Source organism: Lolium perenne, chromosome 5 (assembly GCF_019359855.2).
Source record: "Lolium perenne isolate Kyuss_39 chromosome 5, Kyuss_2.0, whole genome shotgun sequence".
Taxonomy (NCBI): domain Eukaryota; kingdom Viridiplantae; phylum Streptophyta; class Magnoliopsida; order Poales; family Poaceae; genus Lolium; species Lolium perenne.
The window spans coordinates 154,845,128-154,917,216 of NC_067248.2; the positions used below are offsets into that span (position 1 = coordinate 154,845,128).

The 72,089-nt window shown below is 41.3% G+C and overlaps 1 protein-coding gene across 1 annotated transcript; it reads left to right on the forward strand.

Moving 5' to 3' along the window:
• Positions 1-6,216: 6,216 nt before the first annotated feature.
• On the forward strand, positions 6,217-25,593 carry LOC127300302 (structural maintenance of chromosomes protein 6B). Its single transcript, XM_051330400.2, has 28 exons — positions 6,217-6,403; positions 6,505-6,610; positions 6,936-7,069; positions 7,842-7,897; positions 10,007-10,093; positions 10,606-10,926; positions 11,764-11,883; positions 12,973-13,107; positions 14,805-14,881; positions 14,968-15,043; positions 16,364-16,438; positions 16,584-16,688; positions 18,037-18,203; positions 18,280-18,382; positions 18,730-18,842; positions 20,039-20,243; positions 20,308-20,436; positions 20,558-20,672; positions 21,942-22,027; positions 22,640-22,735; positions 23,426-23,562; positions 23,659-23,761; positions 24,219-24,298; positions 24,398-24,476; positions 24,606-24,663; positions 24,839-24,936; positions 25,022-25,116; positions 25,190-25,593. Exons 1-28 carry the CDS (start codon positions 6,298-6,300, stop codon positions 25,245-25,247), a joined length of 3,120 nt encoding a protein of 1,039 aa, XP_051186360.1. The 5' UTR covers positions 6,217-6,297; the 3' UTR covers positions 25,248-25,593.
• The last annotated feature ends 46,496 nt before the right edge of the window (positions 25,594-72,089 follow it).

Below are 72,089 nucleotides of genomic sequence, written 5' to 3' on the forward strand. Positions count from 1 at the left end.
CCACCATACCTACCTACTACATGGTATTTCTCCGCCATTCCAAAGTAAATTGCTTGAGTGCTACCTTTAAAATTTCCATTCTTCACCTTTGCAATATATAGCTCATGGGACAAATAGCCTAAAAACTATTGTGGTATTGAATATGTACTTATGCACTTTATCTCTTATTAAGTTGCTTGTTGTGCGATAACCATGTTCCTGGGGACGCCATCAACTACTCTTTGTTGAATATCATGTGAGTTGCTATGCATGTTCGTCTTGTCTGAAGTAAGGGAGATTTACCACCAAAATGGTTAGAGCATTGCATAATGTTAGAGAAGAACATTGGGCCGCTAACTAAAGCCATGATCCATGGTGGAAGTTTCAGTTTTGGACATATATCCTCAATCTCATATGAGAAAATTAATTGTTGCTACATGCTTATGCATTAAAGAGGAGTCCATTATCTGTTGTCTATGTTGTCCCGGTATGGATGTCTAAGTTGAGAATAATCAATAGCGAGAAATCCAATGCGAGCTTTCTCCTTAGACCTTTGTACAGGCGGCATAGAGGTACCCCTTTGTGACACTTGGTTAAAACATGTGCATTGCGATAATCCCGGCAATCCAAGCTAATTAGGACAAGGTGCGGGCACTATTAGTATACTATGCATGAGGCTTGCAACTTGTAAGATTTACATGACACATATGCTTTATTACTACCATTGACAAAATTGTTTCTTGTTTTCAAAACCAAAGCTCTAGCACAAATATAGCAATCGATACTTTCCTCTTTGAAGGACCTTTCTTCTACTTTTATTGTTGAGTCAGTTCACCTATCTCTCTCCACCTCAAGAAGCAAACACTTGTGTGAACTGTGCATTGATTCCTACATACTTGCATATTGCACTTGTTATATTACTTTACATTGACAATATCCATGAGATATACATGTTATAAGTTGAAAGCAACCGCTGAAACTTCATCTTCCTTTGTGTTGCTTCAATGCCTCTACTATGGATTTATTGCTTTATGAGTTAACTCTTATGCAAGACTTATTGATGCTTGTCTTGAAGTACTATTCATGAAAAGTCTTTGCTATATGATTCATTTGTTTACTCATATCATTTACATTGTTTTGATCGCTGCATTCATTACATATGCTTACAATAGTATGATCAAGGTTAGGATGGCATGTCACTCCAGAAATTATCTTTGTTATCGTTTACCTGCTCGGGACGAGCAGAAACTAAGCTTGGGGATGCTGATACGTCTCCGACGTATCGATAATTTCTTATGTTCCATGCCACATTATTGATGATATCTACATGTTTTATGCATACTTTACATCATATTTATGCATTTTCTGGCACTAACCTATTAACGAGATGCCGAAGAGCCAGTTGCTGTTTTCTGCTGTTTTTGGTTTCAGAAATCCTAGTAAGGAAATATTCTCGGAATTGGACGAAATCAACGCCCAGGGGCCTATTTTCACACGAAGCTTCCAGAAGACCGGAGAGTCAACGAAGTGGGGCCACGAGGTGGCCGGGGAGGTAGGCGGCGCGGCCCAAGCCTTGGCCGCGCCGACACTGTCTCCTGGGCCCTCGTGACGCCCGACCTGCCCTTCCGCCTACAAATAGCCTTCGTCGCGAAACCCCCGATGCGAGAGCCACGATACGGAAAACCTTCCAGAGACGCCGCCGCCGCCAATCCCATCTCGGGGGATTCGGAGATCGCCTCGGCACCTGCCGGAGAGGGGATTCATCTCCGGAGGACTCTACACCGCCATGGTCGCCTTCGGAGTGATGAGTGAGTAGTCTACCCCTGGACTATGGGTCCATAGCAGTAGCTAGATGGTTGTCTTCTCCTCATTGTGCTTAATTGTCGGGTCTTGTGAGCTGCCGAACATGATCAAGATCATCTATCTGTAATGCTATATGTTGTGTTTGTTGGGATCCGATGAATAGAGAATACCATGTTATGTTGATTATCAATTTATATCTATGTGTTGTTTATGATCTTGCATGCTCTCCGTTACTAGTAGATGCTCTGGCCAAGTTGATGCTTGTAACTCCAAGAGGGAGTATTTATGCTCGATAGTGGGTTCATGTCTCCGTGAATCTGGGGGAGTAACAAGAACCCCTAAGGTTATGGATGTGCTGTTGCCACTAGGGATAAAACATTGATGCTATGTCCGAGGATGTAGTTATTGATTACATTACGCGCAATACTTAATGCAATTGTCTGTTGTTAGCAACTTAATACTGGAAGGGGTTCGGACGATAACTTTGAAGGTGGACTTTTTAGGCATAGATGCATGCCGGATAGCGGTCTATGTACTTTGTCGTAATGCCCAATTAAATCTCACTATACTCATCATAATATGTATGTGCATGGTCATGCCCTCTCTATTTGTCAATTGCCCAACTGTAATTTGTTCGCCCAACATGCTATTTATCTTATGGGAGAGACACCTCTAGTGAACTGTGGACCCCGGTCCAATTCTTTACATCTGAAATTCAATCTACTGCAATACTTGTTCTATTGTTCTCTGCAAACAATCATCATCCACACTATACATCTAATCCTTTGTTACAACAAGCCGGTGAGATTGACAACCTCACTGTTTCGTTGGGGCAAAGTACTTGGTTTGTGTTGTGCAGGTTCCACGTTGGCGCCGGAATCCCTGGTGTTGCGCCGCACTACATCTCGCCGCCATCAACCTTCAACGTGCTTCTTGACTCCTACTGGTTCGATAAACCTTGGTTTCTAACTGAGGGAAACTTACTGCTGTACGCATCACACCTTCCACTTGGGGTTCCCAACGGTCGCGTGCTGTACGCGTGTCACTATCCAGTATGCATCTATGCCTAAAAAGTCCACCTTCAGGTTATCATCCGAACCCCCTCCAGTATTAAGTTGCAAACAACAGACAATTGCATTAAGTATGGTGCGTAATGTAATCAACAAATATATCCTTAGGCATAGCATTGATGTTTTATCCCTAGTGGCAACAGCACATCCACAACCTTAGAGGTTTCTGTCACTCCCCCAGATTTAATGGAGACATGAACCCACTATCGAGCATAAATACTCCCTCTTGGAGTTACAAGCAAAAACTTGGCCAGAGCCTCTATTAGCAACGGAGATCATGCAAGATCATAAACAACACATAGATAATATTGATAATCAACATAACAAAGCATTCATTATTCATCGGATCCCAACAAACGCAACATGTAGCATTACAGATAGATGATCTTGATCATGTTAGGCAGCTCACAAGATCCAACAATGATAGCAGAATTTGGAGAAGACGACCATCTAGCTACTGCTATGGACCCATAGTCCAGGGGTGAACTACTCACACATCACTCCGGAGGCGACCATGGCGGTGAAGAGTCCTCCGGGAGATGATTTCCCTCTCCGGCAGGGTGCCGGAGGCGATCTCCTGAATCCCCCGAGATGGGATTGGCAGCGGCGGCGTCTCTGAAAGGTTTTCCGTATCGTGGCTCTCGGTACTGGAGTTATTCTCGACGAAGGCTTAAGTAGGCGGAAGGGTAGGTCGGGGCGCCACGAGGGCCCACACCACGAGCCGGCGCGGCCGGGGCACGGGCCGCGCCGCCCTGGTGTGTGGCTGCCTCGTCGCCCCACTTCGTTTTCTCTCCGGACTTCTGGAAGCTTCGTGGAAAAATAAGATCCTGGGCGTTGATTTCGTCCAATTCCGAGAATATTTTCTTACTAGGATTTCTGAAACCAAAAACAGCAGAAAACAACAACTGGCTCTTCGGCATCTTGTTAATAGGTTAGTGCCAGAAAATGCATAAATATGACATAAAGTATGTATAAAACATGTAGGTATCATCAATAAAGTAGCATGGAACATAAGAAATTATCGATACGTTGGAGACGTATCACTCACTCACTTGTGGTAGACTTTGAGGTAGCCTCCAAACCTTCACAATCTTGTCAGGAGCAAATCCATAGCCCGAATGCTTACGGACCTCTTTTGCCCACCTAGGGTTTCCAAGGAACCCTAGAGAGCAAGTATCTCGATGAATACAAGGGGAACACGATTTGGCTCAGTGGAACTATAGATCAGGGCCTCCTCTATCTTTCCCTGGAGGGATTCGAGTTTGGGTGGAGGAGGAGGGAGATCTGAGGCTTTTGGTGTCTCTATCAATGGAGTATGAGAGAGAGCTCAAGAACAGTTTGTAATGTAGTGCCTAACTGTTCAGAGGTAGGAGAAGGGGTATTTATATGGTCACTTGAAATCTGGCCGTTGCAACTTGTCCAGCTCAACAATTCTTCGAGGAGATTGGTCAACCGGGCCTGGGGTCGGGCCATCCGGCGCAGGGGCCGGTCCAACCGGGCCACAAGCCGAACCATCCGATCCAAACCGGGCTTGGCGCCGGGCCGTGATCGGGGCAGGTCTTGGTCGCGCAGGACATGCCTCCGGTTACTACCGCAGGAGCCGGTCAACGCCGGGGCGTCCGATCCACAGCCCGGTCCGACCGGGCGAGAGACCTAGTTAGTCCGGTCCAAACCGGGTGGCATGCCAGGCTAGCACCGGGCGAAGGGGAAAACTCCCCTAGATGGTGCCCGGTGTGCACCGGTCCAGGGGCCGCTCGGCGCCGGGTCAGCCGGTGCCACGGCCGGTCCAACCGGACTTGAGGTCGGCCTGAGGTTGAAAAACCCTTCTTCATTTTTGTCGAAGTGGGGTGTCTCCCTTCACCTTCTTGTTTCATTGATACACCATTATGCCTATTTTGTTAATACTTGAGAATAATCTCATAGAAATGTATTAGACCAATTACTCTAGCAACGGCGTCATTGTTACCAAAATAATGGATAAGGATAAAATACCCTTACATAAATGAACTAAACAAATCGAATCATGTCTATCGATCGCGGGATGTGTAGAACTAACAATTTTTTATTCGCAAACTCCCAATCTCGATTGAATTACCAGTGGTCCCTTGGGAAGAGGCGGAGTTTGCCCCCTTATTTCCCTTTGCCCTTTTTCTTCTCAACTCCCATACCCCTCAACCATACTACTCATATTAATAATCCTCTAATTCTCATTCCCTGGATCCTACTCCCGAGTATAGCTGGCAATGGGTCGGGTTTGGTCGGGTCATCCTTTGCCAGACCCATGCCCGAACCCTCTATCGGGCGAGCCTCTAACCCATGACCTGACCCATGGGTCTAGAGTTAGACCCATGCCCAAACCCATCGGGAAACGCGACCTAAATGGGCACCCATCGGGTTTAAAACATTTAAATTATATTTTAATATGCTTCAAGAACAGCTCGAGACATGCACCGTGAATGTTTGGTGTTGGTCGATGCATTTCCAAGCTCAAACAGTCTTACAGTGCTATCACAGTCTTTCTGGTCCTCTATTTATAGGCAAAGCTCCATGTCATGTGTGCTTGGTTTTGCGAGGTGGTACTCAAGAACTTGGACGGTCTGAGCTAGGTGTTGCCACCGGTAGTTCACCTATGCAGTGATAGGCTTTGTTCCGTTAGAGACCCAACATGCTATTCTTTATGATTGGAAGGTCTTGTTAGGATAGGACTTCATTTATTTATGGGTTGTACTCTGAAACACACTACTTTCTGTATCAGCCAAGAAAAGATTCATGGCCACAAAAAGAGTAAGCATAGATGTTTGAATCATTATGCAGTACTATGGCGCAGATTATAGGAAAAGGGTTCACATCTCACATAAATAGTATATATTTAACTAGAAATATTAATTGGGTAACCCGTGGGCATATTCTCATGCCTATACCCTACCCATAACTAATCGGGTTGCACATGGTACCAGCCATGGACGAAAAAGCCAACCACTGAGACCACTCGACCGATCTCATCCACTTGAAAATTCATCTCTTAGTTTTTTTTTGAATTATTGAATTCATCACTCGGCGTAGTCTAGCAGTTCGACTCTATTTGAGAGACATAACCTGCTCATTCGGGATGCCCATGAGCGATGAAGCCCATGGATCAAATTGCCGGCTTGACTCCCGAGCAAAACACGCTGCAGTGAAACAAACAACTTCTTTTGCCTCCGCGGAGCGATTACTGGGCCGAAAGTTTCCGTGGGCCGTGGCGCGGCATATAGCAGCGTCCCGACCCACACTGCCCCGCACATTCCGCAGTTTTGGCGGGCTTTCTCCCGCCCACGGAACCGCCCACCACTCCAAAACCCCATAAAAATCTGCTCTTCAACGAAAAAAAAAACACCCCCCAAACCCCTCAGAAAATCCATCCCCAAATCTCCCATCCTCGGAACCGCCGGCGACGGCGACGGCGATGGCGGGGACGATCTCCCGCATCCGGCTGGAGAACTTCATGTGCCACTCCAGCCTCCACATCGAGCTCGCCCAGCACGTCAACTTCATCACCGGCCAGAACGGCAGTACGCCCCCGCCTCCGCTCAAACCCTAGCTCCCCCCTCTCTCTCCCCCTTTCTCTCTCTCGCATCGGTGTGATGTGATTCTCCTCTCCGTGCTGGCGCAGGCGGGAAGAGCGCCATCTTGACGGCGCTCTGCATCGCCTTCGGCTCCCGCGCCAAGAGCACGCAGCGGGCCGCCGCGCTCAAGGACTTCATCAAGACCGGCTGCAGGTTGCGCCCGCCTCCCGTACCCCCGCTCACATCCTTACTCGTTTTCCAAATCACTGATTAATTTCTGGGCGATCGTCGATTTTTTTTATTTGCGCGCGGATACTCTGTTTTGTTGGGAATAGCTGAGAAAATGATCTGCTCTGTCTAATTAGTTATTATGGTCTTATGGATGATTGTAGAGCTGATGTATGCATGTATCCTGCATTGTATGTTGTTACTGAACAATCTGTGGTCAATTGTTTTATTTATTTACTCTCTCATTATTTTATCTCTCTTTCATGGGATCGATTGTAATCTAGTCTATTTCCTTAAATCTAAATTGCAGCCATGCAACAGTTGTTGTTGATATCAACAACCAAGGGGAGGACGCGTTCAAGCCTGAACTATACGGGAACTTAATTATATTGGAACGCAGGATTACCGAGTCGACTAGTTCTACGCTTTTAAAGGATCAACATGGTAGTGATACTTGATCCATCTTCCTCCCCGATTGTTGGTGTTGTCTGCCTATTATAATAATTTCCATGTGTAAAATTCTTCACATTCTGTTTAAACTGTCAAATTTAGTACTTTAGGTTCCAGTTCTCACTTTGGTAACTTGTATTGTTTTTTGGGTAGTTGTATTGACCTGTTAGAGTTCTCATTTCTTAGTTGCAGTTTGCTATTCAAAGCTGACACATTTATGTATCTAAGACTGTTGCATTTCTTATTTCATTAATCTTCCCTGTCTGTCTGCTTCATATCTTTATTCTACTTACTGGCTATCTCAATTTTCAGTATCAAACACATCTTCCCTAGCTTAGTAGTCTCAGCTTTCCATGTTGGCAAAAGACCTACGTGTTCCTTGTGCTTGATTTTTTACTGTACATGTTTGCATAACTGTAGAAAATCTGCCTTTTCACCTTATACTCGGATAACCTTTATCTGTTCCAGCTATACATGTTGCATCCATAGATTGCTAATGGCTAGTTAGGCATGAAAAGAAACACTACTAACGCTTATTGTTTTCGTGGGAAAGCACTTAATTTCATATGCTGGTACCGCAAAAGATTTCTGTAAAAATGGATGATTGCTGTAAATTTACCATAATAGTCAATAAAAAGCTATTTTTATATTTGTGTTTACTGATTGCACAATTTCTGTTACAAACATACTACCTCTGTTCCAAAATGTAAGCCTTTTAGAAAACTAAATTATACTGTGCCAATTATGTTCACATGTTCTGGATCAGGGAAGAAGGTGGCGCATCGCAAAGACGATCTCAATGAGATAGTCGAACATTTCAATGTAAGTTGCTTGTTTGCTGATAATATTTTTTTAAGTGGCTATGTTTCTCTTACTCACTCGTTTGTTTCTCTTTGCTTTGTGTATTAAGTTTAGAGAACTGATGGACCTTTTTATCTTCTTGTCCTCCCTGCACCTTTGCATGAGTTGCTACAAAAAAAAGTATGTGAGAAGATATATTAACACAACCACAAGAAGACACCATATCTTCTTCCTCCTCCCTGACTTTCTCTTGCTCCACTGCTGGTACACTATTGGTCCGCTTGGCTATCACATTTCCCTCCACCTTCCTCTCCCCACTTGCTCCTTGTTGCGTCTTTCCGCTGAACCGTTGCATGGAGAGAACATACATACTGTTCTTTCTCTACTCATGCATGAGACACACAAGACGACATTTTATTGTGATGCAGGCCCCATCGTAGCATATTCACGAGCTAACAGCTCATCGTATGCTCATGCTATCTCCTTAGAATCCCGACTCACTGAACGTGGTTGCAAAGACACAACAAACTCTCTGACTGTTAACATACTTGTCCTATATTTATAAGATTGGATCGATATATGTTACACACTAGGGTAGCAATTGGAAGGGGGGTTGACTCAAGCTCATCGCACAAGTCGGGGGTCTAAGGAAAAGAAAGGGATACAAGTAGAGACCATCTGAAGGAGAAAGCAAATCTGTGCTGCTATCTGCCTCCTCCAAACCTGCAGACGCGCACTGCTACCGTCGCGAGGAAATTTAAAAGCCAGCTGGAAGCTCCTTCCTTTGCCATTAGCCTGGACATGTCCACTCTTCCTTTGCCATCCGAACCACAAAATCGAATTACCAGGTTAATCTCTGGTCCAAAGTGACATGTTGGAAAAACCATAATTAAGTTTGGTAATTTTGTTTTTTTTGTCTGATTAATTGAATTAATCAAAGTAACCGATATACTAAGCCAAAGTGCCAAACCCTGTAAATCCTAAGGACCAAGTGCGACCTCCCAGCCCAACAAGTGCCCTCTTGTGCAGAGTGCAGTGTCTTTAATACTGCAACACTGCTGACATGCACATATATCAGATGCCCTCTTAATCTGCATGTGTACAGCTGCTACATGCTACTGTGGTATTTTATTTTGAAAAAGTTAGCTAGTTTGTCTACAACTGCCTGCTAGCTGCATGCATAGAGATGCACTTTTGTTCTCTATGTGTACACCTACAATTCTAGGTGTGTGCATACAAATGGGTATCAGTCAATTTGGTTAAGACCAAAAATCGAACTGATTATCGACCACCCATGGTATCGGTTCCTCTTATGTAGCAGGTTAATTTGGTCATTAGTTTTACATATCTTATTTTTAAAAACCGAAAATACCAACCGAAAATACCAAACCAGTGGGAAAGGATGGTGTGACACAGTCCAGTTGGTCTACAACTATGCCTTCCTATGTGCAGAGCTTTAAAGTTTTTTGAAAGTGCAGAGCTTTAAAGTTGAAGGAGACAAACAAAGTCTTGCCAATGGAAGAAATTCCATCGTCGTAAGGGAAGGCCTTGGTCAATCAACTCACCGCCATTGACCAGGGGAGGATCCGAGGGATTGGAAAGTTGTCAAGCAAGCCTTTGTATTTATGGGGTCATACTTGTTGAAGACCAACCCTTGAACCGAGCACGCCCTGTACACAAAGTAGAAAAGTTGAACCTTGCGATTCAGCACATGAGAACCAATCTAGAAGATGGTATCTCACGCAGCAAGGCAAGGGACTTTTGACAAGCTTACCTCGAAACTCGGTTACGGGTTTCTACCCTGAAATACGCAGCAGCGTTCTAAGTCGAAACATAACTTGAATTTTACATGCCACATAACATGGCTTCATAGTAGCAGGCAACTCCAAAACTTGAACGACAAACAAGTATAAATTAACTGGTGCACCATGGTGCCTGGCCACCACGAATCATAAAAGAAACCTGCACACCAAACTGGGAACTGATTTGTCTCTCCTTTTGAACTGTATTTGTTTTATACCTTTCTGTGGGATCTTGAACTGTATTTGTTTTATACCTTTCTGTGGCATCTTATTTAAATGTAATGAATTTTGTTATGTTTCCACATCCTGATGCTATGCAACTTTTCAGATTGATGTTGAAAATCCTTGTGTAATCATGAGTCAAGACAAAAGTAGAGAATTCCTGCACTCAGGAAATGACAAGGATAAGTTTAAGGTATTCAGTTCTTTCAGTTTTCTGCTGATACCATTATATCAATATGTATGCTTTCCGAAAATTTATTTTATGCATTGGAACATCTGTGGTTTGATGGACGTGAATGAATTTGTAGTCCTACTCTCTGGGCTTCCTATGCTATTTTGGTCACTTCTAGATGTATTCAGTCATGTTGTGACGCGTACCTTCTGTTTGTCAGTTGGATAATAATACTGTCATTGCATTCTCATGTACCTCTTGGGTTTCCAGTTTTGCACATAACTTATTAGCATTTTCTATAGACTTCAATTGATCATGATTTGATGAGAACATGACACTCAATGTATTCAATGTCATGCCAGATATCTTTCATACAGTATGACCCTTGAGCCCAAGTGCTAAATAATGCAGTGGTGCTGTTGAATTAAGCTCATCATTCTGCCTTATACCTGTACAAACTATATTTCTTCGCTGATATAACTCCGAACACTGTTCTTGTTATTTTACTGTTTATGCATTATGTGTTGTTGCAGTTCTTTTTCAAGGCTACTCTTCTTCAACAAGTAAATGAGTTGCTTGAGACAATAAGAGATCAGCTGAACAATGCAGACTCTATTGTTCAAGAGTTGGAGAAGTCAATTAAGCCAGTGATGAGAGAACTTGATGAATTGCGAGAGAAGATAAAGAATATGGAACACATAGAAGAGATAGCACATGATATTGATAATTTGAAGAAGAAGTTAGCTTGGTCATGGGTTTATGGTGTCGACAAGCAAATTGAGGAACAAACAGTGAAACTCCAGAAACTCAAAGAGCGAATTCCTGCATGCCAAGAAAGAATTGATCGAAGTACAGTAAGTTGTGACCTTTTTACTCTGAAGTCCACTGTGCCATCGTATCCTCTGGGGAACCATTGTGCTTCTGTGTGACCATTTAATGTAACATGAAAATCTATGCAATCCATAAGGTAGAGAGTCCTACCTTACTGCGTAAAAAACTGGTAAATAGTTCCACTTCACGAACAATTCAATTTAGTGTCAGGAAGAAATTGATATTTGTTGGTCAATATTTTATCAAATTTGTTTGGAAGTGTATTAGCTGTTTTTCCATTTGCAGTCCAAAATGGACTCAGAAGGGATTTCTGTACATGTGCTGAATTTTCACGTGTTTTTCTTGTCTAAGCTGAAGTTCATGCAAGCTTGGTTACGGTATGGCCATATATCTATTTCTTATTAGAACATGATTTGTTTGCCTCGGGCCATTTTCAAGTGATGCTTTTGCCAATATATTGGTGATGGAGTGAATTACAAGTGTATTGTGACAAAACCATTGCCCTTATTGGAATTTGTATCAACCATTTTATTCGCTATATATTACTCCCTACAAGTAAATAGCTTATCACAATTCACACTCTTTCCTAGTGTCAGTGATTAGCAACATTTTCTTTTGAGTACTATGTCTTCAGCCTTGTGTTCTTTCTTGGCCACTTTGAATTCATCATCTGTCAACAATCCTGTTGAAGATAACACCATTTGTCAAGCTTCATTTGTTCTAGCAGCTATTTGTTGCCCTACTCCATGTGAACTGTATAGTTATGCTTGAAATTACACATTTAAAATTAACATTTTTTCGTATTTGAGGTTTTAAATTTTGATTGTTCATTTACCAAATTGTATTTCCATATCTTGTAGGCCGTCATAGATGAACTGAAGAAAGAACTAATTGAAAAGGAAGAAATCGTCAACTCTTTGAGGGATAAGACTCGGGAAGTGAACATGATGAAAAAAAGTATGGAAGACAAGATTGCTGAGGTATGTGAGTAGTTGGAATTAGGGGTATTATAAATGGGACAAGAGGAAGCTCTCTCATGACCTGAACGACTTCTGCTGTCTGATCACGCATCTAGAGCCTTCTTGGCCGTCCGTTGCTCCTGGCTGTATGTCCCACACCCGCTACTCTGGGAAACAAATTGCTGGCCTCTCGTTGGGTCCCAAAAGAACAGTTATGATTGGGAAACGCATGCATAATCAAAACCCACCTCCCCTCACAACACATATTTGAAACTATAGGAGGTAGAGCCTGCATGCAGCTCTATTGTCGTTGTACATGGAAGTAAAAAATGATGGCCATAATCTATTTTCTGGTTGTCACATCCTTGCGTCTCCTGTGTTTAGTAGGCCTATTAGTTATCATTATGTCTAGTTCCCTTTTGTGGTTATTCTTGCAGCACTAAATCTAAAATAAATTTTAGCTTACTAATATGTTCATTTCACCTATGTCACACTGTCACAACAATTACCTTAAATATTGCTACTCAGAAGTGTTGGGATTCCTATTGCTGGCAGCTTATTTTTGTTTAGTACTAATTCTGCTTGAAATACAAGGATTACTAAGTTTCTAGTCCTGTTTGAAAATGTAACATTTGCAAATTCAATATCATTTTCTCTCCTCATTTCTGAGTGAACACCCTCACTAACTGATCGTCAAGACATTAACACCAGGGATATCATGGTCCCTGTTAAGTTTTCTCGGTTTATGACCAACTTAATCTCCATGCCACTGATAGTTATCAATACATTATCTGATTTTTTTATTTAAAAATGAACTCCATTCTGGATCAAAATGGGCTCTTTAAATGGACGAAGCATTCTGAGGGGGTGGGCTCTAGTATTATGGTTGGTTGGGCACGGGTATGTGTAAAGCAAGTCACTGGGGCACAATGTTTTCTTTAGAAATATTAAATTTGTTAGATTGGTAGTGCTGTCAATTTAAGCATAATGCCTGATATTATTTCTATAACAGTTAAACCTGAGTATGAGCTATCTGCTATTGTTGGGATGGAAATGATTGTGACTTTACTTTTCTTTGTTACCAACTGTCCATGTTCCTTTTGTTTACAGGTTGTGAAGCAGACGATAGAACTAGAGGCAGAGCATGTGCGTGGTACACGTTTGCTAGAGAAAATGAATGTCCAGCTAAAGAAATTGCAGGCACAACTTCATGATTTTCAAACACAGCATATGCAGTCGACCCAGGTGAGCCGCTCTTTGAAATCCCATGCAAAAGGTCTACCTTGCAAGCAATCTGTAGCAGATAGTGTTACAAAGAACTTAGGCAGTCTTTTGCTATTGATAAGCTAGCCTTGGTGAAGAATATCCTCGAGCTTGATGACCCTTATAAACCAGACAAGATCCTCTCAGAGGGCCGATGAGAATAACATTTGGTCATATAATTGGGGCACTCGTTTCTCTGCAAACAAGATATACAAACTCAATTTTGAACATATTCAGGCCCCCATTTGCTCTCCTTGGATCTGGAAATCAAAGTGCACACCAAAGATCAAATCTTTCTTCTGGCTTCTTGCCAATGACCGCCTAAACACGAAGGATATGCTTAGGAGGAAAAACTTCACACTCAATGATAACTGCATGTGCCGCCTATGTGATGATGGTTTATTGGAAACCAGGGATCATCTCTTCTGGAAGTGTAATTTCAGTAGGCAATGTTCGCATTCCATCAACATCGCACTTGAGGATAATCTTGATCTCCCGCAGATGATTTCTACTGCTAGATCCAACTTTGGGAGGCCCCTCTTCTTTGAAGTTTTTGCCACTGCCTCTTGGAATATATGTAGAAGCAAAGGAATGCTCTTATTTTTGACAATGCTACACTACTGTTAGGGCTTGGTCCTTTTCTTTCAAAAGAGACCTCTTCCTTCTTTCTTACAGAATGAAGGATGATCTAAAATCTTATCTTGTAGCCTGGCTAGACGCTTTGTAATTCTCTTTGGGTTATACCCGGGCTAAGCCCTACAGTTTTCAGCTCAAAAAAAGAACTTAAGCAGTTTGCCTAGAGGCCTAGGCAGCTGCCAGACAATGGTGGACAGCGCACATCAATCTTGTAGTGGTCAACTTGGTTGTGCACGGTAAAAAATTGCTACCAGAGTCTATGACAGGTGGGATAAAAATCTAAGAAAGTGTGGTATGCAACTATCGTGACTGCAACCAAACAATTACCGAACTTCTCTGCCTAACATTTTGGTAATATGTGGCTACAAACCAAAATGCCCTAATTCATTACCAAATGCCCTAATACTGGCTACAAACCAAAATGGTACATGGCCATGATATTTCTTTCATACGGGTGGCTTATTAGCTTGACTTGACCCCTAGAAAAAAAATCTCAGTGTTGTATTCTTGATGCATAATGGGTACATGTCACATGTTAACTGGTCAAATCATATTTTTGGGTTTGACAAATAGCTAATTATGATCATTTCATATCTATATTTGTCAAATGAGAGGGTAACCTTTTCCTCAGAAGAAGTTAAACATATGAGTTATTCAGTTTTAAGTTAGAAGGGATGAAATATGCTGATCAAGCAAACTAAAGAGACCAGACATGTTCTTGGCAATGGAACTGCAGGACCCAAATATTTAGGTCTTTCTAAGTCATTTGTATAGAACATAGCTGATGGCGCTGTGTTGTTTTGTTCTTTTCCTTGTTCTGATCACTAGTTATATGCCTACTCTCAAGTACCAACTGCTCGCCTTGGTCAAGTTTAGTGGGGTTATCTCCTAAAAAGTTCAAGTAATGTGTGAACCTTGTCATCAGCTGTTCCGAAAGATTTTCACTATAATGTTGCACACCTCTTGATTTCGTTTGTATTTCCTTGGCTTTATATGTTCCAGTATCGTTATTCTGTCTGAATCATTTCATTATCAATCTAAAGGCTGAAGCATCTCAAATTGAGGAAGATATTAAGACAATTCAAGGAGAGATTGATAATCTTCATTCAAGTGTTACAAGGTTATTCAATTGTCCTGCTTATTTATGCTTTAACTACAACCAGTGTACGTTCTTGGTTATTTGATGCCGCCTTCTATGCCATTCAGGTTAAGAGAGGAGGAAAAAAAATTCTCTGAAGAATTATCAGGCATTCAAAAATCTATCACTGACATTACAAAAGAGGTATTTTAAACTCAATGTCAACTACTGTTAGTACATGGTGATGACTTTTTTTGGAGTAGGTTTTCATTCTAGTTCTATTGTGCTTTCCTGCATAATAAACTTTAAACTCTGGAAGGACAATGAAACTTACAATGTTACTTGTCCCACTTCAATCACAATAAGACCCATTTCGGACCCAAAACACTTGCTAAAGAAAAGGTCCTTAAACCATAAATATGAATTGTATTTTTTATATTACAGAAGTATTTGTTCAGATGGACCCACTTCTACCATTTGCCTATGGCCTAGATGTTCATCAAGATATTATAAATGGGTCTTATTCTGAGATCCGCACCGACAAATGTAGGTCCACTCCGACTTTATTTGCTGAATCCAATCGATCATGGGTGGCCCTCTTCGTTCAGTCTTTACAGATTTTGTCAATGTAGAAATAGTTTATCTGCCCTAACTTTTGAACGCATATATTTGACTGGAGAAATTGTCTCCATACCTAGTGGTAAGACGCCTGTGCTATACTACAGAACAAAAAAATGATGTGACACAGAGTTGACTCAAGTTAGATGTAAGTGAATTCACTGTGATGCTTTCATTTACCGGAGCCGACAGAGGAGACATTAGCTTGCTGCTATGCTCGTATGTTTGTATGGCCACACTCATTCCCCGACAGGTTGCCGTTGACCAGTGGCGATGAGTGAGTGGTGATATGTATTCTAGATAATGTAATTATGTATAGTGTTATTCATAGAGAACGTGTATTCTGTAATTATGAGTGGTGATATGTATTCTAGATAATGTAATTATGTGTAGTGTTATTCATAGAGAACGTGTATTCTGGATAGCGTTACTTGTAGAGAGTATTTATCTCTTTTTACTGGTTCTCATATGTTTTACTTCTTTCTGATTCCTAGTTCTTGATATAGAAAACAGAGCGGCAGAATCCGGCGCCACACACTAATAATTGGACTTAAGTGTACATTTTCCAGGTCCAAGTGAAATCTGATTATTAGATCCATTAAAAATTTCCAATTCACCTGCACATGACATGGATTTCTCTCCCTTTTAGTACATCCAGCTCAAAGTTCGATTAATATTAAAATCTTGTGTGCTCACATGGTTTCAAGCTCGGTATGAGCTTTGGTTAGGTACGATTGAAGAAATGGTCATGTACTATCCATCTGAAAAGCACCACTTATAAATATCTGCAGTATGCACCATTTGAAGTTCACAAGTCTTCTATATTTTGCGTGTGTGTAGTCTGCTTTGAAAGTCTGAAACATGTGTCTTCTTGTACCATTCATGCCACTACACTTTCTTTCACAGATAAATGAAAACGATAGCAGGTTTCAACAATTGAAATCTCAAATTGATGATCTTCAACACCGTCAAAGTAATAAGGTTATATTCTCTCTTAGTCTATGGTATCCTCCAAGCAGTACATACTCTTTTTTGGTGATTATAACCCTGCTTGTCAGGATGTACTTGATTTTAGTAGCAACTGCTCTCTAACATCTATTTACATGCAATTAATGCTTCATCTTAGGTGACCGCATTTGGGGGACCAAGAGTTCTGAACCTCTTGAAAACAATTGAGAGTAGCTACAGACAATTCAAAAACCCACCTATTGGTCCGATAGGAGCTCATCTGGTATGGAAGTGCTGATTATCTTGATTCTTGTCTCGGATTGGTTAGTCTTGAATATGCTTATTGATAATACCATGAGAAGTACCTGATGCGATCGAAAATTTGATGACTCATCAGTCCATATTGCTTTTTTTAACTGTCTGCACTGGTTTGTTGGCAACTCGTACTATTATAGCACATCCTTTTAGTTTTGTCAGCTTTTGTCTTTTTGTTTATTCATGACTTAACAGTTGGTGGCCTAACTATTGTTCCCAGCCTCATGTCAATGCTGTGTTCTCCTAGAACAGTTGCGTTCTTAACCATCGTACTACTTCATTACAGTGACTGGGCATCGATATTACCTGTCCTTTGTTTCTCCTAGTATCTCTTGCTGCTCTAGAGCCTGTGTTGACTCTGTAAAGTAAGTCTGGAAATGCTGGAGTGCTAATAGGTGCACATGATTTTGAGAATTCAGACGTGAATCTAAAAAGAATCTCAAAAACATGTGCTTCATGTTAGAATATGGAGACCTTAAAAAAGCGTGCAAACTTGTGACCAATTGTGTGTTGCATAGGAAGGCAGAAGATTACACTAAACTTTTGTAGTATAAGCACAATCTTCTCTTTGTTTGTACAATTTTTTGCTGACACATTTGTTTTAGCATGATGCATTCGTTTAATTTTTTGGGTATTATCTGGAGATGTACAAAATGCAAACCAAAATGTTTGTGCACCTGTGTGCACAAAATCTTCTCTCTAATGTCTGCCTCCGATGTTGACTGGTCTTTGCATCTGAGTTCTTCACCCAATAAATTTTTTTATGTTGGAAATAAGCACAAATACATGTCCGAGTAGCATAGGGGTTTAGCCTTAATCCTACTTAGTCTAACTACCTATGAAATCTAGTCGAAGCCAGCTTCATACGTGGGCATTGTTCTGGTCGAAAGCACTGGCCAGGAGCGATCTAGTCAAGTTAGCTTGTGCTAGTTGCTATGTTGCTCTCACTGGAAAGTACTCGGCGAGTCGCATTGACAATACGGGATCTGCGCCAGCAATTTACGCCTTCGGAAATCTAAACTATTTGCTTGAGTTCTGCTGTTGATTTCAGTTCATCTGAGTAACTGTTTCATATTTGTTCTCATTGCATCAAATAACATGAATGCAAAATATATTTGTTGTCTTGTGTCAATCCCGTAGAAATAGAAAGATGTTGTAATTATACTTGTAGTCCTTGCCAAAGTTTGGGTGTAGTACAAATCAATGGTATAAAGCTGTGGTTCTTTCATATGGTATTGTCTTTTCTAAAATATATGGTTATAGGCTTATAGCTGCATTATTTCTTCCAAACCTTAATAATGCTTGTTGTGCTGCAGAAACTTGCTAGTGAGTTCTGGTCTGTGGCAGTTGATTGCGCATGCGGGAGGCTTTTGGATGCTTTTATTGTCTCTTGTCATAAAGATTTGCAACTTTTACGAGAATGTGCAAATAAAGTGCACTACGGTTACCTTCAAATTATCATATATGATTTTACTAGACCACGGTAAGATTAAAGGCCTTACATTTTCTTCAGTTTTCCTGTTTATTTTGATGAATTCTAATTCCGTGACTTTTTATAGGTTGTTGATTCCAGATCATAGACTTCCTACAACAGAGCACCCGACAGTACTTTCAGTTATTCAGTCAGAAAACGATACTGTAGTGAATGTATTGGTGGACCAGGTATGATAATACGTAAACTTCACACAATTACTATGTTGGTCTAAAAAAATTGTTCCAACTACCATATGTCCAAACACCAAGGGGGACCAAATTCGAGTAATTATAAAGGAATTGGAATGTGGTTACACTATGTCGTATTTCAACCATATGATTTATGTTATTATCGACTGCATTTGTAGTGCATGGAAAAGTTACAACAACTGCATGTTTGATTCCCTGAACAGATAATTATTTTGAAATGACAGAATCCAAGTAGACTGGGCAACTAGACTGGGCAACTAGTGAAATGTTCAGATGCTTCAGTTTGACATATTTGGAGCACATTTGCTAAAGTTCCTTTGTTTCAGGGCAACGCTGAAAGGCAGGTCCTGGTTCGAGATTATGAAGTGGGAAAATCTGTTGCATTTGATTCTAGGATACAAAACATGAAGGAAGTGTATACGGCTGATGGGTACAAAATGTAAGTATCGGGGTGGTGCTCATGTTAAGTTTGGTAATATTTTAACCATTTACCTAGTTATATGATGCAGTTTAGATTTGTTCTACCATAGTAAATCCTTGCTATAAGTAATTTTAGAATCCTAAGGGCATTTCTATCACCATGTGCCCCCACATGTTATGTATAATTGCAGATCCCAGCTGTACTTTTTTCTTTTGCAAAAATGCGAAGGACCTTTGAGTTTCATTTCATTGAAAGGTTGAGGTTGAGTTACAATCCTCCCAGGAAGCATGATACAAGTATTACAGGTAAACCAGTGTACATCCCAAGTCGATGGCAGCACAGCTCGGAGTCCTTTGGCGCCAGGATTTGCTCATAGAGTGGCCTCCTTCTTGATCTTAGCAACAACGACACAGATCGAGGGTTGGGCACCTTTAAAGATGCACTTGTTCCTGTGCTTCCAGATCATCCACGGTGTGAGAAGGGCGGCATAGGCCAGCCCTTGCGTCTCTGCTTTGCCGTATCCTGCTTTGCCTGCAGCCACCAATCCATCAGTGTTGCCTCCTGGTTGAGTGTCCTAGTCGGCATCCTGAGCCAAGCAAGGACCTCATGCCGAGTTTAGCGGGAGACGGGCCGCTTGGCATGAGGTCCTCGCTTGGCTCAGTTGGTTTAGTTTGGCGGGAGATCAGCCAACCAATGCATTTTGTGTACCTGCTTGATGATTTACCATCTTTCAATCTTGTGAAATCGACTAGGTCAGTTTTTCGGAGTTTCACAGTGGCAAGCGGCAACCCCAGGTAGGTGCAGGGGAATGGTTCGCACACACAGGATTACTTGGAGGGCAAACTAAACCGTAGTGACCTGATTCACAATTTGCTGGTGTTCGTGATTTGAATTTGCGATTCACAATTCTACACTTCCTAAAATCAGAGTTATTTTGGGATTATAGCCAACTAATCCCTAGTTACCTGATAAGCAATATCCTACATCAGGTAAATTCATATTGCCTGATTGTCATGTCCTGTGTGTTTTAGTGCTCAACGCAATTTTACAGATGCACTTTGTATTCATGATCATATTTTGGGAAATAATGTATCATGCAACTTGCTAGATAACTTCGTTCATAAAAGAAACAAGCATGCTAGGTAGCATCTTATCGTTGTACGCTTTTACGCTCATTATTTGATGATCATGTTGCCTTTGAATTTTTTTCCCAGGTTTTCTAGAGGGTCTGTTCAGACCATTCTTCCTCCATACAAAAATAGAAGAGCTGGTCGGTTGTGCAGTTCAGTGGGAGAAAAAATAGCTGAACTGATAAATGAAGCTAATGGTATTGAAAAAATAAAGTCGGAAAAGAGCGCTCAGAGAAAGAAGTTAGTTAGTGACCAACAAAACCTCGAACAGAACATAAGAAGTTTGAAGGTAAAATTCTTACTGATGTGTAACTCATTTGAGCTATCTCATAACTTCTCATATTGTTTTGTAGAGAAAACGGGAACCCGAGGAGCATCGTTTAGCGAATAAAAAAGTGCATCTTGATGATGCCAAGAGAGCTTCTGTTGAAAATAATAGTTATACTGCTGTGGATACTACTGAACTAGAGGAGGAAATAAAGGTTTGCTCCCATTTCCTATTCTTGAGCAACCATCTATCTCTTTTGGCTGCACTAGTACATTCTGATCTTCATTATCTACCCAAGAACCTCATAGATTGTGCCATGCTACTTATTTTGGCAGCAAGGGAAGATTGACATTGAGCAAAAAGAACTATTACTGCAGAAGATCAGCGTAAGGTTAACAGCAACTATACAAGATGTGAATGATAACAAAGCGTCTTACAAGACCTATATGGGTATGGAAATTCCACGATATCACTATTGATGATTTTACCATCTCCTGCTGGTCATGTTAGCTCGAAGGGACATTGCCCTGCTTTATATTGAAAGCAAAAGTTTTGTCCTAGTACAAGAAACGGGATATCAAGATTGGCTAGGTTCAAGTCCTCATGGATGCATATTTGGGTTCTTATTATTTCAAAAAGAAAAATGTCCCCTACAGCATTCCTTTCAAAACAAAAGAAACGGGGTATCTACCCAGCTTTACAAGACCAGCATAAAGTGAAAGGAAGCACCACGCCCTCTACCCCATCAAGAACTTTTTTTTTCTTGGGCATAATAAGTCTGTAAAAGGATTTAATGTAGCTTAGCTATGAAGTTAGTATTCAGTTTGTTGGACAATATTAGTCCTCTGATAGAAGATAATACCTGGATGGTACACTCGTTTTTTGTTCAAGTGATTGGAAAGATATTTTTTCTGGCCCAAATCTGTAAAAGGATTTAATGCAGCTTAGGGCTTAGCGATGAAGTTAGTATTCAGTTTGTTGGAAAATATCTGTCCTCTAATAGAAGACAATATACCCGTATGGTACACTCCTTTTCTTTCTTGCGATACTTTTACTCCTGAACAAGAAGGGATTGGAAAGATATGACACCTAACACCTTCGTTTTCAAAACCCATGTAAATTTTTGGTTGTTTCCAGCCCTTCCAGACTTCCAGTTGGCACTTCTTTCTCAACTTTGTTCGTATGCCAAATTTATCATAGGTTTATTTCATTTACATTATAGTATGTCAAAATGCTTGGTGTTTTTAATAACTATTCTTTCTGCTGAAACTTATGGATAAACTATGCATATTTTAGTACTACCTCTGTCTAAAAATAGGTGTCTTAGTTTTGTCTAGATACAGATGTATCTAGACACACTTTAGTTATAGATACATTCGTATCTAGAAAAAATTTAGACACCTATTTTTAGACGGAAGGAGTATGTTCATTGTTGTTTCAACCCGACTACCTAATACTACTGGAACACTTTGGTTATCTCCCCTGTAACTTTGTGCTTTAGAACACGTTGATGTTATCACTATGGAGCATGAAATTTGGAATTATTGTGTTCACTAGAGCTCTGATTTAAATTTCCTTTTTATCATATTTGTGGCCTAGATTTTCTTTTACATAATATGCTTTTCAATGCCTGAGACTGAAAGTTGAACTTTTGCTTTGCCTCTTTAGCTGTGGTTATTACTATTCTCTGTGCCTCTAAAAGTATTTTTTGTATTTCAGATTCCATGAATGCGGAGACAGGGTCTTTTAGCAGCGCAAATGATGAATTAGATGTTGCTAATCGTAAACTGGATGCTGCACAGCAGGTATGCTTCTCCTTATTCAAAAGTCTTAACGTGATACACTGTCCACTGTAGGTCTGTGTTTCTTTGCCTTTTTATACTCTGAGTATAGGTGAGATTGTACTGGAAACACTATTCTTGAATTTATCGAATCATGAAACAACCAATGAGATTACTCTTGCCATGTGCTGCTCTGATACCACATTAAGTTTCATGCACCAACCAGTGGAACCAAAAGTCCGAACTGATGGAGAGAAGGTGGACAATCCACCTAGAATAATAATCATATTGTAGATGAAGTGGATAATAGTAACATTTTCGTTTGAGTATGACACTAACTCTTACCTATATGATTCCATGTAATTTTGTAAAATTATGTCTCAGACACAGATTATCACCATCAGCAGCTTGGTCGACCATTCTTATCTGGAAGAAAGTACTCCCTCCGTCCCACCAAAAGTGTCTGAGATTTGTCAAAATTTGAATGTATCTATATGCTTTTACTGTCTAGATACATCTGAATTTGGACAAATCTGACACTTTCAGTGTTGGACAGAGGGAGTAGAAAATTTTGATTGCTTAATTGTCTCTATCTTGTATGTACTGACGGTAGTTCTTTCATTAAATGTGAACCAGGAGAAGACTCACTATGAAGGTCTCATGAAAACTAAAGTTTTACCTGATATTAAAATGGCTGAAGCAGATTATGCAAATCTTCAGCAGCTTCGTCAGGTCTTTGTTCTGTTACTGTCACTAAGGATATATTTTTATTTTGTTGAGATACTATTGTTTCCATATGGATCTTCTGTAAAAGAGTGTGTTCTGTTATAGTTACATGCATGGGTAGTGTGCACCTGAAAACTGCCATCGCTGAAAGAACCAAAAATTACTTAATTAGCTTTCCAAAATATATTACATTTCGGAACGGAGGTAATATTAAATGAAACCATAGATACTGTGTTAAACACTCTGATAGAATCAACGTGCTGCAAGAAGAAACAAAAGCTACGTGTATCGATTTTGCTAGTTGACGAGATGAAAAACAAAGCAAGAGTGTGACGGTCTAACTAGTTTAATTTTTTACTTATTGGAATGGAAATATCAGGGTTCAGGATGGTCTAGAACTACCAAATTCATGCCCTTTGCAGTATAATATTCAGAAAAGGCCACACTTTGAATGGTGGCCAAACTTAAAGCAGTAATTTCATCTCTTCATCTTAGCATTTGTGTAATGCAAATAGAGTAATGCTGGATGTACCATGCATACCAGTTATACTTTATTTTTGGAAGTATTTTTTAGCTAAAATATGATTATATTGCTGAAGCTTTGTCCGTTTCTATGAAGCATTTCTAACACCTTGATATATCAAGTTTCGTATGTTACCAGACTCACACCTCTGTGATGGCCTTGCATTCCTGTAGGAGTCCTTCAAGAAGGCTTCAGTTATTTGTTCTGAGAGTGATTTGGAAGCTCTGGGGCATGTTGCTGGATCCACTCCTGAACAATTAAGTGCTAAGATAAATAGACTGAAACATAGACTTGATCAAGAAAGCAGAAGGTTTGGAACCAACAACTTGATTTTAGTTGCAGAAAAAAGTTGAGGCATATGAGTTTTCATCCTTTTTTCTTTATAATAATTTAATAATCTGAGCAGATATTCTGAGTCCATAGATGATCTGAGGGCATTGCATGACAAAAAGGAACGGAAAATCTTTAAAAAGCAACAGCTCTATGCAGGTTTTAGAGTGAAATTAAATGTAAGTTCATTACTTCATGGTTTCCAACATATGATGCAACTTCCCATTTTTCCTACTAGTGCTTCAGTTGGAAGAAATATTTGGCTGAATTGCTAACTTTGCTGTGGAAATTCAACAAGAGAAAAATTGGGCATATGTAATGTTCGATACACTGAGGCATATACGCCTCCAGCTCAAGCTATCGTTTTGGACGTGGTCTCCATAACACAATCTGTACTACTAATTTCTACTTTTATGTTTATAAAGCCTTATATTGTGCAAGTACTTTATGAGACAACTCTACGTCTCTAAATATATGATTTGATGTATCCAATCTAATTGATATTGGTAGTCAAAATTTTGAATGTTTCACTAGGAGTATATTACTAATAGACTACCCGTATGTGTGGTCTGATGTATCCCTTGGAAATGCACTATGTACTGGGTCTGCTTTTGAGCCAAGTTTATTGCTTTGCAGTCGTGTCAAAATGCATTGGACTTGCGATGGAAGAAGTTCCAGAGAAATGCTGGCCTTTTGAAGCGACAGTTGACTTGGCTGTAAATACAAGTTCCATTCTTGGATGTTTATCATTAATGTTCTGCAGGTTTTTATTTGTTAGTCCTGAGACTTGTACCACCTTTTATACTATTTTAAAGGTTCAATGAGCACCTTGGGAAGAAAGGAATCAGTGGATTCATCAACGTGGATTACAAGAATAAAGTTCTGTCTGTTGAGGTGTGTATCCTCTATAAGATTTGTCCTTTTTAGTGTGTACATGGTCATTTTAGAATTTGTGCCTCATCACTAGTCGCCTGCTCATTTTATAGCAATTTACTTAACAATTCTGTATGGCATTTGATGTAGCTCACCATGCCTCAAGATGCATCGCGTGATACCGTCAGAGACACTAGAGGACTGTCAGGTGCCTGTATAGTTTCTCAGTATTTTCTTACCTGTGGTGTAGATAACTATAATTAGATTGTATTTTTCACACATCATTTATCATTGAGAATACCTGCCACCAAGTTGTTTTTCCTAGTATTTCGTAGCTATGTTTTAGATATAACTGTAATTGCTGCTATGTATGTTTGATCCAGGAGGAGAGCGATCTTTTTCGACACTTTGCTTCACCTTAGCTCTTCATGGAATGACAGAAGCACCTTTCAGGGCCATGGATGAGTTCGATGTATTCATGGTGAGTGTAATCTTAGGTCCTTTGTCAACCATCGTGTCCAGTTAATGGCAAATCAAACCTTATTGGCGATATCTTAATTGTGCAGGATGCGGTAAGCCGCAAAATAAGCTTGGACACCCTCATAGATTTTGCTGTTGCACAAGGGTCACAGTGGATATTTATAACACCGCACGATATCAGGTCTGAAAATCGCCTGTAGTTTCAATCTTTCCAGTTTCCTGAATAGATACTCATAACATCTATGTTTCCTCAGCATGGTGAAGCCTGGAGATCGGGTCAAGAAGCAGCAGATGGCCGCCCCTCGCGGTTGACTCAGGACTGGGGCGATTGTCTGTGCTCAGTACTCAGTACCTTGTATATCTCGTATAGCCTTAGAGTCCACCTTGGTCAGAATCTATCTAGAACTGCTAGTTTCCTACTTAAGTTGTACATAGCTCGTTTTGAAGTGAAAACATAGCCAGAACGTGGTCAGGGACTTTACACCAGCACTTGTTTTGTTATCTAGATATGGCACTGCCATCTCTCACTTGAAATGGGATATGGCAGGTAGGGCAGAAAGGACGTGCATGGCGGCTACCGCCTTGTCTCATGGTTGACGCAGTTGTGTCTGTGCCAGCCCTTTTAGTTGAACCCTGCTATTAGTACGACGTTTGTCCATCTGTCTGACACAGCGCACGGCCGTTTGATCAGAAGGCTGTATCGATGGAGTCCAAAGGATTACTTTGGTCGTAACAAAATCAGACACGAGGTAATGTTGTGACAACTGAAAACGAGTTGTTTAATCCCATCACTGGTACGAAACCATGGTACGGGATATCTTTTATCAAGTGGACGCTGGTCAAATTCTTGCCTTACTGTTACATGACGGAATCACTACTACACGGTATGGATTTAGGGGCACTTTGCCCTGAAGTGCCCCTAAATACCCCCTTTTAGAGGCACTTTGGCCAAAATGCCTCTAATGTCCTACCTATTGGGGCGGTTTGGAGAAGTGCTCCAATTGGTATACACCTATTGGGGCAGTTTGGAGAAGTGCCCCAATTGGTATACACCTATTGGGGCAGTTTCACAAATGCCCCAAATTCTGTAGATGGAAACAACACCAAATTCAAGTGCTTAGTTACAAATTCAAAGAAAGTTAAAAATAACAAATTATGTGTAAACAACAGACATAAACATCTGGTAATAAAAACAGATAATTCAAACACTTAAATTCCTACAAATCATCACATAGAACTTGAAAGCTAAACTAGGTGATAATCCAAACTACTTGATAATTTGAAGCTAAACTAGGTGATAATCCAAACTACTTGATAATTTGAACATAATCTGAACTAGCTAATTGCCCCCACTAGTTGATGATGTCAACAAAGTTGAGACTTATATACTCCTGCATTGGATATATCTTGATCAAAACAGTTGACTCAACTCCAATGTGAGCAGCAGCAACAAAGTCTGTCCAACCATTTTGAAAGGATACATGTCCAAGGTCCCATTCAATTTTGTAGGTGCAGTCAATAAAGTCTTCTTCTTCTCCTTCTAGGGGTTGTCCATTCCTTGAAAGATGTGCTTTTCCAAAAACTGGGTACCCGTAGCCATCCACAGCCTCACTAGGCATGTACTGACATAAGAGCAAATACTAATTTGTCAGCATCTAATTATTGCATTCAAATGCATGAAAACATGATAATAATTAGCTAGTAGCACAAACCAAACCAGACAAACTTACCAAGGCTTCAAATTCCTGATTGTCCTCATCCATCTTGTGCACCCAAAAATTCTTATGATGTTTTAGTTCATAGAATTCATGTTCGGTGACATAAACATCTTTGTAGATTCCAAAAAGAATGGCAGCCATCTCCTGCTCAGTAACTGAATTGATGTCTGTGAATACAGTTTTGTACAGGATGCTCCGTACGGAACTAGGCATATCTCCAACCACTGCAGAAATAGGTGTCATACAATTTCAGTAACATATAGGAATGGCTATAGGTTCAGCAATACTAAATTTAAAACCATGAAGTTGAGCAAGAATATACCAGTTTCTTCAACTACAGCTTTCTCAATGTTGTTCTTGTAAACAGTAACATTGAATAAGTTGGATAGTCCATCAAGAGAATCTTCATTGTATTCGAAATGCACAACATCTCCCACTTCTATATCATAAGCCCTAATTAAAGATTTTCAGTAAGGACCACAAATGTATGTCCTCAACCTATCTTTTCTCGGGAACAAATCATATTTGTGGAAATTGGGTGTCCTGGCAACTAGCCAATTCTTCGTGAACTTGTTCAACCTCTCTCTGAAGGAGCAAGGTACATTCTGTATGTAAACAAAAAGTGTTAAGTTATAAAAAATATAATTGGCTACTGTATCACAATGAATGGAAACCACATTATCCAGTTTCAACATGTCTTACCACACCATGTAGGAATCCAGGAACGACGATAACATTGAAACTTGTTATTTTCCTCTCTGCACGGCCACAATTTTCAGAAGATTGCTCACAGCCAACATAAGTCATTTCGGCCATCACCTACAAACAATAGAATTGGAGAGATTTAGGAGATGGTGTAAAAAAAATACAATTTATGCATGCACATGTCCGTTTACAGTATGTAGTCCTAATCAAATCGGATTGTATAATGTAGAGCTACGGTTGCACGGTACATAATGGAGAGCTATGGTCTGCTTCAGCGATCAACGGGTGGTGTCCTGGGCCAACTTCACCCGTTCGGGACTAGCTTCCTCCACGCCGTCGGCTCCATATCCGACAGCCACGAGATGCATCCGACAGCCATGAGGTGGTCCATGCAATCTAACTTTGTGATGTGTTGTTCACATGTTTGTATGTGTTGGCAATTAATTGAATCTAACTAGGAAGAAAATAACTTACGAATGAACCTGACAAAACTAACATTACTCCTTAAATCCTTCAAACTTAAAAGCCTGAACTACTAGAAAAAATAAGTTGTAATAAATCTGACAGTATGAGAACTTGTTCAACCTCTCTCTGAATGAACAAGGTACATTCTGTAGGTAAAACAAACATTAATGCGGTTTGTGCCATGCATGGTGATCGGACGAAAAGGGAGCGAACAAAACACAAAAAGGAATACAGCGGTGTCTGTCATAGCTAGAGGGTAATCCTTGCCCTGTTCTCTTCCATCACATAGCTAGATGTAAACAAACATTTATCGAGGTAAATAATTTATGCATGGATACAGGGTGAGAGATTCAGGAAGTAAACAACTAACCGTCAAACAACAGATTGATTTGTAGAGGATGAACTGCTAGACCTTTTGGTTCTGCACAGGTTGGATCGAACAATTAATTGAAGCAGCCAAGGAACCAGTAATTGAGAACAAGGAGAGGGTGAACAATGAATAGTTTAATCAGAAATCTTAATCTGCAGAAAACATAAAACTCACCGTCAAACAGCAGTTCGATTTGGAGAGAATGAACTGCTAGACCTTTCAGGTTCTGCACATGTTGGATCGAACAATTAATAGGAGCAACCAAGGAACCAGTAATTGAGAACAAGGAGAGGATGAAGAATTAATAGAAATCAAATTAGAAAAAAGAGATATCGACGAACAGAAAAACTTTGATCGAAATAGAGCGGTGGGACGTACAGTTTAGAAAGAACTGTGTATGCCTGTGATTGAAAGAGAGGGGTGGGAATATAGGGGTGGTCGAACAGTTATTCCACCCACGATCGATCCCACTTCCCCTGTTCCCACGTTGCTTTTAAGGCCCAAGGAAGTAAAACACTTAACTTCCGGCCTAGTGGGCTTGTTCTATTTTTTCCAAGGCCCAGGGAAGTAAAACACTTAACTTCCGGCCTAGTGGGCTTGTTCTGTTTTTCCCAAGGCCCAGGGAAGTATATATTACTTTGCAAAAAATGAACAATTAAAATCAGTGAAAATTGAACTGGCAGTAGGAAAAATGCAGGACCAAATAGTCAATCATAAAGTGTACCCCCTGCACAATCCCACTATACAATCCCTTCACACAAGAGCCAGTGTACCCTCTGGTGAGTCTACGCTCAAATTTAATCCTGGTGAGTCTCCGCTCAAATTTAATCCTGGCACACATGAACTAATACTAAGAAAGACAAATTATTGAGGAACAGAGACACTCCTCCTCCTTTATCAAGAAATTTACAGATACGGAGAATCAGAGCAAAAAACTTAAAATATCGCTCAATACCGAGAAGAAAGAAACAGAGAGACCCTCCTCCTTTATCCTGGCTTGGGACCGGCTACCGAGAATATGGTAGGCGGAGTTACCCCCCAAAACCCAAATAAAAAAAAATCAGAAATATAGTCTGCATAATAGATATTGCGATATATATAGTTAAACAAGCGGCCAGGGTAGCAAAATGACATAAACACACAATGGACACACACAAATTGTAGACTAAAACAATTATATCATATGATAAAGATTATATCATATGATATCAACTGAAACTTCAATACCACCACGGCCGCCCTGGTTGAAAAGAACGAGAACAACATTCCCAGATTCAAAGTTATACTCCTTAGCAAACTCCGACCAGCAGGAATCGAACTTCAGCCTTCCATCAGTAGTAGTGTAGTATGCACCCTGAGGGTGGTAGCCATAGTCATCAACAAAAAAACATGCCTCGCCGCTTTCAGAGATATTCAAGGACCTAACAACTTCTTCGGTATACGCTGAATAATAAAAATTAAATTATATATGGGAAGAATATAAAGGATAACTAAGATTACATAAAGAAAAGGAGAATTATACCAGTCCATTGCCCTTCAAATCAGTATTCGTCAAGGTGTGCACAAAAACAACACCAAGACCAAGACCAAGACCACGCTCACGGAGAAGTTGTTCCTTCTTCAATGTTTGAGCAGTAGTAAGCATAACACCTTTAGTGTGGACAACTGCAGTTGGAATTTCTGCATACAAATTAAAAATTAATAAAAGAATAAAAAAAGAGGAGATATAACATCAGTTATATTACAAAAATGGGCAACACATGGTAAAGGCGAAAACAGAATTACCATCGACACGATGCTTTTCAGTGCCATCAGGACCTTCTGCAAAAATCCCAAACAGTTCAGGAGCATTATCAAACCCAAACATGATACAGTCGCCAACTTTCAGGTCGTAGTCATGAAGAAATTTTTGGTATCCACTTCCAAAAACACGTGTCTTCGGACTGCCTTTCTTAACATGAAACTTGTACTTCACTTCATCCGATGTAGCGACAAAAAAGATATTACCAACAAGGTTGTTGAACTGCCTCCTCACAAAACAAGGCACAGTCTGAAAAAACAGTAGAACAAAAATGCAGAAAATAAGGATATAGTCTACAATTTGTCAACAAAAAAGATACAGACTAAAAAAGGATATATACCATAAAGTCATCAAATCTGCTTCCAAGATAACAACGAAATGAACTGAGAGTCTCCCGCCTCTCATGACAATGATTGCCCATCGAACCACAAACAACACAGTTCATCCTGCGTATATTTAGCAATTACCAAAGCTAGAAAAAAATAAAGGTAGTTAGGGCATATTCATAGAAATCTATCCATAGATCTGAAACCATACACATATATCCATAGATATAAACAAACAAGATTATTCAGAGGACAAAAAGGATTTTGAACAAACAGAGAAAAAGGAGATGAAGTAGTGACATGTAAAAACATATTTTCCTACCTCTCAAAACAAACGAAAATCTTCAGAGAGAAAAGAGTTTTTCAGCACAAAAGAGAGAGAAAGAAGATGAAGGAGACTTGCTTCACCACATGAACAAGGGAGGGCAGAAGGCAAAACCAACCAGGGGCATTATAAATACAATAAGTAGTAGTAACTGCCTACAACCTATTTAATGAGGCTGTGGGTAGATGGTGGTTGTTATCCTGTAAGTTCAAAAGTCAAACACAAAGTATCTCATGCAAAAATGGAGCCCACTGCTATTATGTAATCTCTGTCAATAAGTTCACAGTGAATGGGCTAAAAAAATGAATTTCCCATCCACTTTACACATATAGGCCAAATATAGGCTCTACAAGAAGAGGTGGAAGAGTAAAGAAGTAGCAAATGTGGCAAGCTGCCAATAAGAACCATGTTCACTACTACGGATGCAAAACATCATCACACTGAAAAATACATTGAATCATAAAGTTGCACTTCAAAATTATTTAAAACCATATGATTTACAACTTCAAATGTACAACAAAATGTAGACTACATGCCTTTGTTCCGACTATAGGTTAGGTCAGAACAATTATGGCATGCTAGTCATTTTTTCAACATACATAAAAAAACAAATGCTCAATTGTGGACGAAGTGCACAATTATAACAAAGTAGGTATCACTTCAACACAATACAACATTCATACAATGAAAAATACATTGAATCATAAAGTTGCACTTCAAAATTATTTAAAACCATATGATTAACAACTTCAAATGTACAACAAAATGTTGACTACATGCCTTTGTTCTGACTATAGGTTAGGTCAGAACAATTATGGCATGCTAGTCATTTTTAAACGTACATAAAAAACAAATGCTCAATTGCGGACGAAGTGCACAACTATAACAAAGTAGGCATCAGTTAAACACAAGACAACATTCAAGATCGTTGTATCGTCTTAAATACATGACAACATTCACGCATACATAATTCCGACCAGTCATAATAGTCTAACAAAAATTCAGAAAAGACATTCTTAAGTTAAACCATATCTAGTAATACTTAGTGATCCTAAGTAATCCATCAGTCCATCTGAAGCTTCATCATAGTGATCCTAAGTAATCCATCAGTCCATCTGAAGCTTCATCATAGTGATCCTAAGCCATGCTCCAAATTTATCCCTTTTCTTCATGGGAAGCAGCCCCCTCTCGTCGTCAAATGTGAACATCCAAATGTCTCCCACCTTCAAGCTGAATCCTTTCACAACTCTTGGCCATCCTTCTGTCATCTTGGCCATTCCAGTTGCATCAAGGTACATAAAGCAATACTTATCGACAGATGATCCTAAGCATCCTTCAGTGCAGTTCACCACCACACCAACAACTTCTGCCTTAAAAGGAACACCACGCCTCATAGCATTGTGCGTCATGAGGAACTTCAGCAACTGTGATTTTGTATACACTTGTGAAAATTCCTGCATTTCCAGTCAGAAGTTGTTATCAGGAAGATGCACTATGGTAATAGCAAACATGACATAATAGTGAAAGATCCATGTGATATGGTAACTGCAAACATGATATATAAGCAAGCATAAGTACAACAAATGTACTTACCATTTCACCATCTGATTTGACCATACTCTTGGTGAGTCTGCATACATATCTCTTCACAAATGGTCTTTGGTAGCCATCAAAGTATTCTTTCTCAGGTTGGTTTGCCAACTCCTCAACATAGCTTGTCAGTTGCGTTGTTTGGTGATAATTCATTTCTACCTCATGCCGAAAATGCAGTGCCTATCAAATGACTCCTCACCTGTACAGCCAGGTCCTACATTCCAACATAATCTTGTGTTAGCATCAAGCTTAGTTAATATTTGTATGAACCAAAGGAACACATTAATCTAACATCTTATTGTTATCTTTTTCTTCTCATCATCGCTGTCATCATTGTAGTCACCAGGGATGTAGTCGTCGTTATCATCAGAGATGTAATCATCTTCCTCATCTGCTGGTATGTAGTCATCCTCCTCGTCATCTTCCTCATGTGCTGGTATGTAGTCATCGTCATCGGAAAAGATGTACTCATCCTACTCTTGGTCATGAGCAGGGATTTTCTCATTCTTCATGTACGCAAACACTTCTGTATTCGCAATGCTAACAACTTCATCTACCTCATCCCTGCATTTAACAAGCAATTGTTTGAAATGCAAACACACCTAGCAATTGTTTTAATTGCAAACACCAAATCAAGAAATTGTTTGAATTGTTTGAGACTGAACAAGATCAAGCAACCGTTTGAATTGCAAACACCAAATCAAGCTAGCACAAAATATCTACAAGATTAAATCCACAATCGAAGTACAGTAAGTTGTATTATGATACAAACACTACAAGAAAAGTTCCCATGGCCGACGAAGTTGAAGTCGCGTCGTGGTTGCTGGTGCACCATGGCCGACGATTTTTGGTCTCTCCATTGTGCATGTTAAAATGTTTTTTTTCTCGTTTTTGAGGCCACCTAGCCCGACGAAAATGGCCAAAACGTTGCGTATGGTGTCCCGGGACGTGGTGCATCTCGAATTCTCGGGTTCGCCGGCCGAGTCAACGCAAATCCGCACCGCTGAGGGATGTAGGGCCTAGATGGCAGCCTCTCTGGCATTGTTTTTTTTTTCTCGATCGCGCCATCTCGTTCAACGCTCTCCGATCGAGCCGTTTACGATGCAGGATCATGGGTTCCGCATGTCATCCTCTCTGAACCAAAATTCTTTCTATTCTTGGATTTTTTTTGACCCCCTGATTTCTGGCTACTTCCTTTTTCTTTTGATCCCTTGCCCCCTTGGAAACGTTGAGACCGCTGCTGCTAATTGGGACCCGCATGTCATCCTCTATGAGCAATCAACTTTCTTTTCTGGGAGTTTTTTTTGGCACCTCAAATTTGGTCTCTTGCCTTTTTCTTTCGATCCCCTGCCGCCTCTCAAACGGTGATACCGCTGCTGCTAAATGGGACCCGCATGTCATCCTCTATGTACTATAAAACTTTCTTTTCTTGGATTTTTTTGGGCACCTCATATTTGGTCACTTACCTTTTTCTTTCGATCCCCTGCCACCTCTCAAACGGTGATACCGCAACTGCTAAATGGGACCCGCATGTCATCCTCTATGTACTATAAAACTTTCTTTTCTTGAATTTTTTTGGCTCCTGATATTTGGTCACTTGCCTTTTTCTTCCGATCCCGTGCAGCCTCTCAAACGGTGATACCGCTGCTGCTAAATGGGACCCGCATGTCATCCTCTATGTACAATCAAGTTTCTTTTCTTGAATTATTTTGGATCCTGATATTTGGTCACTTGCCTTTTTCTTTCGATCTCATGCCACGTTTGAAACGTTGAGGAACCTTCAGGCTCATGGGACCCGCATGTCATCCTCTATGTACTATAAAACTTTCTTTTCTTGGATTTTTTTGGCACCTCATATTTGGTCACTTGCCTTTTTTCTTTCGATCCCCTGCCGCTTCTCAAACGGTGATACCGCTGCTGCTAAATGGGACCCGCATATCATCCTCTATGTACAATCAAGTTTCTTTTCTTGAATTATTTTTGGATCCTGATATTTGGTCACTTGCCTTTTTCTTTCGATCTCATGCCACGTTTGAAACGTTGAGGAACCTGCTGGCTCATGGGACCCGCATGTCATCCTCTATGTGCTATAGAAGTTTATTTTCTTGGATTTTTTTTCACCCTCTGATTTTTGGCTATTTCCTTTTTCTTTTGATCCCCTGCCGCATTGGAAACGTTGAGTAAGCTGCTGGCCCATGGGACCCGCATGTCATCCTCTATGTACAATCAACTTTCTTTTTCTTTTGATCTCAAGCCGCATTTGAAACGTTGAGACCGCTGCTGCTAAATGGGACCCACATGTCATCCTCTATGTACAATAAAGTTTCTTTTCTTGGATTATCTTTGGCTCCTGATATTTTGTCACTTGCCTTTTTCTTTCGATCTCATGCCGCCTTTGAAACGTTGAGTAAGCTGCTGGCTCATGGGTCCCGCATGTCATCCTCTACGAACAATAAAAGTTTCCTTTCTTGGAGTTATTTTTGACCCCTAATTTCTGGCTATTTGCCTTTTTCTTTTGATCTACTGCCCCCTTTGAAACGATGAGGACGCTGTTGGCAGGTCGGTCCCACATGTCATCCTCTATGAACATTAAAAGTTTCCTTTGATGGATTTATTTTGAACCCCTAATTAATTTCTGGATATTTCCTTTTTTTCTTTTGATCCCCTGCAGCCTTGGAATCGTTGAGGATGCTGCTGCCTCATGGGTCCCGCATGTCATCCTCTCAGAAAGGTAAATGTTTCATTTCTTGGATTTTGTTTACCAACTGATTTTTGGCTTATTTTTTTGTTTCGATCTCCTGCCGCCTTTAAAACGTTGATGACGCTGCTGGCTCATGGGTCCCCAATGTCAGCCTCCCCGTACTGCAAATCCTCTTTCTCCAAAGGTTGTATTTCTAGCTAGATAGCTAAGGTGGATTCGAATCTGCCGTTGTTCAGGCAGCTCAGGTAAGCCTTCTTGCACTGATTAATGGAACTAGTGTATAGCAAGGTCAAGACATGTGGCTCGGTGTAATGAATCTATTTGAATCATGTTGTGGATTCAATCTGATAGTTCTCTAACAGGTCAGCCAAAATAGAAATTAAGTTTTTTTCTAAAACGGAAATGCAAATTAAGATGAACACAAACATTAGTTATCATAATAGCTGATCATACATACATACTTGCTAAGAGCAAAAGCTTGCCAGAGTTTTACCACCCATATAATTAATTAGCAGTTCAGATAAGATAACCTTATATAAGTATAACTACAAATGCATTTGCTAAGGGCTCATGGGACAACAGAACTAGACAACCGAAAACTTTATGACCAGCATGTCACAGCGGCATCGAAAGATCTTGACCTTCAACTTTGATCCAATGCGAAGTTTGGCACCGTCAATGAACTTTTTCCACCTGGAAGTAACAGCCAAGCGACCATCTGGGGGACTGACGGAGTACCGTCCTTCCACGGTGAGACCTTCACTCTCCATGACGAGGGAAATCTTGCCCCTTCGGCCAACATTGAGATCCTTGGAGATACTTTTAGGCAATTTCTGATTCAAAGCAAGAGATACCACCAAAAATTAGTCAATGGCACCAATGCACTGAAGACTGAACCATGTGAGACTTTGAGCAGAGAAGACATCAAGATAAGAGCAGTTATCTTTGTCATATACTCACGAACATAGCCTTCGGATGCGTCTGAGTCACCACACGGGTGGCCACAACAATGAGTGAGACCTCGATGATCGGCTAGGGCAGGTGCGGGAGCTGGCTGGTACACGAGCTGCTGGCGATGCAGAGGGAGGCTGGGCGGAGTGCAATAAATGGTGCCTCTAGAGGAACCGGTGCGATGCAGAGAGCTGTTGGGCAGGTGCGGTAAATGGTGCAGCTAGAGGAACTAGTGCTGATGCAGGAGCTCTGGGCCGGGTGTGTAGTATATGGGGCCTCTACGGGAACCAATGTTGATGTAGGGCCTCTTTGGGTAGATGCGATAAACGGAGCTGGTACGGGAACCGGTGCCGATGCGGGAGAGTGGGAAGCGGTCTTGGTCTTTGGTGTGGGTGCCCTTTGTGACATCCGCTCCTGTTCCATCAGGGGATCTGCAGCTTTGATCATGTTAAACCCAGCAAGCTAGAACAGAGGGAATGGTTTAGAACAACTGCTCAGAATGCAGTAATCAAAGGATATGAGTACAAAAAAGTTACATATTATATATTTTGAAGTGTCTCCAACTCTGTAAGCAGTTATGTATATCTGCCCGTTTGAGTTTCTGATCCTCGGCTCGTCGCCCTTCTTCAGACCATAGTCAAAAGCAAACTTTCTCCAATCATGTCCATACAAATATTTTGATGGTCTGCGTCTTGTAGACATACACCTCATAGACCGTGTAGGTGTTCATCAATTTTCCATTGCCATGCATAGTGAAAGACCCTTCATGCGGACACATCTGGTTAATCATTGGACGGAGTTCACAAGGTACTGTATGCAGGTGAAAATTGATACTAATGTAAGAAGCGGGAAGACTAAAAACAAGACTTTACTATATGCCAATTCATGCTAAACCATTGAGAATACATACCTGTAACTCTGTGAAGGAGTTATTAGAAAGGTAGATAGAGCCATAGGAGGTGTTATATACGGGGTATGTACATGGGCCCGCCATATTCCCGCAAGCTCGGCATCGGGATGGTGAAGGAAACATGGGAGGTACTACTGGTGCGTAGCGCTGAATGTAAGTGGAAGAATTAGGTTGTGTAAAGTGCATAGTTCAGAGCAATACAAATGTTGACAAGTGAGTGCATAACACTATGTTACAAACTGAACAGTCAAAATTTAGTGTATGATGAATATAAGCATGCTAATTTGGCGTTTCTGAATTCCAAAAAGCATTAGATAGAGCCGGTGATAATATCAGACATAAATCATGGCATGTATATGTGGCTTAAGAAAATATACCCGAACCCTTGGATGGTTACGGCCCGGCTGGTCCTTGGACTTGAGCTTATATAAGCATCCAGAAGGTGGGGCTGACAGTAACTTGGTGGCAGCCTCTGCAGATGCCTCATCAGCAGCAGTTGCAATCCTTTTGACCAATGAAGGCTTAGCAGTTTCAGTCTGCATATGAAAATTGAAGAGCAACAGACATCAACAGTGATATATAAAATGAATCTATGAGACACTGATGCATATAGTGCTGGATGTAAGTGGAAGAATAGGGTTGTGTGTGTTTCTGAACTATTGGTAAGCATTAGACAAAGCCGGCAATAAACAGACAAATCAAATCATGTATGAGGATTAAGAAAATATACCTGCTTACTGAAAAGGATACCACCCAGCTGGCCCATGGCCTTGTGCTTGAGGAGGTTTTCAGAAGATGGTGGCCGCACCATCGTCTTCACAGCAGCCTCATCAGGATCATTATTTATCCATTTGAGTAGAGGCACAGAAGCTTCATCCTTCAATTGAATAGCAACAGAACTCATCATTTATATTTAATAAATCTATGAGATAGACTGATGCAAATAGTGTGGGGTGTAAGTGGAAGAATAGGTTTGTGCATAGACAACAGTTGACAACAATGCAAATGATTACAAAAGAAGCCAACGAAAATCAACAGTTTATATACTGGATGAGACAGACTGAAAAGTGAAAAATTAGTGTATGATGATTGTAAGCAAACACAGTGTTTATGAACTTTTGGTAAGCATTAGGCAAAGCCAATAGTAATTAAACAGATAATAATAAAATCATGTATGTGGATTAAGAAAATATACCAGATTCATTAAAAGGTCACCACCCAACTGGCCCATGGCCTCGTGCTTGTAGAGGTTTTCGGATGATGGTGCCGGCACCATTGTCCACACAGCAGCCTCATCAGCCTTATTTTGCATCCACTTGAGTAAAGGCGCAGCAGTTTCAACCTGCATAAGAATGGGAACAGATCTCAGCAGTGATATTGAATGACTCTGAGACAGACTGATGCATATAGTGCTGGATGTAAGTGGAAGGGTATGGCTGTGTATGGACAACAGTTCACAACAATGCAAGGGTTTGTTCGGTTCTGAAACAGCGTGGAATGGAATGGAATGGTTCCATTTGAGAGGAATGGAATGGTTACATTTTTTCGGTTGGGAAAAATGGAGAGCAGAACAGATCGAGGTTAAACTAATCATTTGTCTCAAAATTATAATTAGCAATTGCAAATGACATTTTAATCTCAAAGTCGTAATTAACATCGCCTAATGGTGCTCTTTTAATCTAAAAATCGTAATTAACATCATTTTTTGTTGGGTTAGGGGAACTGGAGAGTAGATGAACATTACTGTATGATGATTGTAAGCAAACGAATTTGGTGTTTCTAAACTTTTGGCTTCGAGATCTTATGGGCTTCAACTCTAGCCTACGCCAACTTGTTTGGGACTGAAAGGTTTGGTTGTTGTTGTTGTAAACTTTTGGCAAGCATTAGAAAAAACCGACAATAAACAGACAAGAATCAAGGCATGTTTTGTGGATTAAGAAAATATACCATATTCATTAAAAGATCACCACCCAGCGGGCGCGTGGCCTTGTGCTTGTAGAGGCATTTAGAAGATGGGGGCGGCATCAACATACTAGCAGCCTGATCAGCCGCAGTTTTGATCTTCCTTTTGAGTAAAGGCCCTAAAGTTTCAGTCTGCATATGAATGGCAAAACAAAAGGCAGACCTCAGCTGTGATATTGAATTACTGTATGAGATAGACTGATGCATATAGTGGATGCTCTTAGCCTTTTGCACCATGAACACTAGCTATGGACAGACAAAAAAAACTAGTTGATTCAGCTTTGTCTAGATACATCCATCCCAAAGCTTAAGGTTATTTATTTTTGATAAATCAAAACAAGTAAAGTTTGACCAAAATTTTAGAACATTCTACCAACAAATATAATATTGTGTAGATACCGTAGGAAAATATATTTCACAACCTATTTAATGATATTAATTTTGTATTTTGCATGTTAATGAGTTTTGGTAAAAGCTTAGTCAAACATGGTATAGTTTGACTTTCTAAAAATAATATAAGCCCTAAGCTTTGGGATGGAGGTAGTAGTATCTAGAGCTAAAACACATCTAGATACATCCGTATCTACAGATAGTTGAGTCAATTAATTTGGATGCGAGGGAGTATCGATTCAGACTACATCATGGTAAGTTGGTTAAAAAAAATTACCCTGGGCGGTCCCTGCCCGGCTCGGCGATGGCATTTCGCTTCTTGTCGCAGATACGGCCATGCTCCTGCAGCAGGGTGGGCGCTGTCGTTCCCCATAGCCTCGGCCACGGAACCCGGAGGTACCAACGATACGAGAGAATATAGAGCATGGTGTCACAGAGGCTTTACGCACAAACAGTGAAGACATGTCCTACTTTAAGCATTTTCCGAACGAGGAGCAGATTGAGGATGCAGACAGACAGTGGATAAGCAAACGGAGTACACGCTTTGCGGGGTGGGGACGCAGCTCGAGCTCGATAGCTGTCCACATGCGTGGTGGCCTTACGCTCCATTGCCCCCCACCACCACCGAGGTCTTTCCTTTCTGTACAAGCGACAAAAGATACGATGAGGATCGTGAAACTACAAAGGTTGCAAATGTCGACAAATAAAGGAAGAACATCCCAATCCAAGCAAAGGTAGCCCCCGCCCCCACCCCCATCAATCACTCCCAGCGCGAGGGTGACCAGAAAGACACCCCTTCGCCCAGAATAGGAAATAGATGCACAAGATATCGAGGTGAGGAAAAAAGAACCGATCTCGAGAAAGGAAAGAACATTACTAGTACTACCTAATCCGCTTGGTCTAGATGCAGCTTGCCCCTCCAAGCTGGATGCCTGGACGGTGGAGGCGAAAGGAGGGGATCGAGCTAGGGGCTTGCATCCGTCGGCTGTCGGCACTCGATCGGGAGAGACAAGGGGGGCTACATAAAGGGGAGGGGTAACATATTTTATTACACAGTGAACTTACTGATGTGACTAGTCATTAATGTCTCACTGAAACTGGGGCCCGTAGTGTGGTACCCCAAATTCACTTGAACCTGCCCGGCGGGACGCATTGGCGCGTCAAGAAACCCCCCGAATTGTAGCGGGGAAATGAAACATTTCACAAAAAATCGAAATTCAAGCACACTGCCACGCGCCAAGCACGCGGGTTGTTCCTTCCTCTTCCTCGGTTCCTCGTCCCCTATCCGAAAAAACCCCAAATCCCAAGCTCAAACAACAAACAAAAACCTGAAATCCCCTGGATGCCATGCATGTCCTCGTTAACCCGCTGGAGATCGTTCCCGGACGAGGCGGACCCCCCGCCCTGAGATCCCGAGTTCGTCCGTTCCATCCACCTCGAGGCATTGCGTGCTGTCTCGCAGCGGCGGCTTGAGGGCGCTGCAGAGGAAGTTCCGCCGGAAAGTGCTCATGGAAACCGTGCAAGCTCACCGGCGTATTGTATCCCGAGAGGAACTGGTCAAAGCTTTGCTATTCGCAAAAAAAGCGGGCCAAGATCTGGTCAAAGCTTCGTCGATGGCTTGCCGCGAGAGGCTTGGAGTCCAGAGTCAATAAATTAGCTGCTCGAGGACTTGGGCGGTTTACACCGATTCATATTAACTGACTCAAGTTTGTTAGTCTAGTTAACAAATGCATCTAGATACATCCATATCTAGACAAAATTGAGTCAATTAATATGAATCAGAGGGGAGTGCCTGAAAGTGTTTCATGCTACCAATTAATGCGCTGGCAGGACTGGCTGTAGAAGTAATTGTGCTACTACTCATACGATGAACTGATTGTGTGGGTGTCAAATTTTGCAACGCGATCATCCACTAAATGCTTAGTTATAGTTCTAGCGCCAAAGGCGTACAAATCATAACAAAGATAGTACATACTACATCACCAGAACATAAGAGTATGAATCATAAAGTAGCTCAACATTTTGCATCAGGGTTGGGTGGTCCTGAGACTACCGGGACGCCCCTGATGATCTCCGGGCGTGCATCCACTTCAACGCAAAGCTGTGTACTCGGTCCACGGCCTTCTTCTGTAGGCTGGATAATCTCAGGTGTAGGACCTTCGTCTATGAAAGGCTCGCCATCAGTACCATCCACAGGTGCATCAGGGCTGGGTGGTCTTGAGACTACCCGGACGCCCCTGATGATCTCTGGGCGTGCATCCACTTCAACGCAAAGCTGTGTACTCGGTCCACGGCCTCCTTCTATAGGCTGGATAATCTCAGGTGCAGGACCTTCGTCTATGAAAGGCTCGTCATCAGTACCATCCACATGTGCATCGAACTGAGATTCATCTTCAAATTTCCCATCAAACTGAGAGACCTCTTCAACTCTATGCTTCTGCAATTAGTACATCAACAAATTAGACAAACATCTAAGAGATGCAACCTGAACAAATGTCGTTTTACATATTTACCTTCTCATCTGGCACAGCACATGTCCCAGAGCTGAAACCCGTTTCCTGAAGCAAGCGCTTTTTCTCTCCTTCCCGTCCATCCATCTGCAACAAGTTAAATTTGAGTACAGAACCTTGCGCAGCAATGCAAACTATTGATCGAAACAGCGGCAACATCAATATAAATAATTAACTACATATGCCAGCACACATACAGTGTCCATGCAGTATCCAAGTTCTGTCCATCTGTTTAATTATGAGATACAATGGTTGGTGATTAATTTAAGGCGAAGTAGGAAATGTATATCCATCGAGTACAAAACTATACTAGTACACGATTATGCATTTCAGCAATCATGTCGAGTACAAAACAAAAAATGCCCATCGACATTTCAGCAAACAGATCGTGTACAAAACTCTGGCATGGCATTTCAGCAAATTAACGGATCGAGTGCAGAAATGACTCTATATGCCCATGCAAATGAACAAATTGATCGAGGACAAATCGAGCGGAAAACTATAAAGTGCCAATTAGTTCCAGCATACTGACAATTTTTTTAGCAGCATCAAGAAAATATAAATCGTTAGGCCGTCTTGCCCGATGCATGATTGAGCTAGAGATAGCAGCCCTACCGTGGATCAACTTGACCGCCGGTGCGTCTCGAGAAGAACGACAGGGAGGGGAAGCTTCTTCTTCGCACGGACGGGACGGGGAGGGGAAGCTCTTCGCACGGACGGGGATAAGTTGTGTAGCGGTGGGTGGGGGTCATGCGGCATGGCCGCCCGGTAGGTGGTGTTTGATGGAGTTGCATGTGTAATTTGTCGTGCACAAGGTTGAGGAATAGGCGGTTCCCTTTGCCGCGCGCACAATTCAAACTATCCCGCCCATGTAGTTTAAATTCGCCCTATTTTCGTTAAATCGACATAAAGTCATGTGAGTGGGTGGAAATTAGCAAAGTTGCTTGAAAAATAGTAAAACTCTGGAATTATCCTTTAAATATGCTCTACTTCGTGTGAAAATCGGGGTGTGGAGGCATGTTGAGCTGTTTTATTTGTACTTTCTTCATTAAAACTCCCATTTTGTGCACTTTGGATGGAAAGAAATCGTTTGTACATAAATTTTGACAACGCCGTTTGCAAACATTAATTGTTTTACATGCCAAAATGCACCCATCCACCAAATATGGGGCAAAAGTTTATCACAATCAAGATATATATGTATAATTAGTGAGGGACCCCTTTTGATTTTGTGCAATTTCCACTAATTAGCTAGAGGGAAGGGGTCAATTAATTAGGCCATGTTAGGGGCTATGTGTTTTAGATTAGGGTTGTGTGGATTCAAATACAACTTCTTTATTTGTGTGCTATGATTAATCAAAACTAGACCGATCGACTGCGCACACATTATTAGAGGCACATTCCTTTGCGCACAAAGTGCATGTGTGTGTTGTTGGCCACCAACGAGAGAGCGGCGAGAGAGCGATTGAAATCCCCAAATTAAACACATATATAAGCATGCATGTTTAGGCCATGCATGCATATTAATTAAATATATATTGTGAGGCAAATTAATTAAAGTGTGTTTTCATTTCAGACCTTGTCAAAATTCAAGTTAATTAATTGAATTATCAGTACTTATTATATAATTAATGAATCCCAATAATGTCTATATATATATATGATCGATATAGGCCATATATTAATTGGGGTTATATAATCTAGGGTTTACTAGCTATATATATAGCAAGGTTTTATTAGATTGGGTTATTAATTAGCTTGGGGTTATGTGTTTTAACGAGGGTTTGATTAGCTAAGGTTAGTTTTATATATATACGGTTTAGGGTTTAGGGTTAATGGCACATATATTTAATTAGAGGACCGCGAGGACCCCTGGCCTGCTTGATGCGCAATTAAGGGTCGTCGTTGGCCTATAGCTAGCTATATATAGGGTTTTATGGTTTATTTAGAGGGTTTATGTGTTAGGGTTAATTATAACTTGTTGTGAATTAAATTACAACTTTTTTATTAGTGTGCTACACAATTAATCAAAACTCTAGCTAGATCGATCGAGTGTGCACAGGCATGCACTATTAGAGGCACCCGCCTTTGCGTGTAAAGTGCAAGCATAATGTGTGTCGTTGCGCTGGCCACACCAATCGATAAAGAGAGATAGAGATGAGAGATTATTGAAATCGCCAAGAATGTTCAAATATATATATATGCATGCATGGTAGGCCATGCATGCATACTAATTATATATATATATATATTGTGAGGCAACTTAATCAAAGTGTGTGTTTTCATTCGAGAACTTGTCAATATATTCAAGTTAATTAATTTATCAGTGCTAATTATATAATTAATTAATGAATGAATCTCAGGGATGTTCGATCATACATGATCGATATAGGCCATATATATTAATTGGGGTTAATCTAGGGTTTGCTAGCTAGCTATATATATATATAGAGAGAGAGAGCAGGTTTTTATTAGATCGGGTTATAGCTAGTATAGTTTGGGGTTATGTGTTTTAATTAAGTAGCTAGGTTTTATTAGCTAGGACGGGTTAGTTATATATATATGGTTTAGTTAGGGTTAATGTCACACTTAATTTAGAGGAGCGCGAGGCCCCCTGGCCTACGTGATGTGCAATTAAGTGTCGTTTGGGGCCTATATATATAGCTAGAGCTAGGGTTTATGGTTTATAGGGTTTAGGTTTAGGGATTAGGGTTCGGGTTTAGGGATTAGGGTCTAGGGTCATTAGGGTTAGGGTTGTTAGGGATTAATTAGGGTTAGCTAGGGGTTATGGTTTAGGGTTTTGTGTTTAGTGTTTAGGGTCTAGGGGTTATGTGTTTTAAGTATGGGTTAGGGTTAGGGTTTAGGGTCTAGGGTGTTTAATTAGGGTGTTTAGGGTTTAGGGATTAGGGTTTTAGGGTTTAAGGTTTAGGGATCATATATCGATCGAGTGTGCACACACATTATATATTAGAGGCACCCGCCCCTTTTGCGCATAAAGTGCATGCGTATGTGTGTGTTTTTGGCCACAAACGATATATAGATCGAGAGAGAGATTGAAATCCCCAAGAATATGTTCAAATATATATTAAAATATATATATATATGCATGAATGCATGCATGGTAGGCCATGCATGCACACTAATTATATATATATATATTGTGAGGCAACTTAATCAAATGTACGTGTTTTTCATTCGAGAACTTGTCAAAATTCAAGTTAATTAATTTATCAGCGCTAATTAGTTGGTCGCCTGCTTGATGCACAATTAAGTGTCGTTGGCCTATATATATGTAGGGTTTAATTAGGGTTTAGGGTTTAGTGTTTAGGTTTTAGGGTTTAGGGTTTAGTGTTTAGGGTTTAGGGTTTAGGGTTTAGTGTTTATGGTTTAGGGTTTAGGGTGTTTAGGGTGTTTAGGGATTATGGTTTAGGGTTTTTGGGTTTTATGGTTTAAGGTTTAGGGATCATCGAGTGCACACACACATTATTATTAGAGGCACCAGCGCCTTTGCGCATAAAGTGCATGCGTATATAAGTGTGTTTTTTGGCCACCAACGATATATAGATCGAGAGAGAGAGATTGAAATATATATATCCCCAAGAATATGTTCAAATATATATATTGAAATATATGCACGAATGATATGCAAGCTAGGTATGCCATGTGCGCATGCATACTAATTATATATATTATGAGGCAACTTTAATCAAATGTGTTTTCATTCGAGAGAACTTGTCAAAAATCAAGTTAATTAATTTATCAGCGCTAATTAGTTGGTCGCCTGCTTGATGCGCAATTAAGTGTCGTTGACCTATATATGTAGGGTTTAATTAGGGCTTAGGGTTTAGGGTTAGCTACGTACCTAGGGGTTAGGGTTAGGGTTAGCTAGGGTTAATCAGGGTTTAGGGTCTTGGGTTTAGGGTTTAGGGTCTAGGGTTAGGGTTTAGGGTTTAGGGTTAAGTGTTTAGGGTTTAGGGTTTAGGTCTAGGGTTTAGGGTTTAGTGTTTAGAGTGTTTAGGGTGTACGTTTAGGGTATAATCACTACAAGAAAAGTTCTCATAGACAATGTCCCAAAATCGTCCGCTAAGGGGCATTTTTCGTCTCCTATGGGCCTAACCCGACGATATGGGTTCTGTTGTCGAAACTGCGTCACGCAAAGTCCTATGACGTTTTTTTTCGGTCCGTCACGCTTGGGCGCCCTTCCGCCACGGAAAATCGGACCGTTGCAAAAGTGTTTCCGGGAGCCCGTTGACTGCTGACATCATGCAAACTGACACGTGGCAGACGCCGTTAACTGCCAGTTAACGGCGTTAACCGGCTGAAACCCCGTGGTAGATGGTAGGCCCACACGAGGCCTGCCACGTCTTAAGCGGGCCGACCCATTAAGTTTGCGGGCCGGGCCAGCTGACTTAGTTTGACCGGTCAACTATATAGCTGGGCTGGTCCATTAGTTACGTGGGCCGGGCCTAACCTCTAAGGTTGACTGGTCAAAACTTTAATGGGCCGGCCCACTAAGCACGTGGGCCGGGTCGAATGCACTCGTTTGACCGGTCAACAGGCAAAAGGGCCGGCCCACAAGACATGTGAGACCCACTTTCCTGTTATCGGGCCGGCCCATTTAACAAGTGGGGTCCACCTTAAAGCAAGTGGGCCGGCCCAATTAGCCTGTGGGTCCCACTTTCCTGCTATCGGGCCGGCCCATTTAGTACGTGGGGTCCACAATAGATCAAATGGGCTGGCCCAACAAGAAAGTGGGCCGGGCCAAAAACACAGGTGGGTCCCACTTTCTTGTTAAAGGGCCGGCCCATTTGGTATGTGGGGTCCACCATATAGCAAGTGGGCCGGCCCAACAAGATAGTGGGCCGGGCCAAAAACACAGGTGGGTCCCACTTTCCTGTTAAAGGGCCGGCCCATTTAGTATGTGGGGTCCACCATATAGCAGGTGGGCTGGCCCAACAAGAAAGTGGGCCGGGCCAAAAACACAGGTGGGTCCTACTTTCCTGTTAAAGGGCCGGCCCATTAGTATGTGGGGTCCACCATATAGCAAGTGGGCTGGCCCAACAAGAAAGTGGGCCGGGCCAAAACACAAGTGGGTCCCACTGTCCTGTTAAAGGGTCGTCCCATTTAGTATGTGGGGTCCACCATTTAGCAAGTGGGCCAGCCCACCAAGATAGTGGGCCGGGCCAAAAACACAGGTGGGTCCCTGATACGTCTCCGACGTATCGATAATTTCTTATGTTCCATGCCACATTATTGATGATATCTACATGTTTTATGCACACTTTATGTCATTTTTATGCGTTTTCCGGAACTAACCTATTGACGAGATGTCGAAGGGCCAGTTGCTATTTTCTGCTGTTTTTGGTTTCAGAAATCCTAGTAAGGAAATATTTTCGGAATCGGACGAAATCAACACCGGAGATCTTATAATTCCAGGAAGCTTCCAGAGCACCGGAGAAAAGTCAGAGGGGAGTCAGGGGGCCCCACCCCACAGGGCGGCGCGGCCCAAGGGGGGGCACGCCCCCTATCATCTGGGCACCCCGTGGCCCCTCCGACTCCGACTCTCGGCCTATTTAATCGTCCCTGACCTAAAAACCTCGACGAGTTCGACGAAACCAGAGAAATCCATCCAGAGCCGCCGCCATCGCGAAACTCCAATTCGGGGGACAGAAGTCTCTGTTCCGGCACCCTACCGGGACGGGGAATTGCCCCCGGAGTCATCTCCACCGCCATCTCCACCGCCATCTTCACCGCCATCGCTGTCTCCATGATGAGGAGGGAGTAATTCACCCCCGGGGCTGAGGGCTCCGCTGTAGCTATGTGGTTCATCTCTCTCTCTTTGTGATCTAGTTGAATATCATCTATGTGCTACTCTAGTGATGTTATTAAAGTAGACTATTCCTCCTGCACGGTGTAATGTTGGCAGTGTGTGCATCGTGTAGTACTTGGCGTATGCTATGATTGTGATCTCTTGTAGATTATGAAGTTAACTATTACTATGATGGTATTGATGCGATCTATTCCTCCTTTCATAGTGTGATGGTAGAAGTGTGCATGCTATGTTAGTACTTGGTTTGGTTGTGTTGATCTATCTTGCACTCTAAGGTTATTTAAATATGAAAATTGAATATTGTGGAGCTTGTTAACTCCGGCATTGAGGGTTCGTGTAATCCTACACAATGGTGTTCATCATCCAACAAGAGGGTGTAGAGTAGTCCTACTATGTGATCATTGTTGAGAGTGTCCACTAGTGAAAGCAGGATCCCTGGGCCTTGCTTCCAAGCATCGAATCTCCGTTTGTTTACTGTTTTGTTGAATGTTTACTCGCTGCCATATTTCATTCAGATTGCTATTATCACTCATACTCATCCATATTACTTGTATCTCACTATCTCTTCGCCGAACTAGTGCACCTATACATCTGACAAGTGTATTAGGTGTGTTGGGGACACAAGAGACTTCTTGCTTTGTGGTTGTAGGGTTGCTTGAGAGGGATATCTTTGACCTCTTCCTCCCTGAGATCGATAAACCTTGGGTGATCCACTTAAGGGAAACTTGCTGCTGTTCTCCAAACCTCTGCTCTTGGAGGCCCAACACTGTCTACAAGAATAGAAGCTCCCGTAGACATCAAGCACTTTTCTGGCGCCGTTGCCGGGGAGGAAAGGTAAAAGGCACTCATACTCCGGTTCAGTGTGATGCTTTTCTGGCGCCATTGTGTGTGTGCTCGAAGCTATTTCCTTTAGATCCTGCAATTGCATCTTTTTGTTTCTTGTTTACACTAGTAAGGCATAATGGACAATAATGAGCTTCTTACTTTATTTCCTGATTTAAGACATGGATGGTTTGATCCGAAAATTAAAAAACCCATGGAACAATTAGTATGAACGCAATCACTGCTAATACTATGGATAAGTCTAAGCTTGGGGAAGCTAGTTTATATAAAAATAATCTTTTTTGCTCCTCAGCTTTGGAAGAAATATTTTGCTCTGATAATGCTTTATCTCCCATATGCGATAACTCTAATGATGCTTCTGATATTTTAAATCCACCTGCTGAAAGTATTCCGTATAAAATACCTATGAAAATTATTGAACGTGTTATGGATAACCGCTATAAAGGGGATGGAACTGTCCATCCTAGAGATCATTTACTGTTTTTGCATGAATTATGCGGGTTATTCAAGTGTGCATGTATCTCTATGGATGAAGTGAGGAAGAAGCTATTCTCTGTTTCGCTGTCTGGTAAAGCGGCGCATTGGTATAAATTGTTGGAGAATAGTCATTCTCTTGGTTGGGAGGAAATTGCATCTCTCTTTTATTCTAAATTTTATCCTCCTCATGAAGTGCATATTGATAGGAATTATATTTATAACTTTTATCCTCGTGATGGAGAGAGTATTTCTCAAGCGTGGGGGAGATTGAAATCACTAATGCTCAAATGTCCCATTCATGAGCTCCCCCGTAATGTTATTGTTAACAATTTTTATGCGAGGCTTTCAGGACAACACAAGGACTATCTGGACGCATGTTCGGAGGGATCTTTCACAAGCAAGGAGGTTGAAGCTAGGTGGGATCTTCTTGATCGGATTAAGGAGAACGCTGAAGGATGGGAGAACAATGAAGGTACAGAGTTAGGTATAAATTACGATTATGAATGCATTGAAGCTTTTATGGATACTGATAAATTCCGAAATATGAGTGCTACTTATGGTCTTGACTCTCAAGTTGTTGCAAATCTTTATAAAGCCTTTGCTTCTCATTTTGAATTGCCTAAGAAGAATTTTGATAAGTATCATGAACCTTTTAAAGAGGCTTGCATGAAGAATGAAATTGTTGTTAATGATTGCAATAAGCATGCTCAAACTCCTAAGAATGCTATTTCCTATAAGCATGTTAATTTTTGTGGAATGCATAGACCTTGTGGAATTAATCAAATCGAAGATGAATATTGTATCCACCATATTAATGAAAAAACTAGAAAGTGGGCTAGGACTCTAGATGATCTTGGTAAAAATGTGTGTGCCCTCTATCCTTTTATTTGTGAACTTTGCCATAGAGTGGGTCATTTTAATTTTCAATGCTCCTCCAATGATAATCTGAACCCCATGAGTGCTACAAAGTTGTATTGTGATGATGAAATTACTCCTAATCAGCATGATGAACTCACTTTATTCTTGTGGTGTGAAGAGTTATCAAGGAAAATTTCTTTGTTAGATATTAATGATCTTGATATTGATGATGTCCTGCATGGGTGTTTTTCTTATTGCATTGATAATAGCCATACAAATACTTACATACAAAATATTTTAGAAGATGACACCTTGCCAAAATATGATAGGACCGCTGTGTGTTTTCAACTAATTAATGAAAAGGGGGAATCCTCCCAAGTTTCTTCTATTGTTTCTGAAAGTAAATCAGGTTATGCGGACAAGCCACCCTTCAAGCCTCTTCCTCCTAAAGAAGGGAACGAGGAGAAGGAAGAGAAGAAGAAGAAGAAGAAGAAGAAGAAGAAGAAGAAGGGAACGAAGAAGAAGAAGAAGGAGAATAAAAAGAAAGAGGTAACGACATATCCCCGCGTGAATGAGATAACGCTAGGTAACCGTAAGTATGTTGCTCCTAATGATTATTATGATAATGAATCTAAATACAATGATCTTCCTATGCCCTTTACATACATTAGTGATCATGATTTGAATGAGCACACTACTTTTGATATTGCAAATCTCTGGGAAACTAATTCTGAAAATGATGATGATAATAATTGCCATAGTATCAGTGCTATCCATGCCTCCTCCCATAATAATATAGAAAGCTCTAAGCTTGGGGAAGAGGTGTTTGAAAATCCTTTTGCTACTTATCATTATGTGCTTGATACATCTCCTTCTAATAACAATGATCGTATGGACACAGATAAACCGACTGTGAAAGATAACTATTTTATTTCTTATGATGACACTGTGCCTCCGATCTTTGATGATTATTATAAAGAATGCTATGATATAGGTTATAACTATCCTTATGAAACTTGTCATAGTCATGATTGGATTACCAAAAACAATTCCCTTAATATGCAACCTGTTTACCATGTTCAAATTCTTGATAATAATCTTGCTCCAATTACTATTAATGAGAATAACTCTTCTTATGCCAAAATTAATGACACTTCTATGCATATGAACCATGATAAGAATGTTTTAAGTGATGGGTATATTGTGAATTTCATCAATGATGCTACTGAAAGATATTATGAGAGAGGGAAATATGGTTATATGCATCTTAATAATATTAAGTTTCCCCTCTTTATGTTGAGAATCTTGAAGTTACTCGTGTTTTATCCTCTTATGCTTGTCACTTTGTTCTTCATGAATTCATTTGTGTACAAGATTCCTCTTCATAGGAAGCATGTTAGACTTAAATTTGTTTTGAATTTGCCTCTTGATGCTCTCTTTTTGCTTCAAATACTATTTCTTGCGAGTGCATCATTAAAACTGCTGAGCCCATCTTAATGGCTATAAAGAAAGCACTTCTTGGGAGATAACCCATGTGTTTATTTTGCTACAGTAATTTTATTCTATATTTGAGTCTTGGAAGTTGTTTACTACTGTAGCAACCTCTCCTTATCTTAGTTTTGTGCATTGTTATGTCAAGTAAAGTCGTTGATAGTAAGGTTCATACTAGATTTGAATTACTGCGCAGAAACAGATTTCATTGCTGTCACGAATCTAGGAAAAAAATTCTGTAGGTAACTCAGAAAATTATGCCAATTTACGTGAGTGATCCTCAGATATGTACGCAACTTTCATTCAAATTGAGCATTTTCATTTGAGCAAGTATGGTGCCTCAATAAAATTCGTCTTTACGAACTGTTCTGTTTTGACAGATTCTGCCTTTTATTTCGCATTGCTTCTTTTGCTATGCTTGATGGATAATTCAATTCCATTGACTTTCAGTAGCTTTGTGCAATGTCCAGAAGTGTTAAGAATGATTATGTCACCTCTGAACATGTATATTTCGATTGTGCACTAACTCTCTAATGAGTTGTTTTGAGTTTGGTGTGGAGGAAGTTTTCAAGGATCAAGAGAGGGAGATGATACAACATGATCAAGGAGAGTGAAAGCTCTAAGCTTGGGGATGCCCCGGTGGTTCACCCCTGCATATGTCAACAAGACTCAAGCATCTAAGCTTGGGGATGCCCAAGGCATCCCCTTCTTCATCGACAACATTATCAGGTTCTTCTCTTGAAACTATATTTTTATTCGGTCACATCTTATGTACTTTACTTGGAGCGTCTGTTTGTTTGTTTCTATTTTTGTTTTTGTTTGAATAAATGCTTGTGTGGGAGAGAGACACGCTCCGCTGGTTCATATGAACACATGTGTTCTTAGCTTTTAATTTTCATGGCGAAGGTTGAAACTGCTTCGTTAATTGTTATACGGTTGGAAACGGGAAATGATACATGTAGTAATTTGCTATAATGTCTTGGATAATGTGATACTTGGTAATTGTTGTGCTCATGTTTAAGCTCTTGCATCATATACTTTGCACCTATTAATGAAGAAATACATAGAGCATGCTAAAATTTGGTTTGCATATTTGGTCTCTCTAAGGTCTAGATAATTTCTAGTATTGAGTTTGAACAACGAGGAAGACGGTGTAGAGTCTTATAATGTTTACAATATGTCTTTTATGTGAGTTTTGCTGCACCGGTTCATCCTTGTGTTTGTTTCAAATAACCTTGCTAGCCTAAGCCTTGTATCGAGAGGGAATACTTCTCATGCATCCAAAATCCTTGAGCCAACCACTATGCCATTTGCGTCCACCATACCTACCTACTACATGGTATTTCTCCGCCATTCCAAAGTAAATTGCTTGAGTGCTACCTTTAAACAATTCAAAATTTATCACCTCTGATTTGTGTCAATGTTTTATAGCTCATGAGGAAGTATGTGGTGTTTATCTTTCAATCTTGTTGGGCAACTTTCACCAATGGACTAGTGGCTTCATCCGCTTATCCAATAATTTTGCAAAAAGAGCTGCCAACGGGATTCCCAGTCCCAAATTAATTAACAAAAATAGACACTCCTCCATGGTATGTGATTGTTGGACGGCACCCGAAGGATTTGGTTAGCCATGGCTTGAGAAAGCAAAGGTGGCGAGGAGTGTCATCATAATAAAACTAAAATAAAAAGGCACTCCTTCATGGTATGAGATTGTTGGCAGGCACCCGAAGGATTCGGTTAGCCATGGTTTGTGAAAGAAAGGTTGGAAGGAGTGCCACACAAAAATAAAAAATAAAATGGGAGCCTCTCTTTGAAGGTTTGTCTGGCAAGGGGGTTAGAGTGCCCACTACCATTCGTTGACAACAACAAACACCTCTCAAAACTTTACTTTTATGCTCTCTATATGTTTTCAAAACCAAAGCTCTAGCACAAATATAGCAATCGATGCTTTCCTCTCTGAAGGACCATTCTTTTACTTTTATTGTTGAGTCAGTTCACCTATTTCTCTCCACCTCAAGAAGCAAACACCTGTGTGAACTGTGCATTGATTCCTACATACTTGCATATTGCACTTGTTATATTACTTTGCATTGACAATTATCCATGAGATATACATGTTACAAGTTGAAAGCAACCGCTGAAACTTAATCTTCCTTTGTGTTGCTTCAATACCTCTACTGTGAATTATTGCTTTATGAGTTAACTCTTATGCAAGACTTATTGATGCTTGTCTTGAAGTACTATTCATGAAAAGTCTTTGCTATATGATTCATTTGTTTACTCATGTCATTTACATTGTTTTGATCGCTGCATTTATTACATATGCTTACAATAGTATGATCAAGTTTATGATGGCATGTCACTCCAGAAATTATCTTTGTTATCGTTTACCTGCTCGGGACGAGCAGGAACTAAGCTTGGGGATGCTGATACGTCTCCGACGTATCAATAATTTCTTATGTTCCATGCCACATTATTGATGATATCTACATGTTTTATGCACACTTTATGTCATTTTTATGCGTTTTCCGGAACTAACCTATTGACGAGATGCCGAAGGGCCAGTTGCTGTTTTCTGCTGTTTTTGGTTTCAGAAATCCTAGTATGGAAATATTTTCGGAATCGGACGAAATCAACACCGGAGATCTTATAATTCCAGGAAGCTTCCAGAGCACCGGAGAAAAGTCAGAGGGGAGCCAGGGGGGCCCCACCCCACAGGGCGGCGCGGCCCAAGGGGGGGGGCGCCCCCTATCATCTGGGCACCCCGTGGCCCCTCCGACTCCGACTCTCGGCCTATTTAATCGTCACTGACCTAAAAACCTCGACGAGTTCGACGAAACCAGAGAAAACCATCCAGAGCCGCCACCATCGCGAAACTCCAATTCGGGGGACAGAAGTCTCTGTTCCGGCACCCTGCCGGGACGGGGAATTGCCCCCGGAGTCATCTCCACCGCCGTCTCCACCGCCATCTTCACCGCCATCGCTGTCTCCATGATGAGGAGGGACTAATTCACCCCCGGGGCTGAGGGCTCCGCTGTAGCTATGTGGTTCATCTCTCTCTCTTTGTGATCTAGTTGAATATCATCTATGTGCTACTCTAGTGATGTTATTAAAGTAGACTATTCCTCCTGCACGGTGTAATGTTGGCAGTGTGTGCATCGTGTAGTACTTGGCGTATGCTATGATTGTGATCTCTTGTAGATTATGAAGTTAACTATTACTATGATGGTATTGATGCGATCTATTCCTCCTTTCATAGTGTGATGGTAGAAGTGTGCATGCTATGTTAGTACTTGGTTTGGTTGTGTTGATCTATCTTGCACTCTAAGGTTATTTAAATATGAACATTGAATATTGTGGATCTTGTTAACTCCGGCATTGAGGGTTCGTGTAATCCTACACAATGGTGTTCATCATCCAACAAGAGGGTGTAGAGTAGTCCTATTATGTGATCATTGTTGAGAGTGTCCACTAGTGAAAGCAGGATCCCTGGGCCTTGCTTCCAAGCATCGAATCTCCGTTTGTTTACTGTTTTGTTGAATGTTTACTCGCTGCCATATTTCATTCAGATTGGTATTATCACTCATACTCATCCATATTACTTGTATCTCACTATCTCTTCGCCGAACTAGTGCACCTATACATCTGACAAGTGTATTAGGTGTGTTGGGGACACAAGAGACTTCTTGCTTTGTGGTTGCAGGGTTGCTTGAGAGGGATATCTTTGACCTCTTCCTCCCTGAGATCGATAAACCTTGGGTGATCCACTTAAGGGAAACTTGTTGCTGTTCTACAAACCTCTGCTCTTGGAGGCCCAACACTGTCTACAAGAATAGAAGCTCCCGTAGACATCAGTCCCACATTCCTGTTAGAGGGCCAGCCCATTTAGTATGTGGGGTCCACTATATATCAAGTGGGCCGGCCCAACAAGATAGTGGGCCGGGCCAAAATCACAGGTGGGTCCCACTTTCCTGTTAAAGGGCCGGCCCATTTAGTATGTGGGGTCCACGGTAAATCGGGTGGGCTGGCCCGACGAGTTAGCGGGCCGGCCCAATAAGCTTGTGGGCCCACTTTTCTGTTACAGGGCCGGCCTAGTAGTGGGTAGGGTCCACCTTACAGCAAGTGGGTTGGCCCAATAAGTAAGTGGGTCAGCCCGTTTAGTTGGTGTTTATATGCCGGCATAATAGGCGCTTTAGGATTTTGCGGGCTGGCACATATGTGATTTCGCTTAATTGGGCCATTTAAGGGATGGGAATTTGTGATTTAGATACTGAGAATATTTACGCAGCACATGATTTCTGCCGGATAGCCTCACTTACCACAAGCACCAAAGAAAAAATGCGCGAAAGAACTATAAAAACTAACTAAATATTACATCAGCTGCAAGGCTTTGAAAAAATATTACAGAACCCAGAGAAATTGAATGGTAATTAAACCTAGCAATACAATGAAGCGATCCGACAATCTTTTAAGTTGTCCATGCAGCACCTATATCTGAAACAAAGACATTACAAGTTAAGACATCAACAATGGAAAGGCAAAGACACTACAATATTGTTTGCCAAAGAATTTGGAATTCATCATTTCGTCGTTATAACAAGATCATTGTAATGCGCACAATAAGCAAACAAAGAGTGCATGCCGCATACCAACAACCAATACAACAGAGCATGTTAGAATGAAACAACAGACTTACCACTGTCGAGTCCCATGCAAACCAACATGTTCAGGGAGTACAAAATTGGCATGAACAACATAGTAGCAGGCTATAAATTTTGTAACAACGACTGAGCAAGATGAAGTTATGATGGCTACATCTACGGAGCAGGGAATGTAAACCAAAAATAGAAGTTATGATGGAAAAAGCTAAAGAGGAGGGAATGTGAACCAACATGTGCCAAGTGCAATTACTTCATATTGGCTGTGAACTAAATAATACTCCTGAACTTATAGTGAAGGGGATGCAAATCAAGATGTTTCGGGATATAAACTTGTAATGAGCAACACATAGAGGATAGTTAATGCTGGAGATTAGGATGGACCAGATACAGAATATAGTGGGATCACATGTGAACTTGTATAAGAGGGAATGCAAACCAATATGTTCAGCATTCCATATGTGAGCGTCATGCCAAGTCAGAGAAACAAGTCAATAATGCAGCTTTTGAAGAACAAGATGGCACGCAAAATTATTATCTAGTAGTATGACAAGTTTATGTGTACTACATGCTAGATAGCATAGTGATAGCATGCCAAACTAAGTCCTTACTTTGTTAGCTTACAATGAACTAGATACAAAACAATGGCATCACCTGTAGTATAGGGAATGCAAGCCAACATGTTCATGGAGTAAAAAATTGGCACAAACAACATAGTAGCAGGCCATAATTTGTAACAGCGACTGAGCAAGATAAAGTTATGATGGCTAGATCTACAGAGCAGGGAATGTAAACCAAATATAGAAGTGACGATGCCAAAAGCTATAGAGCAGGGAATGCGAACCAACATGTGCAATTACTTAAAATTGGCCATGAACTAAATAATAGCAGGATGTTACTATAATAGCTAGGAATAAAACAGATAGGAGTTATAATGGCATCACTCATAAACTTGTAGATAAGGGAAACAAATCAATTTGTTTCGGGATATAAAGTTGTAATGAGCAACACATATAGGATAGTTAATGCTACGGCTTAGGATGAACCAGAAACGGAAAATAGTGGGATCACCTGTGAACTTGTAGAAGAGGGAATGCACAACAATATGTTCACCATTCTATATGTGAGCGCCATGCCAATTAAGAGAAACAAGTTAATATTGCATCTTTTGAAGAATTAGATGGCAGACAAAATTATGACGGAAGTAGCTGCTATGACGAGTTCAAATAAATTTGTACTGCAGGATGGCAGAGCGATAGCATGCAGGAACTAATAGCAGGCAGTTACTTTGTTAGCTTACGATGAAGTAGATAGAGATAACAATGGCATCACCTGTAGTACAGGAAATGCAAACCAACATGTTCAGGGAGAACAAGATTGGCATGAACAAAATAGTAGCAGCCTATAATTTTTGTAACAACGACTAAGCAAGATAGAAGTTATGATGGCTACATCTACAGAGCAGGGAATGCAAACCAAAATGTTCAATCGCTTAAAGTTAGCAATGAACTAGAAAATAGCAAGGTGTTACGGTCATATCTAAGAATGAACTAAAAGAGCTTCAGACAATCAAGCATCTGAACCCAGAACATGGCGCTAAAACAAGGGACTTACATTAGGAGAAGCACTCTGTGGGAGTCACAGCAGATCTTCCTGGGGTTGATAGATCCGGTGATGAAGTACGCTACATGTGCTACTTGGGGTTGGGGAGACGGCCATTACACTTCATGGTTACTCATCTCATCTGCAAAAACGTAACGGCGCGTTGTTAGCACAAACAGGTTCCCCCAAGATTAAACAAGAACTTGCAGGCAAGCAATAAAAATGCGACAGTAGAAGAGTTTAGATCATGCACGGCGCCGGTGAAGCAGATCCGGTTCATGCACATCGGTGTCGGTGAGCAAGATCCGATGTGGTGGACGACGAATCCGGCGAAGCGGCTCCGGTGGGGTGGATGATACCGCAGCTGAAGCGACTGCGGTAGACTGCTGGATGAGCATATGGTTTCGAGGTTCGGCGGGGATGATCCGGTCCGGTTGATGACGGCGTCGATGAAGCGGCTCCGGCAGGCAGCCGAATGACGAGGATCGCGAGGCCTCGGGTAGGCCAGGGAAGTCCGGCGGGGATGTTCCGGTGCGGTGGTCGTGGAGGTGGGAGAGAGGGACTTGGGAAGTTCCGGTGGGTGGTCTGAGGGAAATGAATTTTTTTTTGGAGGGTTTCCGAGCTAGGGAGGTGGTGATCGAAGAAATGACGGGCATACCCCCCCACCAACCGACTTTGCTGTCATCTCCATAGGGGTAGAATGGGAATTTGGAAGCGTGTGAAATTTTTGTATTTTGTGGGCGGGAAGTTTTGCCGCTACGAGATTTTGAATTTGCCTAAGGTCCAACTATAATGATAAAAAATTGTGAGACCGTACTAGTACCTCTGTTCAAGGCCCAGTGCAAAATCAAATCATCATCACCTTGAATATCGATCACTACCATGATCATGATCTATCTCTGAAATTAGTGTATCCGCTAGATCTTGCAAAGTATAATGATAAAAAGAATTGTGAGACCGTACTAGTACTTCTCTTCTAGGCCGAGTGCAACATCAAATCATCATCACGTTGAAAATTTGTTACCATGATCATGATCTACCTTTGAAAATGGGCGCATCCGCTAAAACTTGCAAAGTATAATGATACAAAATTGTGAGACCGTACTAGTACTTATGTTCAAGGTCGAGTGCAACATCAAATCATCATTACATTGAAAATTGTGTTACCATGATCATGATATTTCTCTGAATTTGGCGCATCCGCTAAATCTCGCAAAGGATAATGATAAAAAAATTGTGAGATTGTACTAGTTCTTATGTTCAAGGCCGAGTGCAAGATCAAATCATCATCACGTTGAAATTTGTTACAATGATCATGACATATCTCTAAAATTGGTGGATCCGCTAAATCTTGCACGTGGCGCATCTCGGTGCGAAGCAACAGGTCGGTGCTATCAAGGTTGAGGCGTCGGTAGCGTCATCGGGCTCTCCTCTCTTGATAGATCTTCTACATGGCGCGGCGCACCACCCGCCGAGAAGCAGTCACATGTGAGACCGAGGTGGAGACGTCCCCGGCATCCTCGAGGCGCGGCCGCCCTTCTACGAGCCAGCGTCGGCTCAAGGTATGAATCCATGTGGTGTCGCGCCCCTTCTGCCGATGAAGTGGGTGCCTTAGATTTATTGTTATTCTCTTATGATTATTTCGAGCCGAACATGTGTGCTCTTTCTCTGAATATATTGCTTGAAAAGCTTACCAAGTTACTTAAATTCACTTCGTTCTTAATCTCGCGTGCTAATATTGTTATTTTTGCTGACGGTGGTGCACGCAAGGAGAATTATTTGTGGGTGTGTTGAGCTGTTAGGCATAAGTTTAAATCCTCAGCTAAACGAGGCCTCAGCTTAACACATAAAAATGTGTTCAATCTCGCCCACAATGCCCTCTTCTTTCCTCTCCCTTTATTGGAACTTGTTTTGCAGACAAGGAAAGTGGCACGTGTAATGTGAGTAAAACCCTCTTAGCCAAAATCATCTACGAGAAGATTTTCTGTATTGTAGATGCCCCAATTGACTCTCATCCCCAAAGTAGTTTTTTATGTCAGTATAGACTTCTTTACTGGATGTATACTATCGTACATGGCATGCATTTGCCTAATGAGCAGCATTGTATTGCTATTCTAGCCAACCTGATCGATCTGTCAAGCTTCATGCACGAGATGCCATGTTTAATTTACTCCCTCGCTCTGATCCATATTTCTTGGTGTGAAATGAATGTGAATCGGAGGGAGTACTTTTCTTAGATAGTACTATATCATTTCAAAAAAAGTACTACTACATCACAAATGCATCAAAAGAGTACTACATCACAAGACCACCACGGTTGTACTAGTAGAGTTTAATGCTGAACTTCCAAAGGGAATAAGATTACACATATGAACTTTAAACATGACCAGGAGCACGAGGGCCAGCAGCAGGGGCGTTGACGTGGAACAAGCCAGGCAAGACGTAATTCTGGAGGAAGAGGTCATATGATGCGTGCTTGGCCTTGGTTGCAGGGCGGTGCTTCCCCCGATGTACTTAGGCCTACACCCATCGCATGCTGGATCAGGCTGCGGATGTCCTTCTGGAGAATTTTGCCACATAATGGACAAAATAGCTCCCCGCACATGCAGAAACGAATTTCACCACCCTTCAACCGCTTCAGAACATAGCGGCTTTTCCGGTCCCTGCGCACCTTGTTGTCGTCCATGTCATCAGAATACTTCTATGAATTATTAAGTACTACATAATCAGGTGTTTAATGACAGATCGAATAAATACTCCACTAACATAATCAAACCTTAGAAACCCTAAAATTAAATGTGTAGAACAAGTAAATGGCAGAAGAAATCATACTAAATCCTGAGAAGCCCTATGAACAGCCATGAACATAAGCCACAACAATTGCAAGTCCACTAAGTATGAACACATAAATTGATTATATGACTACATGGCAGATTAGTCGAAATTAAACTAGAATCTGATCTTACGAATCGTAGAATCAATTACATCTACAAGAACAAGGTAGGATATCAAATCAATCAAGAACCAGGCTCGTGCAAACCATGTGAACAGTAATATAACACAAAGAGGATTGGGACAGTTTCGGTAAAAGAGCAGTACCTCCTCATCATCACCCTCAACATCCTCCTGGAACTAAACGTTTGGGCCGAAATCGTCGAAGGGGTCGAGGTCCGCGTCCAGCAACGGGCCTAGGAAGACCTCGCCGTGGTGGCCTGCAATGCCGTGCACATCTTCGGCGGGAGCAACAACGTTGGTATCCACCTTCTGCTCGACGGCCAGGACGCCCGTTTCGACCGAGGTCAAAGAATCAGACAAGCAGAGGAGACGAGCGGCCTGGGTGCCCGGTGAAGCCTCACCCGCCGTGACGGCCAGGACGCCCGTTTCGACCGAGGTCGAAGAATCAGACAAGCAGAGGAGACGAGCGGCCTGGGTGCCCGGTGAAGTCTCACCCACCGCGACGGCCACTACCGTAGAGGCATCCTCTGCGCGGGCGGCCGCCGATTGCTCCGCCTCGTACGCAATACCTCTCTTCATGTTGCTGCGGTTGGAAACGGGGAAGTCGATGCCTCAGAGGTGCGGTGAGTGGATGGGGGTTTTTCACAGTGTGGGGGAGGCAAGTTGGGGGAGTGGAGAGGACGAGCTCGCGAGAGATGATGAGGCCGATTATTTTATAGCCTCTGACTCTCTGTATCCAGTAGTGGACGCGTGAAGTCGTGCATGTACTCGACTTTCCACTTTCTGGGAAACGTGTACGAAACCTTTTTTTCTTGGACCATTTAACTTCATGTGGGGCTCATGTATACCAATACTTTCAAACGTCATAAGTAATTCAAAATCATTAAGAATAATATGAGACCTTAACATTTTATTTTTTGTGTCAGATATTGTCTGTGAAAAATAACATCCTTCAAAAAATAAATCCCCTATGCCAATCTGGCCATGCCCGTCTACTCCAACTAGCCTCCTCGAGTAATTTGTCACCTTACATTCTTAAAATGAACCAAAATTTGGCACATGGGTGCATCATCACATGGGAAATGATGTTACCATTCTGTCTTCCCATTTTTGTTTGAATTTTTCAAAATTGTCATGCCCTAACGGAAAAAATGTACTCCTTCTAAGAAGCATGTATCAGAATGGCATTACCAAAACCTGGGGGTGGGGTGGGGGAGGGGGGCACATGGTGGTGTGATGATACATCACATTTGGACCACACAACACCATTTGTACCAACCAAAAAAAACCACCCTACACAAACCCTGGTCAAAACTAGTTTGACCAATATTACAAAAGTTGTATGAAGTACATAATTCAGAAACCGTCAGAAATATACGAAGCATTCAGGAGTCCCCAAAGTCAGTGACTTTGAGTCACTTACAACTGTGGTCCACATATCAATCACCCAAAGTCATGGCAAAGTCAGCTTGGCAAAGTCACCGACAGACAAAGCAAGCAGTGAACAGACAACTCCGTAGCACTGAAAAGACATCTCACTGAAAAGGCTAGTACTACCTTTTCTTCCGGGATAAGCAAAAATAGCTGATCGGTACTGACGAAATGCACCAGGTCCGCAATGTACTCCAGCTATAAGTGAAGCATGCCTACCACTGAAGAGGAAATTCAAGATTCCACCAGATCCCCATATCACTCTTTTGCATAAAACACAGACATATCTTTTGCACAATTCACCACTTGTTGGTCTAATCTATCGCAGCTTCCATCAGATTAGTCACAATGGGAAGTATCATGCACATGATACTAGTTTATGATACTACCCTCACAATGCATAGTATCATAAGATAGTATCATAGTATCATTATATTTAATGTTTTGTAGAATCTCAATGCAAGTGTGTACATGATGTGTTTGCCATTAAGTTTTCTAGTTTTACGTGCTATGATACTGTATCATATCATGATACTACCCTCATCTCTCACCTCATTAATTGGTGTGCCACATCAGATTTTTGCCAACATGGCATGCATGATACTCCCATTGTGGCTAGTCTCAGTTGGTCATCTAATTAACGATTTAACGGATTAGAAAAATAAGCGGTGGAATTAGAAGTACTAGTAGCGAAATGTGCAAAATATACTGTCCTTCCCGAGGGGGTTTGTCCAGAAGATGGCCGGATAACAATGTCCCGGGTGCATCCATAAAGGGGAGGGGTAGTTTCTAATACATGTAAGAAATTATTTTACAAAAAGGTACATACTAAGTAGTACAACTATTAGTACATTACTACGATTTCGAGGGAAAATGCCATGTCGTGCGACCTCTAATCAATGAGTAGAAGTTGTAGGTGCGCATAACATGCATTGCTGAATGGTGGTTCCGCTGGAATTTGAGCTCAGCCGGGGTGGATTCTGCGAAGTTTGCCCGACGTCACTCATGTATCCCACCAAACTGCTCACTTCTTTCAATGTCTCTTCTCTTTCACTGCAGCTCTCCAACATGAGGTGCATAAACTTATCTTGTGCCTTCTACCTCTCGAGAAGGGCAAGGATGGCGATGTCAGCATATTCAAGGTTCAACTTTTGGAGCTCTACTTTATCCTGAAGAAGGATTTTGTACTCTATATCAGACTTGTCTTTTTTGAGGCACGCAGTCTTGAGTATGCTGCTGGCTTTTGATGGCGTGTATTTCACACGTTCGTTGGGCAACCCCAAGAGGAAGGTATGATGCGCACAGCAGCAAGTTTTCCCTCAGAAAGAAACCAAGGTTTATCGAACCAGGAGGAGCCAAGAAGCACGTTGAAGGTTGATGGCGGCGAGATGTAGTGCGGCGCAACACCAGTGATTCCGGCGCCAACGTGGAACCTGCACAACACAACCAAAGTACTTTGCCCCAACGAAACAGTGAGGTTGTCAATCTCACCGGCTTGCTGTAACAAAGAGTTAACCGTATTGTGTGGAAGATGATTGTTTGCAGAAAACAATAGAACAAGTATTGCAGTAGATTGTATTTCAGTAAAGAGAATTGGACCGGGGTCCACAGTTCACTAGAGGTGTCTCTCCCATAAGACAAGCAGCATGTTGGGTGAACAAATTACAGTTGGGCAATTGACAAATAAAGAGAGCATGACCATGCACATACATATCATGATGAGTATAGTGAGATTTAATTGGGCATTATGACAAAGTACATAGACCGTCATCCAACTGCATCTATGCCTAAAAAGTCCACCTTCAGGTTATCATCCGAACCCCCTCCAGTATTAAGTTGCAAGCAACAGACAATTGCATTAAGTATGGTGCGTAATGTAACTAGTGACTACATCCTTGAACATAGCACTAATGTTTTATCCCTAGTGGCAACAGCACAACACAACCTTAGAACTTTCTCACACATCGTCCCGGTGTCAATGCAGGCATGAACCCACTATCGAGCATAAGTACTCCCTCTTGGAGTTACAAGCATCTACTTGGCCAGAGCATCTACTAGTAACGGAGAGCATGCAAGATCATAAACAACACATAAGCATAACTTTGATAATCAACATAACAAGTATTCTCTATTCATCGGATCCCAACAAACGCAACATATAGAATTCCTGATAGATGAGCTTGATCATGTGAGGCAGCTCACCAGATCCGACCCTGATAGCACAATGGGGAGAAGACGACCCTCGAGCGACTGCGATGGACCCATAGTCCAGGGGTAGACTACTCACACATCACACCGGAGGCGACCATGGCGGCGTAGAGTCCTCCGGGAGATGATTCCCCTCTCCCGGCAGGGTGCGGAGGCGATCTCTGGATCCCCCGAGATGGGATCGGCGGCGGCGGCGTCTCTGGAAGGTTTTCCGTATCGTGGTTCTCGATGCGGGGGTTTCGTCACGGAGACTTTTTATAGGCGGAAGGGCAGGTCAAGAGGCGGCACGGGGCCCCACACTACAGGCCGGCGCGGCCAAGGGGGGCCGCGCCGCCTATGGTGTGGCCCCTCCGTGGCCCCTCTTCGTCTCTCCTTCGGACTTCCGGAAGCTTCGTGAGAAAATAGGCCCCTGGGCTTTGATTTCGTACAATTCCGAGAATATTTCCTTACTAGGATTTACGAAACCAAAAACAGCAGAAACAAAGAATCGGCACTTCGGCATCTTGTTAATAGGTTAGTTCCAGAAAATGCACGAATATGACATAAAGTGTGCATAAAACATGTAGATAACATCAATAATGTGGCATGGAACATAAGAAATTATCGATACGTCGGAGACGTATCAGCATCCCCAAGCTTAGTTCTGCTCGTCCCGAGCAGGTAAAACGATAACACAGATAATTTCTGGAGTGACATGCCATCATAATCTTGATCATACTATTTGTAAAGCATATGTAGTGAATGCAGCGATCGAAACAATGTATATGACATGAGTAAACAAGTGAATCATATAGCAAAGACTTTTCATGAATAGCACTTCAAGACAAGCATCAATAAGTCTTGCATAAGAGTTAACTCATAAAGCAATAATTCAAAGTAAAGGCATTGAAGCAACACAAAAGAAGATTAAGTTTCAGCGGTTGCTTTCAACTTGTAACATGTATATCTCATGGATATTGTCAACATAGAGTAATATAATAAGTGCAATAAGCAAATATGTAGGAATCAATGCACAGTTCACACAAGTGTTTGCTTCTTGAGGTGGAGAGAGATAGGTGAACTGACTCAACATTGAAAGTAAAAGAATAGTCCTCCATAGAGGAAAAGCATCGATTGCTATATTTGTGCTAGAGCTTTGATTTTGAAAACATGAAACAATTTTGTCAACGGTAGTAATAAAGCATATGCATCATGTAAATTATATATTATAAGTTGCAAGCCTCATGCATAGTGTACTAATAGTGCCCGCACCTTGTCCTAATTAGCTTGGACTACCGGATCATCACAATGCATTGTTTTTACCAAGTGTCACAAAGGGGTACCTCTATGCCGCCTGGACAAAGGTCTAAGGAGAAAGCTCGCATTGGATTTCTCGCTATTGATTATTCTTCAACTTAGACATCCATACCGGGACAACATAGACAACAGATAATGGACTCCTCTTTTATGCATAAGCATATACCAACAATTAATAATTTTCTCATTTGAGATTTGAGGATTGTTGTCCAAAAGCTGAAACTTCCACCATGGAGCATGGCTTTAGTTAGCGGCCCGATGTTCTTCTCTAACATATGCATGCTTAACCATATGGTGGTAGATCTCTCTTACTTCAGACAAGACGGACATGCATAGCAACTCACATGAAATTCAACAATGAATAGTTGATGGCGTCCCAGGTGAACATGGTTATCGCACAACAAGCAACTTAATAAGAGATAAAGTGCATAATTACATATTCAATACCACAATAGTTTTTAAGCTATTTGTCCCATGAGCTATATATTGCAAAGGTGAATGATGGAATTTTAAAGGTAGCACTCAAGCAATTTACTTTGGAATGGCGGAAAAATACCATGTAGTATAGGTAGGTATGGTGGACACAAATGGCATAGTGGTTGGCTCAAGTATTTTGGATGCATGAGAAGTATTCCCTCTCGATACAAGGTTTAGGCTAGCAAGGCTTATTTGAAACAAACACAAGGATGAACCGGTGCAGCAAAACTCACATAAAAGACATATTGAAAACATTATAAGACTCTACACCGTCTTCCTTGTTGTTCAAACTCAAAACTAGAAATTATCTAGACCTTAGAGAAACCAAATATGCAAACCAAATTTTAGCATGCTCTATGTATTTCTTCATTAATGGGTGCAAAGCATATGATGCAAGAGCTTAATCATGAGCACAACAATTGCCAAGTATCACATTACCCAAGACATTTATAGCAATTACTACATGTATCATTTTCCAATTCCAACCATATAACAATTTAACGAAGGAGAAACTTCGCCATGAATACTATGAGTAGAAACCAAGGACATACTTGTCCATATGCTACAGCGGAGCGTGTCTCTCTCCCATAAAGTGAATGCTAGGATCCATTTTATTCAAACAAAACAAAAAACAAAAACAAACCGACGCTCCAAGAAAAAGCACATAAGATGTGATGGAATAAAAATATAGTTTCAGGGGAGGAACCTGATAATGTTGTCGATGAAGAAGGGGATGCCTTGGGCATCCCCAAGCTTAGATGCTTGAGTCTTCTTGATATATGCAGGGGTGAACCACCGGGTGCATCCCCAAGCTTAGAGCTTTCACTCTCCTTGATCATGTTGCATCATACTCCTCTCTTGATCCTTGAAAACTTCCTCCACACCAAACTCGAAACAACTCATTAGAGGGTTAGTGCACAATATAAATTGACATATTCAGAGGTGACACAATCATTCTTAACACTTCTGGACATTGCATAATGCTACTGGACATTAATGGATCAAAGAAATTCATCCAACATAGCGAAAGAGGCAATGCGAAATAAAAGGCAGAATCTGTCAAAACAGAACAGTTCGTATTGACGAATTTTAAAATGGCACCAGACTTGCTCAAATGAAAATGCTCAAATTGAATGAAAGTTGCGTACATATCTGAGGATCATGCACGTAAATTGGCTTAATTTTCTGAGCTACCTACAGGGAGGTGGACTCAGATTCGTGACAGCAAAGAAATCTGGAACTGTGCAGTAATCCAAATCTAGTACTTACTTTACTATCAAAGACTTTACTTGGCACAAAAAAACACAAAACTAAGATAAGGAGAGGTTGCTACAGTAGTAAACAACTTCCAAGACTCAAAATAAAAACAAAGTACTGTAGGTAAAAACATGGGTTGTCTCCCATAAGCGCTTTTCTTTAACGCCTTTCAGCTAGGCGCAGAAAGTGTGTATCAAGTATTATCGAGAGACGAAGTGTCAACATCATAATTTGTTCTCATAATAGAATCAAAAGGTAACTTCATTCTCTTTCTAGGGAAGTGTTCCATACCTTTCTTGAGAGGAAATTGATATTTTATATTCCCTTCCTTCATATCAATAATAGCACCAACAGTTCGAAGAAAAGGTCTTCCCAATATAATGGGACAAGATGCATTGCATTCAATATCCAAGACAACAAAATCAACGGGGACAAGGTTATTGTTAACGGTAATGCAAACATTATAAACTTTACCCAAAGGTTTCTTTGTAGAATGATCAGCAAGATTAACATCCAAATAACAATTTTTCAGCGGTGGCAAGTCAAGCATATTATAAATTTTCTTAGGCATAACAGAAATACTTGCACCAAGATCACATAAAGCATTACAATCAAAATCTTTAACCTTCATCTTAATGATGGGCTCCCAACCATCCTCTAGCTTTTTAGGAATAGAGGCTTCGCGCTCTAGTTTCTCTTCTCTAGCTTTTATAAGAGCATTTGTAATATGATGTGTAAAAGCCAAATTTATAGCACTAGCATTAGGACTTTTAGCAAGTTTTTGCAAGAACTTTATAACTTCAGAGATGTGGCAATCATCAAAATTCAAATCATTATAATCTAAAGCAATGGGATCATCATCCCCAATGTTGGAAAAAATTTCAGCAGCTTTATCACAGGCGGTTTAATGATTTTAGCGATTTCAGCGAGTTTTTCGCTTTGCTTTAGAAGTGGAAACATTGCTAACACCAATTCTTTTATTAGTATGAGTAGGAGGTGCAGCAACATGTGTAGCATTAGCATTACTAGTGGTGGTAATAGTCCAAACTTTAGCTATATTCTTTTCTTTAGCTAGTTTTTCATTTTCTTCTCTATCCCACCTAGCACGCAGTTCAGCCATTAATCTTATATTCTCATTAATTCTAACTTGAATGGCATTTGCTGTAGTAGTAATTTTATTATGATGATTCTCATTAGGCAAAACTTTTGATTTCAAAAGATCAACATCAGTACCAAGACTATCGACTTTAGAAGCAAGTATATCAATTTTCCCAAGCTTTTCTTCAACAGATTTGTTAAAAGCAGTTTGTGTACTAATAAATTCTTTAAGCATGGCTTCAAGTCCAGGGGGTGAACTCCTATTATTGTTGTAAGAATTCCCATAAGAATTACCATAGCCGTTGCCATTATTATAAGGATATGGTCTATAGTTGTTACTAGAATTGTTAGGTAAGCATTGTTGTTGAAATTATTATTTTTAATGAAGTTTACATCAACATGTTCTTCTTGTGCAACCAATGAAGCTAATGGAACATTATTAGGATCAACATTAGTCCTATCATTCACAAGCATAGACATAATAGCATCAATCTTATCACTCAAGGAAGAGTTTTCTTCGACAGAATTTACCTTCTTACCTTGTGGAGCTCTTTCCGTGTGCCATTCAGAGTAGTTGATCATCATATTATCAAGAAGCTTTGTTGCTTCACCAAGAGTGATGGACATAAAGGTACCTCCAGCAGCTGAATCCAATAAATTCCGCGAAGAAAAATTTAGTCCTGCATAGAAGGTTTGGATGATCATCCAAGTAGTCAGTCCATGGGTTGGGCAATTTTTAACCAAAGATTTCATTCTTTCCCAAGCTTGAGCAACATGTTCAGTATCTAATTGTTTAAAATTCATTATGCTACTCCTCAAAGATATAATTTTAGCAGGGGGATAATATCTACCAATAAAAGCATCCTTGCATTTAGTCCATGAATCAATACTATTCTTAGGCAGAGATAGCAACCAATCTTTAGCTCTTCCTCTTAATGAGAAAGGGAACAATTTTAGTTTAATAATATCACCATCTACATCTTTATATTTTTGCATTTCACATAATTCAACAAAATTATTAAGATGGGCAGCAGCATCATCAGAACTAACACCAGAAAATTGCTCTCGCATAACAAGATTCAGTAAAGCAGGTTTAATTTCAAAGAATTCTGCTGTAGTAGCAGGTGGAGCAATAGGTGTGCATAAGAAATCATTATTATTTGTGGTTGTGAAGTCACACAACTTAGTGTTTTCAGCGTTGGCCATTTTAGCAACAGTAAATAAACAAACTAGATAAAGTAAATGCAAGTAAACTAATTTTTTTGTGTTTTAGATATAGCAAACAAGATAGCAAATAAAATAAAACTAGGAACTAATTTTTTTGTATTTTGATTTAGTGCAGCAAACAAAGTAGTAAATAAAACTAAGCAAGACAAAAACAAAGTAAAGATATTGAGAAGTGGAGACTCCCCTTGCAGCGTGTCTTGATCTCCCCGGCAACGGCGCCAGAAAAAGAGCTTGATGGCGTGTATTTCACACGTTCGTTGGGCAACCCCAAGAGGAAGGTATGATGCGCACAGCAGCAAGTTTTCCTCGTAAAGAAACCAAGGTTTATCGAACCAGGAGGAGCCAAGAAGCACGTTGAAGGTTGATGGCGGCGAGATGTAGTGCGGCGCAACACCAGTGATTCCGGCGCCAACGTGGAACCTGCACAACACAACCAAAGTACTTTGCCCCAACGAAACAGTGAGGTTGTCAATCTCACCGGCTTGCTGTAACAAAGAGTTAACCGTATTGTGTGGAAGATGATTGTTTGCAGAAAACAATAGAACAAGTATTGCAGTAGATTGTATTTCAGTAAAGAGAATTGGACCGGGGTCCACAGTTCACTAGAGGTGTCTCTCCCATAAGACAAGCAGCATGTTGGGTGAACAAATTACAGTTGGGCAATTGACAAATAAAGAGAGCATGACCATGCACATACATATCATGATGAGTATAGTGAGATTTAATTGGGCATTACGACAAAGTACATAGACCGTCATCCAACTGCATCTATGCCTAAAAAGTCCACCTTCAGGTTATCATCCGAACCCCCTCCAGTATTAAGTTGCAAGCAACAGACAATTGCATTAAGTATGGTGCGTAATGTAACTAGTGACTACATCCTTGAACATAGCACTAATGTTTTATCCCTAGTGGCAACAGCACAACACAACCTTAGAACTTTCTCACATCGTCCTGGTGTCAATGCGAGGCATGAACCCACTATCGAGCATAAGTACTCCCTCTTGGAGTTACAAGCATCTACTTGGCCAGAGCATCTACTAGTAACGGAGAGCATGCAAGATCATAAACAACACATAAGCATAACTTTGATAATCAACATAACAAGTATTCTCTATTCATCGGATCCCAACAAACGCAACATATAGAATTACAGATAGATGATCTTGATCATGTTAGGCAGCTCACAAGATCCGACAATGATAGCACAATGGGGAGAAGACAACCATCTAGCTACTGCTATGGACCCATAGTCCAGGGGTAGACTACTCACACATCACACCGGAGGCGACCATGGCGGCGTAGAGTCCTCCGGGAGATGATTCCCCTCTCCGGCAGGGTGCCGGAGGCGATCTCCTGGATCCCCCGAGATGGGATCGGCGGCGGCGGCGTCTCTGGAAGGTTTTCCGTATCGTGGTTCTCGGGCCGGGGTTTCGTCACGGAGACTTTTTATAGGCGGAAGGGCAGGTCAAGAGGCGGCACGGGGCCCCACACTACAGGCCGGCGCGGCCAAGGGGGGGGGGCCGCGCCGCCTATGGTGTGGCCCCTCCGTGGCCCCTCTTCGTCTCTCCTTCGGACTTCCGGAAGCTTCGTGAGAAAATAGGCCCTGGGCTTTGATTTCGTCCAATTCCGAGAATATTTCCTTACTAGGATTTCGAAACCAAAAACAGCAGAAAACAAAGAATCGGCACTTCGGCATCTTGTTAATAGGTTAGTTCCAGAAAATGCACGAATATGACATAAAGTGTGCATAAAACATGTAGATAACATCAATAATGTGGCATGGAACATAAGAAATTATCGATACGTCGGAGACGTATCAGCTTTCTCCGCTGATGCAATGCTCCTCTCTTTCTGCTTAATCAGCTCGTTCTTCAACATGTCGCGCTCATTGCGAAGGCTGTAAATGAGCTCCACAAGAGTTTTCGAATTCTTCTTCTTGGCAGCCAAATCGTCTCGAAGGCGATCACACTCTAAGTTGAGCTCCTCGTTTTTTTCCATCAAGATGGCGACAGTGGTCACGAGGCAACTGGAAGCTGCGAACCGATGGTTCTTCTTTCATAATCCTTGGGCCAAAGCACTGCTGACCCGGAGGACATTCTGCTTCGATCAATTCAGATAAGTACACCCTGTCCATCCTGTGCCTTGCATCCCGGTCTGGCGGGCATCTTTCTCCTAAGCGTTCCCCCAGGGGGTTTCGGTAAGCTCTGATCCTCTCCACTCCAGAATCTGCTTCGTCGTAGTGTTCCTGCACCGTGGCTCTTGCGTGCCGGTACCTTGGTGGAGGCATTTCATCCTCAACATAAGCTGCTTTCATTGCTCGATAGTTTCGCCCGGTTTCACCTTTACCGACATAATCATTTCCGGCATAGCCATTTCCGGTGTAGCCACGAACTGCCCCTTGGATTTTTCTTCCGGCTTCATGTCACCCGGCTTGTTGTTTTCCGGCAAGAACCGGATCATACACAGTCATTTGTTGCGTATTCACTTCTTTTTCTCTTCTTCTGTCCGGATGGGGGGACGATGCCTGCCCATGGGACTTGCTTCCGGCATTCTTTGCCGAACGCACTGACTTTGACACTGCTTCTACTTTATTCAACCTAGCGAGCTCAGCATTTTGTTCTTGTATCATGTCAAGCAACTCCCTAACTCGATCTTGTTGTTTTGCTAATGCATCTTCGGTAAGCGAGTCACATAGTTCCACTGCAGCTCTAGCAGC

Excerpts from the sequence above, each read along its gene's own strand:
- LOC127300302 (XM_051330400.2), top strand. The coding sequence starts at position 6,298 with ATGGCGGGGACGATCTCCCGCATCCGGCTGGAGAACTTCATGTGCCAC. Across the intron at positions 14,882-14,967 it reads CTTCATTCAAGTGTTACAAG|GTTAAGAGAGGAGGAAAAAA; the intron begins GTTATTCAATTG and ends TATGCCATTCAG. Across the intron at positions 24,299-24,397 it reads AAGCGACAGTTGACTTGGCT|GTTCAATGAGCACCTTGGGA; the intron begins GTAAATACAAGT and ends ACTATTTTAAAG.